The 58,687-nt window shown below is 55.0% G+C and overlaps 2 protein-coding genes across 5 annotated transcripts in view; one reads left to right on the forward strand and one right to left on the reverse strand.

Annotated features, from left to right (window-relative positions):
- SPOP (speckle type BTB/POZ protein) overlaps window positions 1-1,174 on the forward strand; it is a 67,131-nt gene extending 65,957 nt beyond the window's left edge. For all 4 annotated transcript variants that reach the window (XM_035026895.1, XM_035026893.1, XM_035026897.1 and 1 more), the window contains one exon: window positions 661-1,174. In XM_035026895.1, the coding sequence (XP_034882786.1) occupies window positions 661-805 (145 nt within the window). In that variant the 3' untranslated portion in view covers window positions 806-1,174. The remainder of the gene's footprint in view (window positions 1-660) is intronic.
- Window positions 1,175-17,424: 16,250 nt separating this feature from the next.
- On the reverse strand, window positions 17,425-21,668 carry NXPH3 (neurexophilin 3). The gene is made up of 2 exons (XM_035027382.1): window positions 21,470-21,668; window positions 17,425-19,210 (listed from the first exon to the last, which is right to left on the reverse strand). The coding sequence occupies exons 1-2, from the start codon at window positions 21,521-21,523 to the stop codon at window positions 18,506-18,508; spliced, it is 759 nt and encodes a 252-aa protein (XP_034883273.1). The 5' UTR covers window positions 21,524-21,668; the 3' UTR covers window positions 17,425-18,505.
- Between the last annotated feature and the right edge of the window lie 37,019 nt (window positions 21,669-58,687).

Raw genomic sequence — 58,687 nt, forward strand, 5'->3', positions numbered from 1 at the left:
GTTGCCGAGTAGATGGGTGAACATAATTCAACACAGAAAATGCCCCCAAACAGGAATCAACTTCCTCAGTGTAAGGTTGTTTGTAAGGTTGTTTCGAAGGAGTTTACCAATTACGGCAAAGGCAGGTGGGAAGAGACCCCTAAACGTTCCTTCTAGTGACTGCTCGCTCCGTGCTGGACACTTGCTTGGTGCTCTTTAGATGTTAACCATTCAGTAGAGTGTGGTTATGATCCCCTCCTTTTTGATCGAATAAGCCCCAGGCTATGATCTGCTCTGTGGTGAGGGACCAGAATAATGGCAAAGCCAGATGGAAGCTCAGAGCTGCCCGACCAAGAGAGCCCTGGCTCTTTCTCTGTATTAGCATCACCAATGAGTATAAAGAGCACTGACAATGTAGAGAAGGGCCTGAGGAACATTTCACCTTTTGTATTTGAGAGTATAGGGGCTCAAAGTGCAGGTTTTCAGAGCTGCGGCAGCCCCAGCCTGGTCACCTGTCTGCACGGCGTCTGACGGACTCGGTGTCTATTAAGGGTTCCGCCTGAGTGTTTCTCCCAGTGGCACCCCTCCCAGCGAACTCCGGGAGGTTAGACTGCCCCGGGGGCTGTTGACCCCATTCCTCTCCCGCGCCTTTGGTAATCCCTCTCTCCGCATTTCTCCTAGTCATGCTTCGGATGTCTTGGAGACCTCCGGGTGGAAGTCAATGGTGGTGTCACATCCCCACTTGGTGGCCGAGGCCTACCGCTCTCTGGCTTCAGCACAGTGCCCTTTTCTGGGACCCCCACGCAAGCGCCTGAAGCAGTCCTAAGATCCTGCCTGTCGTAAGACTCCGTTTGTTTTCCTGAAGCCGCAGCCACCGTTGCTGCCACTGACCACCAGGTAGACAGCGCGATCTGTGGAGCTTTACTCTCTTGTGGGGGCAGGAGACTGCATCGTGGCCCCCAGACTTTCAAAACAGCACTAAATAAACTTGGGGGAAACGGGGGGAGGGAAGGGCCCGGGACCTGGGGCCGCTCAACCTAATGAAAACCCTGTTGCTGCGTCACTGTGTTCCCTTTGGCCTGGCCGAGTTTGATACTGTGGGGGTTCAGTTTAGGCGCCGGCCCTGAGGACGTCCCAGCGGTGGTACTTCGGAGAAACCTGTATGCATCTGACTGAGCAGAACAAATCGTCAGGTGCCTGGAGCAAAAAGGAAAAAGGAAGAAAAAAAAAAAAGGACATTTAGTTTTAAGAGAAGGGAAACGAAGCGGAAAGAAGAAAGGATTTTTGCAGAATTTCTCAAAAATCAGTTTGTGGATTCCAGTAGTATTTATGTTGAGAGAAATTTTAGTCCATCCAGCTGTGCTAAAACTTGGATATTTGTGACAACTCCTCACCACCATACAAGTATCAGAAGAGCTCTCTTGTTGTTAGCACTTATTGTTTGCAAGAACAGAATACATCCTTTTATCCTTTTATGAAAAATGACAAGTGAAGGCGAGAGGGGAAGGAGGTTATTTGAGCTGGAAGATGCGTGTTCTGATGTGGTGGCTTTTGCAAAAAATCTTCATTGGTGTTGAAAACTGGAAAAAATAATTCATCCAGAATTCATACTGTCTTGACAAGAACTATGGTTCTCTGTTTTTAGATATTGTGGAAAATGTTTTTTGGCATTTTTCTCTGATTTTATTTCTCCTCCCTCCCCCCCTTTTCTAAAAAAATAAAGCGCAAAACAAAAACAACAAAAAGAAGAGAAAAGAAAGGGAAATTTTATTATTAATGCTGTGTGACAAAAATCCCAGCCCAGATTGCTCAGCTCTTTGTACCTGACTTGCCACCTGCATAGGAGCCGGTTCTGTTCCTTCCAATTCACCCCTTTCCTACAGGGGAGAACTTCCAAATGTTAATTTTTTTCTTTTTGAAAATATAAATAATTACTATTTTGTACTGTGTGGTATCTCTGGTCTTTTGTTTCACTCACCTGGCTGGTTTTTTGGGTCTGAGTTCCTCAAGGGATTGCAAAGGCCTAGTTTGATCCTTCAGCTTGCAGAGATTATCTGAGAAATGGCTGTCCGTGGGGATTTATTGCGTCTCCCTCATCCTGGGCTGCCTCTGTGAGCTCCCAGCATCTACTAGAGTCTTGTCCTCCTTCAGTATTTCGCAGGCCACATTCTAATGAGGGATCAGGCTCCTGCCTCTGCCAAGGCAAGTAATGGGAGTGGGCTTTTCTACACCCTACATGTGCTAACACCTAACTCCCAATCTCCCTTCTCCTGGCTAACTATAAAAAGATCAAGGGGACATGAATGTGGAGATTAAATAAAGGGAAATCATTATCTCTGACTGGTTCTGTCACTGACTTGATGTGTTTCCAGAAAAGTTAATGTCTGAATTCCCAGTGGGCTCACGAGGACACTCCGGGGCTCCTCCGCCTTTGTCACAGCAGTGTTGGACAGGACAGGACAGTGGGACACACTGGAAAATGCAGTGGCCATGTGGTCAGGGTGTGTACCGTTTGACCTTAGATGGGGACTCAACGTATTCCACCTTCCATTTCCCTTCAGTGACTTTGGCCTTTGCAGATTTTCCAGTTTTCATTCATCTTGCCGGTCGTAGACTGGACCAGCTGTGGTCTAGCATCAATACAACCACACACAGGATGTGCTTATTAGAAACCACTCCACGGTACTTCTCAGCTTCCTCCCATGGGTCACGTCCGTGAGGAAGTGTCCTGTGCTACCTCGTCCCCACTTTCCAGGTCAGCACACTGGTCCGGGGCTCCAGCATGCACAGTCTCCTCCGCCCATGTGGCCTCTCGGGCCACTGCATTCGCTCGTTCGCTTAGCTCTTCTCGGTTTTCACTGAGCCTTCACATACAGTATTTCATTTAAACTTCCCAACAACCAAGTGACAGACAGCACCTTCCCATTCTATAGCGCAGAGAAGTCAAGTGCCATGCGTCAGATCCCACAACTGTCAAGTGACAGTTCTTCTGACACAATCCCCTGAAAAGATTATGTAAGGAACAGGAGGAAGTTCCATTTCTGAAAAGTTTCAGTACCAGATCGCTGGTAAAGCTTCCTTCCCATGGGAATAGCAAGAGCAAAGCTCTCTAGAGAGATCCGTCTGCTGTCCTGTTCTGAGGGGCCAGGAGGACCAGCCTGGCTTCAGATTTGCTTTCCTCCTCATTCATAGAAAGCTGTGGGTTGGGGGCCGGTGGGTTCAGGGAGCATGTCCTCGGGAGGGTAGCAGTCCTAGTGCCAAGCTTCGTCAGGAGGAAGGTCTCTTTGAGGATTTTCCAATATTTTTGGAATCTCCAATGTGGGCTTTACTGTGGGTACAAAGCTGTTAAGATTTCAGGTACAGGTGAAACGGCTCGATGCTTCTCCTGTCATTATTACATTATTTCTGGACATGTTTGTTTTGGTTTAAATGATACAGTTGAAGCCATCTGGTCATGACAACATCAGAGCCCCAGCGTACTGTCCATAAACCTCCCACCGCCGCCACCCCCTCCCTCAGCTCCCCCACATCTGAAATTTAATTCAAGTTAACCCCACAGTCTGGGGCACGTAGATGTCCGTGCTGGTGGGACAGTTGGAGATGGCAAGTCCATGAGGAGAGAGCTTATTTCTCTAAACAATATTTCAGGCAAGTGGTTTCACAGAACCTTTGGAGTTGAGGTTTGAGGTCCAAATAGAGTATCTGGCATCGTTCCCCACTCCCCCTCCTCCCTGTTGTCAGCCCCCCTATATCTGGCCATCCATGGGATATCTTCCCGTTCCCTGTGTGCAGATGAAACCTGTCTGTGTTGCTATTAGGCATCTCCAACACCTTAATGGGATTTAACAATTCAGGTGAGAGAGGCCTCTCTCTTCCTGATCACTGGCTAGTCTGCTGGGCTTGCGGGTCTTTAGAAGAGAGTCTTGTGTGGGTTTTTGTGGTTTGTTTTTGTTTTTTTTTTGTTGTTGTCGTTTTTAATTCTAGCCGAGGACGTCAAGATCCTTTCTTAGGCCAAAAGATCTCTGGCTTCCCCATTCTGCGCATCCATTTATAAATCTGGTTTAAACCTATTGTGGGTTCTCTGTATTGTGTGAGCCTGTGCAGATGAAAGGAAACAGCTTGTATGTTTATGAGCAGAACAACAAACAGAGGGGGAGTCGAGCTGCACTTTAAAACTGACTGTTGCTTTGTTCTGGCTGCTCAACTCCTAGACAGGAACAGCAGCGAAATCCCCCAACATAACTATTGGATCCTTTGGTTTATCTTCGTCAAAGACAAACTCTTGGCTGGAGCCCAACCTTATTTTCCACAACCAATTATCTTTTTAATCAGCCCGGGCCCCGTGTGTTTCCTTTATCTCATGACTTTTCACTGAACTCTGTCCTACATCATTTAGATTCATTTCTAATGGCTTGCTGACTAATCTAACATTCAGGTGAGGATCGTTGGGCTGCTCTTTATGTACATGTATGCACAGGGTGGATGTGTTTTCCCCCTTTTAATTTCAGAGGTGACCGCACCACGTTGAGGCCTTTGACCCAATAGGTGGACACCTCACAGAGGCAGTGAGCAAGAAAGCAAATGTAGGACGATCAGTATCTGGGATAATGAGCTGGGAGAACCAGAAGCTTTGACCTCGAGATGAGAGCAGAAACTTGAATGTTGTTGACTGATGGGATCCTTATGCCGCTAAGCCGCTCCCCCTTTGTAAATCCCATAATGCTGGAGTGGAAAGCAGCATCTGGAATACTGTTTGGTTCTGATTCCTGCAGCTCTAGGAAAAAAAGAATTTTAGACTTGAGGGAATGCAGCACAAGCAACAGAAATGATTAAGGAGTTGAAGGGGATCAACTCTAGGGGGAAAACATTATGAAGATAAAATACGTGTAACTCAAGTACAGGAATGTAGCATCAGGACCCGCGGTTTACAGAGCTCGCAGGAGTTCTGAACACCTGCCAGCTTGTCTTGCATGGTTCCCATTCATCCCAGTCGTATAGCTTGGGAAGGTGATAACGTAACTTGCTCAAGGTCACTCAACCTGGCTCTGAGCTAATAAGCAACAGACGGCAAAGGAGTAGCTTTGGGCCTTAGGCCCAAGGCCCAAAGAGAAAATGAAAATCCAAGAGTTTGCCTGGCAGTGAAGTGGACACACACCTGAGTTGAAATGGGGAGAGTTGTAACTTTCTCAAGACCTTAAAGGTGAGCTCTTGACAAGCCAAAGGGAAAGAAGCAACCCCCCCCCCCCGCCACGGTTCACCTTCTTTTGATGTCTGAGCAAACCAGACATCCAGCCAAGTGAGACAACATGTTCAAGTCACAGGGATTAAACTCAGGCCAGCGATTCAGCACACAATGGCCGAGCACCCAGAAGGTACCAAATATTGTGCTAGGCTAGGATTGGGGTGGAGGGTGGGATTTCTGCTCTACCAATTCAGTCTAATGGGGGAGGCAGGGGAGTGGCCCTCAGAAACAAAGCAGAGAGGTCATAACATTGAGAACTGAAGAGAAGAACAGAATTTTTGCAGTAAGGAGGTCAGTGGTTACCTGAGAGAAGTTTCTGTCAAATGGTGGAGGCAGGAGGCAGAAGCCGAGACTGATGAGAAGGTAAGCAAATATAGAATGAGTAGAAGCTATGCTTTCCAGAAGTTTGGCAGGGAGAGAGAAAAGGAATCTCTCCCGCCCACTCTTAAGGACTTACGCCTCAATTTAGTCAACACGTTTATTTTTGTCTAGAAGTCATCATGTACAGGTTGTTCCATAAAATTACATTTCAGTAACTGATCTTTGTAATAAAATGTATGTAGAATAGTTACAGCTTTTAAGTTGAAGAAGAAAACAATCACCTTCAGCCCTTAACACAATTTTGAGAATGATTTCCTAAATTTAGACAGACATGTTTCTGTACTTCTTCAACCTATCCATCTTCCAAGTAAAAGTTTGCTTCACATTTACTAGAGACCTTTAAAATGCTTTAAGGAGCCAGTGGTTTGGCTCAGCGGTGAGCTACCAAAAGGTATAACATTTAGTACCCCAAAATGTATGCCGTGATTGGTAGCTTTGCCAATTTCCATGGTGTAAATACTCCCACCAGGGCCCAGTTCAGACTTCAAAGGTGACATCACAGGAACGCAGAATTGGAAAGCACGCAGCTCACTGCTGCCTAGTATTTCCACCATGCAGATACAGTAGCCATAGAGAACCTCAAGAGCGTAGGCAATAGTAGAATGGGAAAGAATTTGGAAGAGATGAATTTGGAGCATTTATTACCTTTGCTGTTAATTGCACGTTAACATAACTTAAATTTTAATTGGCTATTTAACAACCAGCTCTCAAAATTCTTAAAAATGTTGTCCACAGTTCACCTAGACAGCCGGGGTGAACCAGCTCTAGCACGCACAAGGGTGTAGTTCAAATCTGTCCTCCTGACATCTGTGCGCCTCATTATTTCCTGTTATCCCACAGCACTTACGAATGCCTTAAACTCCTTAGTTTAATGGCAAAATGAAGTACAGTTGACCCTTGAACAACAAGGGAATTAGAGGCAACCCTCACTCCCACTGTGCAGCCAAGAATTTGCATGTACCTTTTGACTCCCCCAAAACTTAATGATTAATAACCTACTGTTGACTAGGAGCCTTACCAATAACAGTTGATGAACATATTTGGTATGTGTATTATATGCTGTATTCAAGCTCGAGAAAAGAATATTATTAGGAAAATCATAAGGAAGAGAAAATGCATTTACAGTACTGCACCGTATCAAAGAAGATCTGCACGTGAGTGGACCCGTGCAGTTCAAACCCATTTAAGAAATCTATAGATATTGAATGACATTGATAACGTGAACCAATAGTCCTATTACACATTTTAATCTCTCTGGGTAAATAAACATTTTATTTCTATCTCTTATCAGTACCAGAAGTATTTTATTGAACCACTAATGAAAAATAGGCATATCCCCTGACAACATGATCCAGTGTAATCTCCAGTCATTCCAGGGATGTGATCACTGAGTATCCTTGCTGCCCCCATGACCTCTGAACAAAAGCGAAGGAGCACAAGCATTTGGGAGCGGTCAGCATACCACTGGGTGATCCCCAGGGCCTTCCACTCCAACCTAAGACCCACTCCACCGAGACCCTTGCCTCGGTGTGGCCTTGTAAGAATGAATTCTCTTCCATTTTCCTTGCTGATTATTCATTTACACATTCAGTATATGATGTGCCAGGGGCTGGGCTAGCTTTTAGGGGTTAACAGGGAGTTCCACCAACTGCTCCCTGCCCTCCATGGAGCTTAGAGTCTGATGAGGCGAGAGCATCCTTAATGATCTCACGGATACGTGATGTCAAACCATGCTGGGTGCTCTGAAAGAAATGTATGGGGCACTGCGAGAGCCTGTGAGTAGGGAATTCATCTGGGGGATCCAGAAGGCTTCCCTAAGAAAGCAGCTTTTGAAGTGAGAGCTGAAGGGTAAAGGGCTGTGAGCCTGGGAAGGTGGGGGAGGCACATTCTGCCCAGAAGAAATGGCACGGTGAAGTTCTGAGCATCGGGAGGGAGCTCGGTGCACTCGAGGAACCCGGGAGGCTGGGTGGCTGGCCTGCGGACAAGCGTGGCAGTGAGTTAGACGCAGGAGCTGGGAGCACCTCCCTAGGTCACGTGTAGGATTTAGGTACTTAATTGAGAACAGTGGGAAATCATTGAAGAGGTTTAGGCAGAAGAGGGTGGCAAGATTTCATTTTAATAAGATCTCTGGCTAGAGTTTAGAAAAGTTAATGTTGACAGTGGTGACAGTGGAAGACCAGAGATAACAGAACTTGCACTGGGGAGGTGGTAGAGCTGAAAAGTAGATCCATTTGAGAGAGATTTAGGGGGCAGATTTGGCAGAACTTGATGATGGTTGGATAGAGTAGGGACAAAGAAGCCACCAGGATGGAGTCCCCCCAAAAAGAGACGGATGGGAAGATAAACAGGCTGGAGGGAAATGAGATCACTGATTTCATCTGACTTGCTGATCATGAGTTGTCCTGAGAAATCCAAGTGGAGGCATCACGTGGGCTGTTGAATGTATGAGCCTAGCATTCAGAGGGGAAATGGGGACTGGAGAGAAGGTTCAGGAGATACTGGTCTATAGGTGGAACTGAAGCCCTGGGTGTGTTGGATCCAAGGAAGAATACAGAGTGTGGAGAGAAGGGGGCCTGGGACTAAACCTTAAGGAACCCTTAGCTCTGAAGGCCAGTAGAGGAAGGTAAGTCACGAAGGAGAAGTGGCCGGAGATAGGAAGAAAATCAAAGTCAAGAGGACCAATACGAAAGAGTTAAAAGTGTCAAATGCTGTCAAATAAGAACAAGGATTTAAAAATGCCTATTGGATCTAGCAATATGGAAGTCATTGGTGGCCTTAGCCAGGGTCATTCAGGGAAGGGACCGGGGGGGCGGGGGGAGGGGGGAGGTGAGGAGTTAGGGGGGAGGTGAGGGATGAGCAGGGAGGACAGGCGCAGGCTTCAGGTATGGCTGTGCAGGGAGGAAGAAGCGTGGGCAGTGCCTGGAGGAGGGAAATGAGGAGAGGGAGGTGGGCTTGTTTAAAGCTGATGGGAAGGCTCCAGTAGAGAGGGGATGGTCCGTGCCCTGAGGTCCTGAGCACGCAGGGGGTTGGGAGGCTGAAGAAGGAAGAGGAGGGACCTTCTCTGGGTGTGAGGAGAGTCCTGCAGACACAGGCGCCTTTGTGTGAGGGTGGGAAGTTGAGCAAGGTTGCCCCTGGGGACTTGTATGTTTTCCGGTGTTACTTAGGGAATAAGGCCAATGGCTGAGAATTGCTGGGAGCGGGGTGGGGTGGAGGAGTGGTCTGAACTGAGTGCAGCACGGAGGGTCCAGCCCGGGCTGGTGTTTGGCGGCACAGCATCTGGAGTCTGGGAGCCTGGCTCTGCACTCCCGCCACCACTCGTGGTCCTTAATTTTCTCATCTATAAAATGGGCATCCTGCATAGAGTTCTCTTGGGAAATTAATGAGAAAACATATGTCAAGTCCTTAATTCAGTGACTGCCATTGAACAAGAAAGACACACTGCTTCTAATGTTAATGTGATCACCACATAATTCGCGCTGGTTCCAGCCTACCCCATATATAGCCTTCGGAGTCCGTTCCCTTTTAGGATTTCTTGGAATGGAATATAAATCTTTGATGAGACACTGAAATGGGCACCTTTGGGAGCATGGGGGGATCGTCTGAAGCAGAATTCCCTGTGGGGAGAGGACCTGCGTCGAGAGCCTGGTGTCCTGTGAGCTCCCAGTTCTTAGGCTGCGGGCGTGTGTGGAGGAGGGGAAGTCTGCAGAGGTCCCAGGAAGGAGTCCGCTTGCACCAAATCTTTCAGTCACCTGGGATAGCGCGTGTATGGTCACCCCTGTCACCACTGTCACCATCTCGGAAAGCCAGCAGTGCTTGGCATTAGGCATTCCAGAGAGGAAGGTGGGAGGCGGGGCAGAAGCCCTTGGGCTTGCAGATGTGAGAAGAGTAACTCTGGGACCCAGGAGCCCTGTTTCTCGGACTCTTGCTGGCTTCTGAGGGGCCGGGGAAGGATGGACGAGGCATAGTCACTAAACCAAGTCCATCTCCACACCAGTTTCCTTCTTGGGCTCCTCTTCCTTTTACCTTCCTTCTCTACTCCCTGTCCTTCCCTCCTCCTGGAGCATGGAAGCTTCCATTTCTTTCTCCCCTGTTTTCCTAGACATTTCTCTCCCCCCGTCTCCAGTCCGGCTCACTGGAGTGACATCTTGAGCCTGATCCTGCCGCATTAAAAAAATAAAAAAGCCTGCCTACACCGAGCCCTCCAGTGCTGATCTCTGCTGAGCTGAGGCAGATGGCAGAGCCTGAGTAAGCAGCCCCTCCTATCCCAGGCCTGGTGCTGCCAAGACTGGTAAATGGGGCATTTGTATACCCTTCCATGCTCCTGGATTCCGCACCTAGCCCCTGTCTCCCCAAACCAGCACCGTTCTTGTCTTGTGTAGATGCTGCCCAGCAGGGGTTAGCTCCCTCTTGACCTGTGTCTCTCCCCTTCTTGTCCCTGTGAAAGGGTCCCACGATAGCCATGAAGTTCAGGGGTCATCTGTGAGTCAAGATCGACTGGCTAGGTTGTCTGTGTACCCCATGCCCTTGGCCCTTCTCAAAGTGTGGAAGAAATGGGTCACACAAGGCCCAGTCCTCAGGGGGACTCATCCTCAGGGGTACAGTCCGAGATGGGCATGCTTCGTACGCCTAGTTCTCAGGGGGTACCGACAAGGGACTACGGGCCCTCCAGGCTGATGAGAAACTGATCCGTGGGGTGGAGGTGACAGATGGAGGTGACGGGTGGAGGTGACGAAGACAGGCAAGGTAGGGGGTAGGGCGACGTAAGGCAGGAGGGGCCCTGGGCAGGCTGCCTCCATACGCTTGGCTGCCTGCTCTGTAATTCCATGCTTCTAAATAAAGACCCTGTGGCCACCTGCATCCTCTGAGCCTTGTGTTACGTTTACAAGGAGAGGTCTCGGGCGGGGCGAACACAGATGAACCTCCTTAGTGCACCACAGGGCTTCTGGAGTGCAGACATGGGCTTCTGGGACCAAGGAGCAGTAGCAACGCCACCAAGGGCCCCGTCTCTTAGGCAGAACCAAGGAAAACAAAAGTAGCTTCCTTTGTATGCATCATCCTTTGTAGACATGACAGACTTCTGACCTCCCCTGTGCGGTTTTCTCCCGCGCATTCTTCTTGCAGCGAGGAATGAATGTGCCCATGGCCGTTCTTCTCCCTCGTTCCCTCCTTCCCAGGCTGGGCCAAGATTGGGAGGGCCATACTGTGGGACTCTTCAGAGCAGCTCCCCTAATCGCTGCCCCGGGGCCAAACACAGTTCCAATTGCCACACACATTCCAGTTCACCACAGCCCTCTGATAGGTAGAGATTATCCCCATTTTACAGATGGGGAAATCCAGACACAGGGATGTTCAGTAACTTGCCCAAGGTCTACAGTTAGGAAGTGGCAGCCTGGCTTCAGGATCCATGCTCGCAACCACTACCCTACACAGCCTACCCAAAAAAAGAAAGAGAAACCAGGTTTCTCCTCCTTCCTGTGAGGCTCTAGGATGCCCCTGGGCCCCAGCAGGTGGGTCGGAGGGCCGGCGGTGCTAGATGCCGGTAGGCCTGCCTGACATAGTGCCGCCATTCAGAGTCGGTTTGTCCCTTACTGTAACCATGTGAGCAGGTAGGGAAAAGAACTGCCATCCAAGGCCCAGAGAAGCCCGGTGAGACTAGGTCAAGATCACATGGCAACTAAGAAGTATACCCAACTCTCTCCAAACACATCATAGTTGGGGCATGGCCTTGCTTTGACCCCAAGGTGGGGGAGCCCTGGCTCCTTGGGACTGAGCAGGCCATTCTTCCCCCGGTGGGGCTACCCTGTAAGCCACGAAGGGGATCTGGGGCAAGGAAGACTGGTTTAATGGAAAAAGCGGGTACTGGGTTAGGATCCAGAGGGCCCTGGCTTTTCCCATGATTCTCAGTGATTCAGGTCGAGACCCTACCCCTCACTGTGCCCTAGGAGCTAACCTGGGTCTCTGAGGACCCTTCTAGAGAAGACAACATACAATACCGGGGACAGGTGGGTGGAGGGGTGGGGCTCTCTCCTAGCCAGGAGATCGGGCATGGCAAGAGGGGACAGTGGCTTGTCCTCCTGTCGTCACTTCCCCTCCCCAGCTGTGGTCATGCCTGGGCATGGAGGGTTCGGTGTGCAGGACACTGGGGTGTGGGTAGTTCATTAGCTAGGCCTTGGAGGAAGGGCCTCTGCCTCTGGGGAGCCTGCAGGCCAGCTGGCTATTGGCACCTAGCCCCTGCCCTCACGGAGTCTCCGTTTCGTTCCGAGGGAGCAACAGCTCCTGTGTCCAGTCCCTCATTAGTCTAGGGGGGATATCCACTATCCTATTGTTACAGTCCCCAAGTTGGCAGGGACACAGCACTGCAGGCTCAACCAGAGTCAGAGATAGGAGCAGGATCTTCAGAGAGAGCTGTGGGGGGTCAGGGGACAGCAGAGGACACGGGACGGAGCACAGGGTGAGGCTGAGCGCAAGAAGGGGGGAAAGTGGTGGGAAGGGTGGGAGCAGAAAGGCCTAGGTCCCGGGAAGTGTGTCCAACAGAGCAAAGTACAGAGTCTCCCCAGCTCAGCTTTGGAAGGAGAACCTTTGGGGTGTAGAGTGGCAGGGCCTAATGATTCCTAATCTTTCCCCTTGCGTTTCTCCTTCCCCTTGGGGTTTCTTGCTCCAATTCCAGCCACTGACATCCTGCTGACCCCAAGAGAACGTTTCCTTGACGGCCGTGGCTCAGGTATGAACCGAAACCTCTTCTGGATCTCCTGGCACCATGGAGACCTGCTGGAACTTTCAGAGGCTTTATTAAACAGTATTTGTTGAATGAATGAGCACTAAGGGAGAACAGATGGGTATTAGTGTATGATGTCCACAAGGCTTAAGAATAGCCTGGCTCACAGAATCTGCCCCTGCCAAGGCTTGGTGGGCTCTGGCCTGGGCCCCTTCCGTCTGCCTTCCTAGGGAGGAGCCAGTTGAGGCCCAGTGCCATGGCGGTCCTTACTGGTACCCAAGAAACAACATGGCCATCTGCAGCCCACCTCAGCTTCTCGCTTTCATCCCCCTCCCCAGGGGGATGACACCTGGAGGGAAGACCCTGTTCTCAGGGGCGGGGCATGGCTTTGGTGGATGCGGAGGTACCCCTGTTTCTGAATAGGCTGGGCTAATTGGTGGGGGGAATCAGAAGCATGCCTGTTCTTACCCAGTGTCCTGGGCGGGGCCAGGGTCTCAGGCAGCCCAGACCTGAGCTTCCGCAGCCTGTGGTGGTCCCGGTGCAAAGCACTGCACCAACCTGCCAGCATCAGTTTCTAGAGCCTGCTGCTCCGCTCCCCGGGGCCCGCTTGGCCCGGCTCCCCAGCTTGGCTGCAGCCCAAGTCAGAGGCGGGGGCTGCACTGGCTGTTCTGGGCAGTTTTTGTCCACTGGGTGGGAGAACCATCCCGAAAGCCTGGTTCGCGGGGTGATGGGAGGGCAGCCACCCTTCTGTCCTGCCCTCTCCCCTCCCATCACAGGGGCCCTCCTGCACCGGACTTCCAAAGCTGTGTTTGTTGCAGGTAATTAAAGGGTTTTAATTAAATTAGGATCCCATCTGGCTGGGATCAGCCAGGCCCTTAACGAGGATTGTGTGTCACCAACATCAGAATGCGGATGGGGACTCAGACGTGCGGGGGTTGAACTTGGGGACTGGAGGCCTTTCAGACGGGGGCTCCTGGCCATGCCGCAGCAACTCATGGCACCCCGAAAACGAAGGCTCTGTGCCCCGATGCCAGGGAGCCGGGGGAGAGCTTTCCCAAGTTCGTTCTCGCCCGCCAGCCTACAGAACCTGACTGATGTGCGGCAAGATCCGGGAGCTTTCTCTCATTTCCCCAGATGAGGAAACAGATCCGCAGAAGCGGAGCGCTCAAACACATCCACTGGGTCAGGTGGCGATAGATTCAACTAAGAAACGGAGACCCGAAACACGGTGCCTTCCATAAGGCAGACATTTGATTTTTCTCTCACCGAAAAGGCCGAAGGGGGAGGCAGCCGAGCGCTAGCATGGTGCTTCTGGTCCACACCACTTCCTATTTGACGAGGCGTTCAGGAACCAAGCCTTCCCCCAGCTCATTGTTCTGCCACTTGCAGGATGTGACTCTTAGGCCCATGGTCTCTGATGGCAGCAAGAACTGTCCTTCAACTGTCTTATCAACTCTTTCCAGAAGTTGCCAAATAGCCCTTTGGCTTACGTGTCGCTGGCCAGATCTCAGTCACGGGACCACATCCAGGGGCAAGAGAGGCAGAGAGATGTAGTGTTTATCTCAGGCAGCCATATGCCCACCTAAACACTGAGGAGTCCATTCCTATGGAAAAGGGGGAAATGGCTAATACGGGACAGTTAGCGGCCTCTGCCTCCTGCGTTATGAGAAGCCCGGGCTCCTCGCTCCAGCCCCGGGGGCCCTTCCAGCTGCACCAGGAGCAAGGCTGAAGTGGACGTATACCCACGTCCCAAAACAAAGGAGGAAGAGGTAACATTTGTCAACGAAGTCACTTAATTCCCGCCCCCCCCCCCCCCCCCCCCCCCCCGTGCTCCAATGTAGGTAGATCCCTAGGTTTTCACCTAAGGAGGTCTGGCAGATGATGTCCTTTGCCCAAAGCCACCCAGCTAATGGGGACGCAGATGTCAGTTCCTGCAGGCACACATGTTGTCAGTTCGGGGGCAGCCTCCGTGGTTCGGGAGGTGGCCCCGACATGGTGCACTGGAGAGCTTTGAAGTAGGCATCCGTCGCTTGCATTTTGAGCTTGGCAGGCCGACAGGAAACAGGGGTCCGGCGGAACCAGAGCCCAGCCCCCGACCACCGAGTGCCGGGTCTCCGCCGGCGGATGGCGGCAGCTGCCTCTCCAGGAACTGGTAGGGGCCACCCCACCCCAATCTCGCCTCCTCCTTGTGGGGCCTCTCCTCGCCTGTCGCCCCAGCCCCCGTTCTCCTTGCCGGACCCCGGGACTCAGTCTCTGGAAGTAACATTTCTCTCCCGTACTCCCCGCCATGGCATTGGATCACTTCCCAACCCGGAGCACCTGGTTCTCGTGTGTCTCCCACAAGCCCCTACACCTACCCAACTTGATGATCCCGGTCCCCGGTCACCCCCTGACCCTCAGCTGCTTCCACCCTCCATACACCCCTTCCCCCACTTCCCTACCCACCCACCACCTCGTGCAGCTCTGAGCCACGGGCCTCGCCTCGGGAGACTGCCACATGCGAGGTCACCAGCATCCCTGCCAAGGTTGGGGAAGGGGGTGACTCAGTTCCCGCTTGTTCATCCCAGGGAGGAAAACTGAGGGGGAAGGAGGAGAGAGGAGGGACCTAGACACCTACTGTGTTTGCCTCAAGCTTCATTCAGAGGAAGACTCGGCTTTGCTGCCAGTTGACCCGACACGGATTCCCTCTTGTTAGCTTCACAGACTGCTGGGAAGATTCACCCCGTCAGAGACGGGGACACTGAGGCCTAGACAATACCTGTGCCCAGGGCCCAAGGGCAGAGGCAGCCTCCCGGTGCTCTGAGGGCAAGCTTTCCCACCTGTGTCCATATTGCCGTTCTTGCCCTCGGGAGACCAGTCTGATGAGGGAGGCACAGTGCCGGCCTCACGGGGTGACAGACCCTGGCTCCTCAGTCTCATAGGGTGATATGGGCCGTGACCTCAAAGCTTGCTCCACTCGGATGAAGGAGACAAGGACTCTGCCCTGGGGCAGCTCCCCAGCTGGGTTGAGCAGACTGGGGAGCTGGACCGTGGGACCAAAAGCTTTGTCACTGAAGGGTAGGGGTGGGGGTAGGACCTAGAGCTTCTTCCTGGGAGAGGAGACAGGTTCATTCCAGAGGAATCCACTCCCCTGTGTTGGAATGGCAAGATCAGACGATCAGAGAGCACTTGGGAGTGACTGGGGGTCCATCTCCCCTGGGAAGATGTCACAGACATCACTCACCAAGGGGAGCAGAGGTTGGTGCCTTCTTAACGAGAGGCAGTTGGATAGACCCCTTACCTTTGTGAGGTCCAAGGGGGCATAGGAAATATCGGCGGGTGGCAAGAATATCAGGGCCCAGAGGTCTATTCCAAAAGAATTACAACTCAGGAGAAAATCTATTAGCAAGATCCTAGCTGAGAGGAGCAGCCAGGTTAGTGGGGAAGGCAGAAAAGGAGGGATGAGGCAGCCGAGTGGGCGCGAGGGTGAAATGAAGTTATTAAAATGCGCCCCCCCCCCGCCGCTCAGGCGGAATGTGTGCCAGGCAGGCCAGCCCTCCAGCTGTCCGCGGCATCTGGCTCTCCACAAAAGAGGAGCCAGAGGGGGTGGGGCAGTGTCCCCCGGGGCCTGCTGCTAGTTCAGCCAGGCCAGGTGAGGAGGCCTCAGGACCACTGGCCTGCTTCTCTTCCTCCAGCGCCCACACGGCTGTGGGAGGTGGTGGGGCCTGGGGGGCATCCGCAGGTGAGAGAGTACCCCAGATTCCAGCACCCCCTTCCCCCAGGGCAGAGCCTGAGCCCCTGGGCCTGTCTGAATTCTGAGCACCTGTCCCCATGGCCGGGGCGGGGGTGTGTCTCAAATCTCTGCTGGGGAGAGGTGGCCCCAGGAGGCATGGTGCAGGGGAACGCTGCAACAGGAGTGTGAGCTTGAGTCATGTGCCCTTTCTGGGTCACTTCATCCAGCAAGGAGGCTGCTAAGGCCTCGTCCAGCTCTGCTCTGTACTGAGGGGAGCACTGGGCCGTGCTGAGTGCCGGTGTGCAGGGGGAGACAGGCTGGGGGCGGCAGGACCCCCTTCCCCTCATGCTAGGACTCTCCTCGCTGTGCATGGCCAAAAGGGACCCAGGGGACCTGAGTGCTGCCCTCCCAAGCGAGCAGACCTAGGATGACCTCAGAGAGGGCACTGTGATCTTGGTACTTGGGGCTCAGCGTTCTGCTCACTGAGCCCCAAAGGGCCCAGCTGACTCCCAGGCCAGGTGCCATCGGCAGACACCCATCCCAAGGCCTCATCTCGGCTGGGGGCAGGGCAATGGCTGCTTTCAAGCCTCCTTCTGTCCCCACTTCCCCCCAACCCAGCCTGTTCCTGCACCAGCACGTCATCAGACCGAAACCCCAATACCCCGATTCTCTGAAAGGACCCTTCCAGGAGATTTGCGCAGGAGAAGCAGCTGGAAGTCACAGGTGGGAGAGCGCCTCACAGGTATCTGTCCAGGTCGGGGAACCAGAGCCAGAGAGGAACGGAGAGGTCATATGAGTGGTCCTCAGAGTGTGGTCCCTGGGGCCAGGAGCATCGGTGTCTCCCTGGGTCCTCGTCAGAAAGGCAAATCCTTACACCCCACCCCAGACCTACCGAATTAGACACTCCGGAGCCCAGAAATGCGTGTTCACCAACACTCTCAGTGGCTCAGAGGCCCACTCACACGGGAGAAGCTCGGGGTTGGGCAAGCTCCTCATTTTACAAAAAGCGGAAAGAGACCCAGAGAGGAGAATGGACTTATCCGAGGCCACAGAGCAAAATACTGACAGAGCGAGAGCGAGAGCAAGGGCCCCCCACCCCGGGCCCACCCAGATGGCCGCCTAGGGAGGCAACGAGGAACACAAGGGCCCATCCCACCTTCTAGCTTTTCTTCCCCAAGCTGCTCTGCAGCTGCCACCCCCCCCCCACCCCCGGAGCGTCAGGCAGTGTCCGTCCAGCCTTCCCGATGGCTCCAGGAAGGGGGCCGGAGAGGGAAGCCCTGAGCCCTCAGGGAGCTCTGGTCTCCAGGACATGTCCTGCCGCCATCTGGGCGGGGCTGGCTGGACGCTGGGGCACCCAGGGCCCTTTCCCTCCTCCCCGGACAATTCGGAATCCAATGCCTTGGGAAAGCTTTATTCCCGGCTCCAGAACAAGACTCTGCACAGAAGTTGACAATCAGGTGATTCCACACCCTGCCCGCCCCTCCCGCACCCACAGACAGACACCATGGAACGGGTCCAGCACGCCCTGGACAGTCTGGCGTCCCCCGGCCCCACGGCCAAGGACAAGAGGGGCGTGCCGGCTCTATCCAGGGGAGCCCCAGGCCGACAGGCAAGGCTCGCTGGCTGGACAAGGACACTCCCAGAGGAGCCAGCAGGAGGTGGGGTGGCGGAGGGACACAGCGCAAGGACGGGCTTCCATCTGTGGCCTTGGTGTGGGGAGAACCACAATCACCCTCTGTCTCAGCTTAAGGATGGGTGTCCCTTCAGCACAAGGGTGGGCGGGGGTGACAGGGTACGCAGCCATGGCAGGGGAGGGAATTTTGGAAAGGGATGGCCTGGCTGGGAACAGAGGCTCTATTTGTCAAGACATCAAAAAGACTTCAAGGGTCACCACTTCAGCCTCAAGTCAAGCTCAGTCCACAGTCCAGGACAAGGTCCCCTCAGTGGGGCCCAAGAGCTCCTCCTGCCCCCCGCCCCTCCCCGCTCCCAGAGCTGGCTCCCGGGCAGCCCCATCTCTGCCGTCCTTTGTCGCCTACTTGGGAGTCCACGCTGAGGAAATGCCCCCTCCTTGTTGCTGCTCTTCCTCAGGATGGCAAGGAGGGAGCCCAGGCTTTGGGCTCCTCTTCATCCCTTTATTGGGGCCGCACCGGTGTGCCTTCGCCAGAAGCCTCCAGGACCCAGCATCTCCTTGCTGCTCAGTGGGGAAGCCCTGCGGGGCTGCGCAGAGAACCCACTGCTCCTCAGGCACTCCCGTGTCCCAGTCGCTCCACAGCCTCAGGCTGGGCCAGCACTCGGGACCCCTTCCCCGCCACCACTGGAGACTTGGCCCTGGCCTCGCTTGGCATCTCCTCCTCTCCACCCCCCACTCCCTGCCTGAGGTCCCTTCCTTTCCCTGCCCAGTATCCAGCCAGATGGCCTCCTCTGTGGGCCGGCCTGTCCTTCCAGCCCCGGCCTGGCCTCTGTGGCCTGCCCAGGGTCACCCGGAGGGGTAGTAGGGAGTATCGCTGTGGTAGTTGTAATCCGGGCACACCTTCTGGACCAGCCTATAGTCTGTGCTATAGAAGGCGATGTAGACGCAGACGACTTTGAAGGGCTGGGAGCAGCTCCAGGTGGCCGAGCTCTGAGCGTGGTCTCGGGAGCAGGTCTTGGCCGGGTCGTGGGTGCAGAGCGAGGTCCGGCGGCCCCGTTCCACCTTCTCCCACTCCATTCGGCAGTTGAAGATTTTGGAGGCCTTGGCTTCGATGAAGATCTGCTGCTCCTGGTGGAACTCTACAGCTTTACTGGGGGGTACGAGGCTGATGGAGATGTTGCCCTGGCCAGTGGCGTTGTGTCGGAAGTGGACGCTGAAGGTCCCGTTGCCGTGGTCCACGATCTTCCCGGTGACGAGCAGGTTCAGGGCCACCGTCTTGATGTTGGAGTAGAAGTCACCCCAGCCGAAGATTTTCTTCACCTTGGCTGAAGGTGGGGGGCTGTGGTTCGGGCGGTTGGGGGGCTGCCCAAGGACCCCCCATGCCTCCCCAGGCGGAGCCAGCAGCCCTAGGAGAGTGGAGTTGGCCATGGGGCGGGACTTGGGTGAGATGTGGCCCCGCTTCCGAGGTATCCGGGGCCGGGGCTGGCTCTCATGGTCATCGCGCTCAGGGTCCTCTGAGCCGGGAGGGCCATCCTCCTGGCCATAGATGACCTGTGGGGGGAGTTGGGAGGAGAGTGAGAGCCCTGTCCCCAGAGGACCCAGGAGTTGCGGTCCCTGTTTCCCACCAACAGCCTGTCCCTTCTACTGACCTGAGGCTGAGGGACCCCGCACATCACCCACTTTCGCTAGGGTTTGGGTGTACACTCTGCCTTGTGTCATGGTCCCAGCTCACCTTCTGACTTTCAGGTCACCCCCCCAGCCCCCCACCCCCGTCCTGCCTTTGGCCACTACTCAAAGTCTGGAAGGATGATCAAGAATTCTCTCCAGTGGACCAGAGAGACACTGTCCCTGCCCCTAGGGAGTCTCCAGTCTGATGGGGGAGGTCTAGCTCCCGATCTTGGGAGAGTCCTCATCAGATGTCAGAAGCGTAGCCTTGTGCTGATGGAGCCCCCAGTCTTATAGGAGAGGCTACAAGGTCACAATTTCACAGAGGAAATTCCCCGCCTCTGAGAAGTTCACAAGGTAATGATGGGGAGGCACAGTCACTGCCCTCAAGGAGCCCCAAGTAGAATAGGAAAGCTCCATCGCTATGCTGGGAGAGCCCCTGGGGTTGACGGGAGAGGTGCAGCCCTGCTTTTTGGCCCTTGCTCGTCTGTCTGTCGGATGAGACACCACCACCCTTAACCCTAGGATATTTTGTCCTCTGAGGCTAAGAGAACCAACAGACCCAGGATGGCCAAGATAGGGAAGGTCAAAAACTCTGGGGGTCACCAATGAGGATGTGCCCAGACACTATTGCTCCACGAGACGGGAGTTCTTATGCCCGTTCTACAGATGAGGCCACCAGGATTCTAAGGCGACATCCCTACAAGGCTGAGTCACATAGGGTCCGCCCTCCCATTCCACCGCTCACTCCTGGCCTCAGGGACAAGATAGGTCTGTTTGTGGAGGTTCTTATCCAAGCCCATCCCCACCCGGAATCTTGTGCCAAACTGCCAAGGCTTGGCCGGCCTCTGCTGGGTCGGCTCTGGCAACTGGCAACACCCGGGCAGGCCTCCTGGAGGCACTGTGGGGAGGGCTAGCAGGACAGTGTGACCCGGCTCAGACACCGGGCGGCTCAGGAGGGCGGCAGGGAGTAGACGAGGTTTCCTGAGGGCAGCCGCCTGGCGTGTGCTTACTCAGCTTCTGAAGAGAGTACTCGCCCTATGTGTCCTGTTACCAGCACTTGGGGCCCCAGCTCACAGCTAGGCAGCTTCGGGTTTGCTGGTGAGCCCTGGGGTGAGGATGGGGGGATGCCCGAGGGCTGGGATCTGGAGGGCTCTAAAGGGGCCCCGGGGTCTTCATGTCTCCCCCACCCCCGTTCTGGCCCCAGCCCATACCCTCAGAGGTGTGCCAGATGGCCCTCCCTGCTAGGCCCCAGGGGTAGGGTAGAGGGCCAGCCAGGAGGGCCCGGGCTGCAGCCCCGTGTTCTCTTGGCCCTGGGGGTCGCCGCGGAATGGCTGGAGGGTGGGGAGAAGGGCCGCAGATGCGGACAGGAGAAGGGAAGGGTGCTTCCACACTGTGGCAAAGGGGAGGTGGCACGAGGGGGGTTGTTTTGAGGAAACGGGCAGGTCCAGATGTGGGGCCCAGGCTTCTCTACGGCAGGACTGGGGCCGGGGGGCCGGGCGGCGGGGACGCGGCGAGCGAGCGCACGGGGAGCGGGCTCTGGGGCGCTCCGCTCAGCTGCCGCGGGTGCCCGGGGCGGGAGCCGCCTGCCCAGGTCCTGTGGGGCTCGGGCTGCGCGCGGCCGGGAGAGGAGAGGAAAACAACAGGCGGGGAGGGAGGGAGCGGGAGGGAAGGCGCGAGCGGGGGCCGCGGGGGGCCGCCCCCCCTTGCCTGAACAGGCTCCGCGCGCCGGGGGACCCCGGCCCCGGGCCTCGGGGTCCCCGAGGTCAGAGGAGAGCCCAGGGCCCCAGACCGGGCAGGTGGTCAGCTCCGCCACCCACCCCCACTCCCCTTCTGCGCGTCCCGGGGCGCCGGGACCGGGTCGAGTAACCTTGGCGCCCCGCGGCTGGCCTTTTCCCTCGTGCGGGTCGCACCTCCCGCCGCCGGCGGCCGAGTGGGTGGGCCAGGCGAGCACCCTCTCCCCGCCCCTATTAACCCTTGCGGTCCAGTCTGGGTGCTCGGACCCGCCCTCTCCCCCGGCCTCCGGGCTTCCCCTCCATCCCGGGGATGTCGGGGGGGAGGGGGGGAAGAAGGGAGAAAGTTTCCGGGCTCTCCCCCGTCCTCCGGGCCCCCGCCCCTCCGCGCAGCTCCCCGCGGGCCACTCACCAGATAGAGGCTGCCCTGCACTAGGAACACGAAGCAGCAGCGAGTCAGTTGCATCTTCCTCCTTTGCTCTCGGGCCCCTTGCTCTCCTCTTCTCCTGCCGGGCTCCCAGGCCCCTGCCTCGCCCCTGCGCCTTCAGGCGCGCCGTCCCATGCTCCAGTCCCCGGCGGCTCGCGGCCCTCCCCTCTGCCGGCCGCCCGGGACCGACCCCGCCCCCTCCGGTCCAGCTGTGCAGCCGCCGCCCCCCTCCCCCGGCCCAGCTGTGCGCGGCGCGGCCCCCTCTCGAGGTCCCAGATGTGCGCCCCGAGCGCCTCGAAGGGCCCCAGCCGCGCGGTGCCTCTGCCGCTCCAGATCTGCGCTCGGCGCCCCCCTCGGTCCAGCGGCGCCGCTCTCGCCCAGATGTGCTGGGGACCCGCGCGCGCGCCCGTCCCTGGCGCTAATTCCCCAGGCCAGACGGCCCCTCCCGCCCCGTCGCGGCGCGCCCCCTGGCGGACGCCCCTGGCCGCGCCGGGCCCCGCCGCCCGCTCCCCGCGCAGCGCCCCGCCAGACTGGAGCGCTCCTGGCGCCCAGGCGGCTCCCGCTTCCTCGTCCCTCCCACCGGCGGCGGCGGCGGCGGCGGCGGCGGCGGCAGGTACGGTGAGCCCAGCCGGTACCTCCGGAGTTAACTCCTCCCCTGCCGGCCCGCAGCCCGGGGACCTAGGACGAGGGGGGCAGGACGCGGGGGCGGAGGAACTCTCGGCGAGGAGGGGAGAGGGTGGTGGCCCTGGGATAGGGACCCTACCCTTTCCATCCCTCTGGCAAGACGCCTGTTCCTCCGCAGCGGGCATTGGGAATCAGCTGCCCTACCCCGAGCCCCAGGAGACCTGGACTTGGGAAAGGTTATTTTTCCCAAACCCATTCCTACAGCCAAAAAAGAACGTCAATAACGAGGAGCCTGTCCCCACAGCGGAAAGTCACTTTCTTTCTGCAAGACTTGCTTCTGTGCAGAAGGAAGTTCTTCTAGGTGTCTAGCCTCTATTCCCTTGTTATAATGTCAGTTTCTTTCCTCTTCTACTTTACTCAGAGGGGCTGGGATAACCCCCCACCCCCACCCTGTCCAATCACTGTGACAGGAAACCTTTGGCCAGAGCCCTGGGCTGAAAAGGTCACTAGGGGCCGGACTGAATTCTGGAGCTGGGGTTAGAGGTAAGCCTCCTGAGAAGCTGAGGACTGAGGTGGGCAAGGTCTCCCTGGAAGCTGTGTCTGCCTTCTTCACTACTTCCCCTCCCTGTGACTCAGGGAGTGACCAGGCTGGGACGTTGTGCTCCTATCCCCACGGGGTCCTTCCTTATCTCTGGCCTCTGCATACTTCCAGGGCAAGGAGGAAGAGCAGGACCCTGATCTGAAACCCCCAATGGTGGGTCCCATCCTCCATCATCCCACTTATACCCGTGTTTCCTTGCTGGCATTCCAGGACCTCTTTAGTCCTTAGGAAAAGCAAAGGTCAAGTCCTAGCACCCCTTGGAGGCTGTGAGGGTGAGGAGGTACCCCAGCAGTTGGAGTGGCCCCAGCTTGGGCTGGGGCCCAGGGAGCACACGGAGAGGGGGACACTCTGCTCTGGGGCCCTCCAGGCCCAGCTTGGTCTCTGGCCGCAGCCCCCAGCACGCACCCAGCCTCCTCCCCCACCATCTGCCAGGCGGGTGCGCGGGGAATGCAGATGAATCTTAATATCAGCCTGGGCCAAGTGTGATGAGGGAGACAGATTCTGCAGAACCCAGACAGCATCGCAGAGCCCCCTGCGTTCCCCAGGCACCCTGGGCAGTACCAGGATGCAGCAGCCCTTCCCTGGTGGGGGGATGTGTGTGTGTGTGTGTGTGTGCATGTCTGTCAAAGACCCCCGAAGTCAGGGGAAGAAGGAACCGATAAATCTTTGTTTGGCCTCTGAGCCTCTGGTCCGGCTGGGAGGAAGAAGCTGTTGGCCTGAGCGTGGGCAGCTGGTTCCAGCGCTCAGCCAGGCAGAGGCGTAGCTGGGCCCACTCCCTGTCCATCCCCAGAAGGTCCTATCCCCAGGAGAGCAGTGCAGCTCAGGAGAACGAGCGCAGGTTTTCAGGCCAGACAATCCTGGATTCCACTCCAGGCCCAGCTGTGTGACCTTGGGCAGGTTGCTTGGTTCTCTGATGCCAGTTTCCTGATCTGTTGTTGCAAGAACTAAAGGAGACAAATGTGCAAACAAAGCTCAGGCACAATGGCTCTCGGGCAGTCGTGGGAGTGCAATAAAGGGAAGTTCTCGCTTTTCTACTTCCCACACATCTGCTCTGCTGTGCCTCCTGCCAGGCTTGCCCTCCCTGCCCTCTCGGCCATTTCTGGCTCTCACTTCCTTCGGGCTCCCCCCCTTCATTCATCCATCTAGCACTAGCTGAGCCTGCCCTCGGTGCTAGGTGCGAGGCCAGGGTCTGGGATACGGAGATGGATGGGACGCCATCCCGGCCCTCAAGGATCTCACAGGCTAGTGTGCAACCGAGACACGGAAATCGATGATGATAATTCAGTGTGGTGAGTGGAATAACGGATCCCTGTAACAGGCGTTATGGCTGCACCAAGTACAGTGCGGGCAGGATCCGGGAGCATCAGGGATGGCCTCCTAGAGGAGGTGACGCCGAAGCCGTGACGAGGAGTCAGCCAGGCAAGGGCCATTCCTGGCAGAGGGCACTGACTGGTCAGAGGTAGGAGGCTGGAAGCAGAAGCCGTGTGCTGTCACTGGAGCATGGAGGGGAGGATGGGGGGAGAAGAGGCAGGAGCGGGAGGGTCATGCGCTAGGACCTTTGAAGGGGTTTCAGGGGGCTGGTGAATATAGTCAGATTGTATTTTGGAGAGACTGGAAAGAGGAGAGACTGGAGGGAGGGAAGGGGAGGGAACCGGTTAGGGGATGGAGGCAAGGGTCTGGGGAGAGAGGGGGGACGCCAAGGACGTCTTTAGGAGGTGAAATAATCAGGTTGTGGTTGTTGCTGAGATGAGAGAGGAAGGGAGAAAAGGAGTTGAGTATAAGTTTCTGGCATGGGCAACAAGGCAGGATGCTTGCTGAGGTGAGCACCAAAGGCGGGGGGCGGGGGGCAGGGGGCAGGGAGGGAAGTGGGTTCTGGGGCCGCCAGGGGCAAGGAGGGCAGGCAGGCTGGTCCTGGAAGCCGTGGCAACAGTGGGGTTCTCACAATTGAGCGTGCCAAGTAGAGTGGGGTTTCTTACAACACATGCAGATTCTAGAATCCCACCCAGGGAGCTTTTCAGGAGACGGGAGCCCCCAACTATGTATTTTTATATGCCCCTGCCGGGTGATGCCAATGGAGGTTGCCTCTGAACTTCACTCCGATAAACCCTGGTGTGGGGGGAGTATCAGGAAAGAGGGAGGAACCGCCGCTCAAAGGAACCGAGGCAAGGGAGGGACGGAGAAGTGACCGCTGGGTTTGGCTGAGATTCCTCTGGTAGCTGTACCCCACCGGGGTCCCTCCAGCTGCTCCCAGGGTGGGAAGACAGAGCGACAGTGAACTCTGTGCACAGCTGTGCTGGAGACAGCACCCCCTGCCCCCCCCCCGCCCCGCATGGCTAACCTCCCCGTGTCCCCAAGCCTGTGACCCCACCATGCCAGGACACAGGGCAGCTGCTCAGTGAAGGGGCAGAACTCAGGGCACGAGGCCTGCCCCCTGGCCCCCAGGTCCCGGCCCCCTCGGTGCCTCCACGGCGCGCTGGGTGCGGTTGGCCTTTGCTCAGCCCCTCCGCTTGCACCTGCTTCAGCCTCACCCTGGGCGGGGTCCTGTCGGCCTCCCTCTCCCCCTCCTGCCCCCCAAGTGCACCAGGAAAGCAAACAGCACAGGCAGTGCCTGATGCGCACTTATCGAATGGATGGGAAATGGGGTTCCTGATGCTTTGAAAGGCAGAGAGTGGATGCCCTTACGCCAGCTGGAGCCAAGAGGTCTTGGGCGGGGGGGTTGGGGGGGCGGGGCAGCAGATCCTGATTGTTAACAATCTCTCATGTTTTACCTGGCAATTTGCAAGGCGAAAGTGTTGTGATGGGGTGCTATGTACAGGGGACTCAGGGAGCCCCGAGGGAAACCCTAATTCCAATGAGGGGGCCAAGGACTCGTGGCAGAGAAATTGGTCCTGTGATATGAGGACGGGCCCAGGTGGGAGGGGAAGGAAGGAAGCTTTCTGGGAGAGGAAGCAACTGCAAAGGCCAGAGATGAGAGCAATGGGAGTGGGGCTCTGAGAGGCCGAGATGAAAGGATGATTTGTTCCACAAATAGGCATCGGGCCTCGACTTTTATGTCGGGCCCCGGGCTGGGTGTGGGGGTACAGCTGTGATCGGCAGTCCTTACGCGCTCGCAGAATTTGGGCTCTGACGGAGACAGAGATGAACCAGCCAAGCACACGGAAACATGAGCTCTAAGATGGTGGCAAGTGGTGTGAAGGTAGAACAGCAAGTTCCCAGCGAGACGGAAGCTCAAGAGGGGCCAGGAAAACTCTGCGAGACGTGACATTTTAGCTGGGATCCAATGGCCGGGAGACCTGGGCCGCCACACAGCGGGGGAAGGGGCTTCCAGGCAGAGGGGATCGGACATGCTAGGACCCTGGGACCAGGAAGAGTCCAGCACCTCGGAGTGTGGCCCAGGAGGGGAGAAGGAGACTGAGAGCCAGCCGGGTGGCCGGGGCTGGATGGCCCCGGGGCTTTATGAATCTAGTTAAAGATTTTGGGTTTCATCCTGTGATTCAGGTGGTTTGGGTTGATTACAAGTTTTAAACGGGGTCAGATCTGCACTCAGAACAATCACTAGAAAGATCATTCTGATAACAGCATGGAGGGTGGATTTGGGAGGGGGTAAACTGGAGGCTGGGAGGTGAGGGTGGGCTGAATTAGGGCAGACTCCAGGGGGATGGGACCGATGGAATGGCCTTGAAAGATGTTTAAGGGGTACGATGGAGAGGAGTTTGACTTCAGGGCACAGGGTTGAGGAGGCCAAGACGATCCCCAGCTTTCTGGCCCGGAGAACGGGACTAAGAGCAGGTTTGCTGGAGGAGATGCAGCACCCATCCTCAACAGAGGGAGTATCAGGTGCTATGGTGTGCTCAGGGGCAGTGCAGGACCCCCTAGAGGGACCAGACTGGGAGGTGTAGGAGCCTGGAGGGTCAGCAGAGGTGAGATTGGGAGGAGCTTGCACAGAACAGAGCACAGCAAGTGTGTAAAATGAGGCTGCCAGGGCCGGTCGTAGAGGAAGGAGTGAGGGAAGAGAGGGGCGCACCAGGACAGGGGAGGGGCAGAGGAGCCAGGGAAGCAGGTGGGAGACCGCTGGCCCTGAGAGCCCTGAGGGAAGCTGCCCACTCACATCCCAAGCCTACATGCCTCAAGCTTTGAGAGGTCATTTTGTCTATGCCCCTGCCTCTCGCAGGATCTCACCAGCCAAGAGGGACCTTCTCCTGGCTGTCAAGGCTCCCACATGTGCTCTCCTAGAGGGGCGAGGGCGACCACGTGGAATCCAGCAGGCCTGGATTAGGGCGTATCTCTGAGATCTGCTGTCTGGGTGATCTTGGGTGAATCTCTCCTCTTCTTCAGACCTCAACCTCCCTGTTAAAGGGGATCAGAGTGCCCATCTCATGGGGTGGGAACTGATGAGTGAGCGAACATCCAGCTCTGTACTGGGCTCATAGAACCCCGCCCCGGTCTTTGGTCAGAACTGAGCTAGCGGAGAGGGCTTTGTAAACAGAGAAGCACTGAACAAAAGGCGTCTGGCCATGCTCCTTGCTGCTACATCTCAGTATCTTCAAAGGTGAGGAGCAAGGGGGAGAGAACAAGGCCCGAGCTGGGCCACTAACCTGCAGGACATGTTGGCAGGGAACTGACACCTGGCACCAGGTCACCTGTCCGCCACCTGTCGGCTGGACACGGGTCGCTGTGGTCAACACCAACTCCCGCAGGGGGCGATGGAGAGATTGCGCGGGCGGGGCGTGTCCAGGCGAGTGGGGTCAGCGCGCCACCTGGTGGGCACTTGGGGCTCCCGGGGAAGGCGAGGACCTCCGCCCGCAGCGCACCCCCACCCCCCACCCCGCGCCTGCTGGTGCGGAGACCTCCCCGCCCGCCCCGGTCCCGCGCCCCGCGTCCAGGCGCTTCCTAAAGACCCCTTAAAACAACCCATGGCGAGTGCTATTCAGAGGCCTTGTTACGCGCCCCAGGTCTGCAGCCGGATGGCCTGGGTCCCAGCCCTGGGACCGCTATACGGCTCGGGCAAATGACTTCACCTGTCTGTGCTTCAGTTCCCTCGTGGGGACAATGACAGTATCCACGGCTGTTGAGAACAGCGTCTGGCACATAGTAAGTGCTCAATAAATGCTGGCTGTTACATTCGCGTTCAGTTACTCGTTCAACCACGGATTTTCAAACGCCGGGCGCTGGGTGGGGGGGTAGCTCCGTGGGGGAGGTAGCCTCAGCTGCCAGGGGGAGAGGGGCTCCTATGACTTGGTGCCCGGAAACGAGCCTCGGGTTTTGAATTTATGAAACGGGTCAATATAACATCTGCAGTGAGAAATTCCCGCTTCCTTTTCATGGAAGGGGCGCGGGGTGGGCGAAGAGACAGGGCACCCCAGGAGCCGCACGTTCTCCTGCTCCCCTGGTCCTCGGGTTTGCCTCCTGAGTCGCGGCTACACCGCCTTGAATACAGGGATGCACGCCCCTCTGGACCCCCCCCCCCATAGACAATGGGGCCAGAGCGCCAAGTGGCAGCCACTTCCGGAGGTCAGGGAGCGTCCCGCCCCCCACCCCCCACCCTCCATCCCAAAAGGCTGGCGGGGCACTTCTGCCCCTCACCGGCCGGCTGTCGCCAGGGCATCTGGACGCGCCGGGCTGCGCCTTCCATTTCCAGGCCTGTGGTGACGCCTGGCGGCAGAGGGAGGGACAACCGCGACCTCGACCCTGCAAGGACTCCCTGCGGAGAAGCTCTTAGGGGTAGCGCTGGGCACCGCTAGGTAGGAGTGGGGGGTGGAGATGGGGGACAGGCGCTGTCAGAGGGATCCAGGAGGTAGAAGAGCTTCCCGGGGCCGCATGGACCTGGGCTTCTGTTAGAGAGATGGAATCTGGGGTTCTCCATCCAAACTAGATCACAGATGGAGCGGGTGGAGTGAGGGGATTGGGGTAGGAGCCAGATGAACGGGACTAAGGGAGTTCAGGGAAGTTCAGACGAAGACTTCCCTAAGTTTCTCCCTCCACCCCATTTGGGGTCATCATTGTTCCCCTCTGGTGCTTCAGTGCCCCAAGATTTCAGTGGGAGTGGTGTGGGGCAGTGCCTGGGGGCGGGGTGGGGGGTGAGCCTAGGAATAGCCACAGCCTGAAAGGGGCCTCAGTCTGCAGCCGTGGAGGCCTAAGGACCAGCAGCAGACTTGGAGAGGCAGCGGGAGGGACGCCCCCTGGAAATGCTTTTCTGATCCCTGTTCTGTCCTGGACCACCAGGGGAGTGTGGCTGCCCACACCCACTTCCTGCCAACTCAGCACCAGCCTGCTCATGGCCCTTGCAGGCCGGTAGGACCTGACCTCAGCCCGAAGGCATAACCTCCTCACTCCTGAATGCCAGGCCTGAAGTCAGCCACCTCCAGGATTTCACAAACTGTGCCAACTCAGGGAATGCAAAATCACACTCCGCACACGCTGACCCGCAGACATGTGGCCCCTGTGTTCCCCACTCCACGAGGGGCCCCACCCTCCAACTCATCGGAGGTGCCAGCCTCGCTGTGGGCCTCTCTCCCCAGTATCCAATAGCATTTTCTCCACCATGCTGCAGGCTTCATGGCTTCACCATTGCTCAATGGGGCCACAGGAGCTCCCCAATGGCTTGTCCCCACCGTTCCTTCCCTACCCAGAGGGAGACTGATTTCCAAGACGCCAACGAGAAGGCGTCCCTCTCCTGTTTCAAATCCTTGGAAGTTTGGCCACAGCCCCAAACTAGCCAAGCCAGACTGAGAACACTCCCTAAACGTTACCCAAATTCTCTCACTGAATTGCACAACCCAGTGAGGTCGTTTCTATTACTGCCGCATTTTACAGAAGAGAAAACAGACTTCGAGAGACAAAGTGACTTTCCCAAGGATCCACAGTGAATACTCTTCAGAGCTGGGATGCGAACCCGGGCGGTCTGGCTTCCAGAGCGCACACTTTCACCCACCGCACCAGGGTGTCCAGAAGTGAGGAGATTCCTTTTTTTTTTTCATAGCACAGATGAACACTTTTAATTTCCATAGAAATGTTTCTGTTTACAGCTTTTCTTCTACTTTCCTTTACTTACAGCAGGGGATACTGTTTTCCCATTTATGGGAGTCATACACTTGAAACTGAATTTCACTCTAGGGAAGAGAAGTCCCTAACTGAACGACAGGTGCTCAGTACACACCAGCCCCGGACCAGGTGTTGGCGAGCACGGGGGAGCGCCCTCTGCGGAGAAGGGCAGTCGCTCCGGCCCTGCTTACCCGGCCAGCAGCTCTCTCCCCTTCCGTCCCTACCCTCGCCCCCTTGCTGGGGCCTTGGAACCGCCTGCAGCTCCCCCCCCACGCTAGGCTTTGTCTGGCCCTGGTGCCGTTATGCACACGGCTCGCTCCACTGGCCTCGGGTCCCGGCTGCCCGGCAGCATCTGCTCACCTGCGGCGGCTTCCCCCCTGCTCAGGCAGCATCTCCTTCCTGAAGCTTTCCTGAAATGGAGTTGCCACGTCTCCCACCACTGTTCCCTCAGAGTCACCTGTCCCCAGCGCCCTGTGTCACTTTGTTATTTCTCATTCCCTCCCCAGAAGACAGGGACAGCTGTCCTGCTGACCGTGGCTTTCTGGTGCCCTTAGAATAACGTTCAACCCCGTCACAGGGGCCTCCAGCGCCCTCCAGTGGGGCTCCACTCGTAATGTCCCTCCTCAGGGAGCCCTTCCCTGGCAGTGGCCCCCTACAGCAGCCTGGTGCCTGCCCCGGAAGCCATCACTCCCGGCCCATCACCCCACCATCGCCCCCAGAGAGTTCATCGCCATTTGGAAGATCCTCATTTCCTCTCTATTGTCTCCCCTCCTCCAAAAGCCCTGTGAGGGCGGCGGGCATCCTGACTGCTGGCTGATTTGCCTGGGGAGTCCAGGCTTCGCACAGGGCAGGCAGCGAACGTGTGGTGGGTCTCATTGCTTCCTACTCGTTGAGCAAATGGCCTTAGAGAAACAAAGACAACACTCTTTCAACCATGTTGGTGACCTCAGGGGTGTGGGGCTGGAAAGGGAGAGAGGAGATTATCAAAGTTTTCTCTAGATCCCTCCGGTTTGTTTAAGCTGTTACGAAGAACATGTAGTATTATGGCTTCTAATTAAAAAGAAAATCCAATAAAGTTAATAAAAAAAAGAAAGGAAATAAAGTTTTCATTTCCTGGGGAAACATAAGAAAAAAGTGGAAGGCTTCATGTGGGAAATGGTTTGGTGTGTCAGGGAGCACAGGGAGTCTCCTGAGGCTGGGCATTGGGGTGAGCTGAAGAGGATGGAGGGTATGGTGGCAGAAGAGGGGTTGGGGGCAGACAGGGAGATTCTAGAATTGTTATAGGAAGGGTCTGGGTGGAAGGGGTGGGAGGCAGAGGTGGAACCGGGAGGCGTGCCTAGAGTCAGCTAGAAGTGGGTTGATTTGGGGTGGTTGGTGGGGAGTATGGCTGGTGGGGGTGGCTTTGGCATCACCCCTGGGACATAACCCGTCCCAGAGTCCAGTCCCTGGCCCACGCCCCTGTGGGGGCTAGTCATCGCCCTTCTCTTGGCTTCAGTTTTTCCAACAATAACATAGGCGTTGACACAGGAGTCACCAGGGTTCTCCCAGCTTGGATGGCCGCATCAGTGGCGCTGACTCCTGGGACCCAGGGAACTCGCGTCGTCTGGCCAGAGCCCGCAGCTGCCCGGACCCCCTCCCGCCCATGACAGAGCTCTGAACGGGCAGCCCCCGCCTCCGGCCAACAGAGGGCGCTGCGGCGCCGCCGCACCCGGCCGACTCCGCGCGATCCAGAGCCGCTCGCGGCGGGCTGAGGTCCTGGGTGTGCCCCGGCGTCTACTGCCTCCCCGTCCACGGACTCTCCTCTCTGCTCCCCTGGTCACGCCAATGTCCACAGGACTCGGGTGTCCGGTTCTCTGGGCCTGGGCCGAAGAGGGCAGGCTGGATCTGGAGCCTGAAGGGCCCAAGAAGTCATTCCTTCCATGCCCCTGCCTCTAATCCCTGCCTCTCCTCTCCCTCCCTGGAGTGCTCCCCACCCCCACCCCCACCCCCCAGTACAGAGCTGGCTGGGTCCCAGCCCCGACATCTGTGGGCAGGATCAGCCCCGAGCTGCAGGCTTCTCACTCCCGTGTCTTGCTTCATCTCATCCCAAGAAAGTTCCTCCTTCCCTGTTTCATGCCTCATTGGCTCTGCCATTCCAGACCCGGCAGGCTCTTGGGCGTGTGTTGTCCCAGGATCAGAGGAAGTTCTGCTGCCTCTCAGACGCCTCGTTTGACCCTCCTGGAATTCTGGCCATCCGGGCTACTCTCCCTGGAGCTGACGGGGAACAGGGGTGGACCAGGTCCTCAGCAGAACATGGAGGACTCCTGCTGCCTGTGGGCCAAGGAAGGGGATTCCCACTGAGTTCCGGGGCTAAGCAGGCCCAGACTTGATGTGTGAAGTAGAGAAATCACTCTCTGGCTTGGCTGTTGCCCAGCTGCCAAAAGGGAAACCCATGTGGCCCTGCCTCCCTGGCACCCTGTGGTCCCCAGGATCACTCCCCCGCAGGACTGGGCCCCCATTAAGCTGTTGGTCCAGGGTCTGTCGTGGGCCAGTGGTGGGAGTGAGGCCTGGCTGGTGGGGCTTCAGGAAAACACATTCCAAGGCAAACTTCCCAGGAGGAGCCCCAGCCACCTGACACGTGGAGTGGAGAGTGTCTCTCCCGCCAGGCACTCGGGGCTGGGATGCTGAATGAATGTGGGGGGAGGAACTGAACGGTCAGCACCCTGGGCCCGTGTGGACAAAGACCCCACAGCCCAAGCCCCTCCCCTGTGTCCCCTTCCCCATGTGGAGTCCTGTTCTCAGGATGCGGATGAACCTCAGTTGGCTCTGGGAATCGGGCCAATGGGCAGCTCCTGTTCAGGGTGTCCTACACTGTCATTGGTCCCTGAGTCCAGATGGACCCCCACCTGTGTGCTTTAGAGACACAGTGCAGGATGTGGACATGTGTGGAGAAGCTGTATGGGCAAGTCTTGGGCTGGGCGCTTGATCAGTTTGGCCAGAACTGTCACCGCGATGGGTGGCAGGAGGGCACCGTGGTGAAGACTCTGTCCAATCCAGCTTCAAATCTGGGCAAGGACAGCCCTACATACTTGGCCTCACTTTCCCCACCCGTAAAGTAGGGAAAACAGTATCTTCAGCCACACAAGGTTGCTAGAAGAAGTGAACAGTAGAGTATGTAGTAATAACCAGAACAAACAGTGAGTAGTACCCGAATTAACTCATCTGACCCTCACTGTGAGCGCCTGAGGTTGCTCTGTTATTATCCTCATTTTTGTAGATAGAGACAGAGCCGTTGCTCTGAAGGAACTTCCAGTCCAGTGGGAGACAGAGAAGTACGCAGAAATCCTAGGAGCCAGGGGCACCTGGGTGGCTCAGTCGGTTAAGTGTCTGACTTCGGCTCCCGTCATGATCTCAGGGCCCTCGGATGGAGCCCTGTGTCAGCAGGGAGTCCGTTCGTCCCTCTCCCTCCGCCCCTCCCCATGCTCATGCAGCTCTCTGGCTCTCTCTCTCCCTCAAATAAATAAATAAAATCTTAAAAAAAAAAAAAAAAGAAATCTTTGGAGCCAAATTAGTCTGTACTGTTTGATGAATGAGAATTCAGACCATAAATGTTCAAGCTCTCTTTTGGTCCTCATAATCCCCTGCGGTGAACCCACGTTACAGACTAGCAAACCAAGGCCCAAGTCTGCGACACTCGCCCAAAGGCTCACAGCAGAAAGGGTGCAAGCACCGTCGTCTGGCCCTGGTGCACGAGCTCCTCCCCCTAAAATAAAATATAATTTAGACCCAAGTGCTCTCCGCGTCATCTGCTAGCACCTTCTTACCAATGGAAGATCGCAGGCCCCCAAAGCCCTCCGCAGCCCCTGTACGGATACCGGGGCCAACTCTGTCTTTCCAGCCCTCTGCTCAGCGTCTGGAGCTGCGGGGTGAGGAGTGGTGACTTCTGCTTGATTCATCCAGGAGGTGACATCTGAGGGGGGACTTGAGGCGTGTGCTGTCGGGAGGGAAGCCCATCCGGGAAGAAGGCAGAGCCACCCAAGGAGGCTGTGCTGAGGGTTATTGGGGCAAGGTCTGGGCCGGGCGGCTGCGTGAGGCCAGAAAGTGCGGGCAGAGCTCAGTGGGGAGAAGGTTCCAGCTGCAGGACTGCAGTGGCCTGGGGACCCGCTGGGGGGGAAGCTTGATGAGTGCTGCCTCCTGTGAGGACCCCTGCCAGTCTTGCCCATTTGGGGGTCTGGCAGCCAGCCAGGGCACGGAGACCAGCCCAGGCCCCGGGCCCCTGGGCGAAGCTGAGTTGGGTGTGCCGAGGGCACTGGGGCTGTGGGTGTGTGTGACTCTCCCTTAGGCCGCATCGGGATGGGGGGGTGGAGAGCAGGAAGCCTCTAGAGAAGGCTCAGCACCCCCTGAGATCAGAATCCGGGGTTGCTTGGAAATGACATGCCAGGAGACACATGTAAATCAGATGTAAGTGATATGCAAATGAGCAGACTTCTTCCCAGCCTGGGCTGAGGCCCCGGCAGTCCTCAGGGCAGGGGCAGTGGAAAGTGGGGGCTCTGGGGGTGCCAGGAGCAGAGCTCCTTGTCACCTTGCTCCCTCCCAGTTCAGGGATTAAGGCTCAGAACCCCAGGAGACCCCATGACCCGGGGAGGCTCCCAGGTGCCACCAGCCTGATCCCCAGCTGTGGGAGTGCCATGGGAAGGGGGAAGGGGGGGGGGGGGGGGGGGCAGGGAGCTGGGTGGGCGGTCCCAGCCCTCCGAGGAGAATGGAAGTCACAGTGACAGCTGGCCCAGGCTGCATTCGATGGTCAGGCACAGTTGGTGGGCACAGGACAGGGATCAGGGGCAGACAAGAGGCCTGGAGGTGGGCGTACAGGCCCCCTGGGGGTGCCCCTGGGGCTTGCTCTGAAGCTTAGAGCACAGATCGATGGAGCTGGGGAAGACTCACACAGCCCTCTGACACCCCCCTCTCTGTGCAGGGGACCCCAGGCCTGGGAAGGGCATGCAGAACACCCAGCACGACTTCATGGGGTTCAATGGGCCCAGGCTTCCCACCTCACCAGGGGTCCACATCCTGACGCATGCGCATGCACTGTGGGCAAAGTCTCCGTGGGGAGCCTGCTCCAGCACCTAGAACCATTCACCTGGGCACTCCCATCCCCCAGGCCTGAGCACAGGTACCCGACATCGGCCCACAGGTGCACACAGCCTGCAGCAGGGCCTTTGCCCACCCCCCTTCCCTTGCACCCCTGCACATGTCTACAGACAGGCGGGGGGGCAGAGGGGTGCATGGTGTCCTGGCCCCCGTAAGGCCCCCGCCGTACTGCACTCACTGCTGGGCATGCTGCCATCCCTCTGCCTCCAGTTTCAGGTTCACACGCAGTTGGGGGTCCAGCTGCCTCCAGAGTCGGGGGTCTGGTGTTTGTCTGACTCCTGGGTCATATCTCCCCGGGACAGTTCCCTTCCCTGAGGCAGGGACTACAACCCTTCCCTTCCACTGGGGGCCCTGCAGGCAGAAGCCAAGCATGGCCCATTGGATGAGAGCTCCCTGAGGGTGTCCCGAGAGCAGGGGTTATGTCTGCTCCATGGACAGATGGACGGGACAGACGGACCGGACAGACGGACCAATTGCCAGCCCCTCTCAGAGCCGGCCTGGGGCTCTGCACAATCCTAACCCTAAGGGGGTGGGGGGTGGACAATCAGCCTTAGAGCATGACTAAGCCAAAGGTCAAAGGTCAAATGTCAGAGTGCCTGGAAGGGAAATCCAGCCTGACCAGGACCCAATCCTGCCAGGAGGTATCCGCCCCCCCCCTCCCACCCCACAAACCACACCCCCCCATGCTGCCTTGGCCACAGGTCCCTCCTGCTATTCAGCCAGGTGGGGTCCTGGGAAGCAGTGACACAGGGCCTGTCCAGGGACTCATACCCCTTCCTTCCAGAAAGTCCTTCTTAGTATCAGCCTCAACTCTCTCACGCTGGAGCATTTCCTCTCATTTGACTTTATGGGGCTCTCACATGAGGTCTCCTGACCTTGCAGTTTTCCAAGATGTACTGTCCCTTTTGTAATTAAAGGGGAAAACCTGAGGGCCAGAAGGGACCACAGTGACCCTCCTAAGCCCATCCCATTGTGGGAAAACAGGCCAATAGAACAGAAAGGGCTTGCCCAGGGCCCACAGGAATTGAGGGGAGAGGCCTGAGGCCTCCCAGAACTTGTCTCTAGACCCTCCTTGTTCTAGCAACCTCTCCTGAGTCTTCTTCCAACCCTGCTCCTGCCCTCAGGCCCCTCCTGACGGTGAGTGTAGACCTGTGGTCTCAGCCCAGTGCCCCAGTGAGCACTCCCTGCTGAGGTCAGCAGCTGAGTGAGCTTACAGCTGGGGGGAGGGCAGGAGGCAGCAGGGCTGAGCCCCAGGGGAGACTCCGTGGGCAGCTGACTGTCCCCAGGCCCGGCCACACCCCAGAGGTGTGCCTGAGGTGGGTGGGGGTGGGGGCCCTGCCACCCCAGCGACGGTGGACTCATCCAGGAAATGGCAGGCAGCCTGCGAGTGTTCCAGGATGTCACAACCCGCTCCCCTCTCCTTTCGGCCCCTTGGGAGGAGTGGGGAGCAGGGCGGGCGACCAGCCCCAGCACTGGCAGGAGGCAGACCCTCTCGTAGGGACCCTCCAGCCTCATGGAGAAAACACTGCCCTGACCTCAGGCATCTCTAGGGTGAAGGGGAGACACCGCCCCTGTCCTCAGGGAGCCCAGGTCTGGAGCGGACAGCCCGACAGCAGACACTTTCCTTTAATAATTTGTAAGTCCATCTTTCCCCTTGCGATCTGTGTAATGTCTGTCTTCCCCCAGGGGCTGGGATCTCTGTGAGATCCTCACCGGACTTGTTTGCAGCTCTCTCTGCACGAGCACCACACCCGGCCCCCTGCAGGTGCTCACTGAGAGGTGTTGAAGTGAACAGTGTGTGGGGAGTCCCAGTCTGGCTTCTGGGGGGAATGTGCTTCTCCCCTTGCAGGTCCAGGAAGTCTCCAGGAGCTACTGATTCTCCTCCTAAACACAGACGTGGCCCTGCCTGGGCTCCCTGGCTCCCTCTACCCCTGAGGGTGGGTGGGCAGCCCTTCCAATCTCTTCTCATCACAGCCAGATGGTCCTTCCAAAACAAGCACCTGAAACTGTCACTTCCGAGCCTCAAACCTTCCATGGCTCCCCACTGCCCCAGGAGCATCCTGACTCCTTGCCTGGCACTCAGAGCCTTTCACACCTGGCCTCATAAGACCTCCATCATCCCAGCCTCAAAGTCCTCCCCAGTGGTCCCAAGCCTCACTCCTCCCCCCTGCCCGCTCTGGGCCCCTGTAACCTGTGTCTCTCTGAGCATCCATCAGGACCTGGAAGTCTCGGGCACAGGGCCTGGTGCCTTCTCACCTGCAAATCTCTGTCTGCACACCAGGACACAGACTTGGAGAGAGGGGCCAACGGCCTCCCTCTATGAACACCCAACCCACCCCACGCTGCCTCCCAACCATCCACCCAGAGCTCTGCTCGCCACCTTCTAAGTCCCTTCCTGTCACCTGTCACAGTCTGGGATGATCCTGTTTGCTGGTTGCTTACATGATCAGTGTCCGTCTCGGCCACTAAAGTGTGGATTCAGATGGTTCGGACTGGGTCTTTGCCTGGCGAAAGCTGGGCACTGCTGTTGTGGGAAGGATCGAGGAGGGCGCTGGCGGAGCAGTTACGGTGTGCCAACATGCGTCTAGGGGCTCAGCACGGATGCCACCTCACAGACACGGTAGCAGAGACCTCGGCCGCCTGTCCGGAGGCCACAGGGCCTCCTCCAGACCCAGCCACCCCCACTTCTGCTCCGACTGTTCCTAGACCCATCTCCTGGCTCTCTGCTTGGAGGCTGAGGGGAATTAGAGATGAGAGGGGTGTGGTCAGCCGCTGCCATAGCAGATGGACAGCGGTGACCCAGGCAGGGTGGGAGCAAGGTCAGACAACAGAAAGAACTTCCAGACCCTGGCTCCTTGGGGGACCACAAGTGGGTTTTGTTTCTGTACACAGGAGTGAATGAGTGAGCTTGTTCGCTGGAGAGTGAGGAAGGACTCTCCTTGTCCAGCCCAAAGAGTCTCTGCCGGCACGGTTAAGGAGTGCAGACATCCGGCTGGAGGCAGGGGAATGGCAGAGATGAGTTCGTGGGGGACTTCTTGGGGCCGCGCTGGGAGAGAAAGAGTTAACCTCCCCCACACACAAACCCACACAAAGCCTGCTTGCTCAGGCCTCTGACCTGTGTGTGCTTTGGCTCAGGGAGTTGGCTTTGTGTGTCTGAGGTGTCCCCTCTCTGCCCTCCTGTCCCACAGGCCAGCCAGCCAGCTGTGCAGTTGTCTGGGGCTCTGTCTGGGATGACGGGGCGTGAGAACATCTGGGGCTGGGTCTGCAGAGCTGCAAGCCAGTGCAGCAGGGTCCCTGGGGCTGTCGTGGTGGCACAGCGGGGCTCCCTGGGCCTGGGGGCCCAGGGCTGCGCTCCTCCAGCTGGCGGTGGCCTCTGCCCGTGCAGCGTGGGAAGGCAGAGGGAGCGAGCGTGCTGGCCCAGTCCTGGGCACGCAGCAGTGTTGGTGGCCTTGCTTTGAGAGAGGGTGAGCATTAGGGACAGTCTGCTTTCAGACTGAAGATGCATGTGGGAGAGCAGGCCAGGTGCTCTCCCCTGATCTTGGTGCTGCTGGGGTGTGACACACGGGCCACCTTCCCCCGCCCCCAGCCTCAGTGGACTCAGCAGACGAGGTCAGGGTCCAGGTCTTTGCTCTTAACAGCCCGTTCACACCTCCTAGCGCATATTCCAGATGTAACTGATGACTTGGTTGATGTCTGTGTCCCTGACTCGTCTGAGATCCCTGAGGTCCCCCCTCTGCTGATTCAATATTGGGTTCACAGCGTCAAACCCCGTGTCTGTCTCATTCTGGGGGCTCAATACAGAGAGGGAGGTGGGACTCTCAGGAGTTGTCCCTGACAAGATATCGTCATGTCTCGTTCCCCTGCTCGTAGAAGTTCATGTTCGCGACCCCCTGCTGCTTCCCCAGCTGGTCCCTTCTCAGCCCTCCCTCTTGGCTTTCTAGTCTGATCTTTCAGTCTGAAGCCCTGTGGTCAGCAGCCATAATGCTCCCCAAATTTACTGCCATCAAGCTGTCCCTTTGCCAGAACAGCCCTTCCCCTGCCGGCTCCCAACCTTGGCTGCCTTCACAATCCCACTGGAGCCAGCTCAGAGTATCCTTCCTTTCGGAAGCTTTCCTGGACGCCCCTAAAGGTATAAAATGGCTTCTTTATGTGGGGTTGGGCTCCCCCTTGAGGGTGAGGGTCTCAGAGGCCAGAGTCATGGCCTCACTAATCTGCATGCTGTGTGCACATTCAACTGTCCTTTGTTAAGTAGAAGTTGAGAAAAGAAAGTGTCCATACCTGGCCCCCTTCCCCTGGCCGGGGTCACAGTGGCTGTCACACAGCCCAGAAATGGCAGGGGTCTGCGAAGATGACGTAGTTACGTTACAAAGACCCTCAGGGGATGGTGTGGTGGAGGCAAGGCTAAGGTGATGCCCAGTGAATCACACCTTCAGATAATCCCTTCCCCCTGAGCGTGGACAGAACCTGTGACTCGCTTCTAGCCTATAAACTATGACAAAGGTGAGGGGCTTTTGCAGATGTAACTCAGGTTCTAAATCAGTTGATTTTGAGTTATCAAAAGGGAGCTGGTTCTGGGTGGGTCTGGCTTAATTGGGTGAAAGCTCTTAAGAGGGGGATCAGAAAGAGCCTCTTGTTGGCCTTGAGGAAGTCACCTGCCCTGTAGTGAGAGGACCCCGTGGCAAGGAGCTGAGGGCAGCCTCCGGAAGGCGGACTGAATTCTTCCAAGAAAAGAGGGAGCTCGGAAGAGACCCCGAACTCAGGAAGGAGTGCAGCCCGGCCAGCACCTTGACCGCAGCCTTGTGAGACCCTGACGTGAAGCTGGACCCAGACTCTGACCCATGGAAACCATGACATAATAAATGTGTGTTGTTTTGTAAGCTGCTAAATTTGTGGCACTTTGTTACTCAGCAACAAATCCAGGGGGCTTGAGAACAACCGACCTCAGGGCAGGATGCCGGGGGCGGGGGTGGGGGTCATGGGGTATGAGGGAACCCCATGCCCTGCCCCAGCCCCCACCCATCTCCACCTCCAGACCTGGCTTGGCAGTATTGAGGTGTGGTCCAGTGAGCCTATGTGGAGTCCAGTAGGTCTCAGTGGGGGACTTGAGGGGTACATGGCTTGGGGGTCCTTGTCTCGGGGTTTCCTTGAATTCAGACCAAAGTTGGGATAAGGTTAACAGTATCCCAAACAGCCCCCCCAACCCTAACAACAACTGTAAGCCCCCAAATTACCATAAAGGCAGGTGGGACACGGATCCTCCCCCCTTCCGGCCCCCCTTGAGAACCCCGGCGCCTGTCTATGGCCCAGACAGCCCAGCACACACAGCTGCTGCTCCCCTCGGCTCTTCTCCTGTTGTTGGGACCAGGCAGGCTTCAGGGGAAGAGTTCACAGCCTCCATGGTGGGTCGGCAGCTGGGGCTCCAGATGTGGGGGAGCCCAGAGCCTAGGGATAGTGTTACACCCAAGTGGCTGGTCTGCTCTCCCAGGAGGGACAAGGATGTCAGGGGTGTCTGGGACTGGAGAATCTGGGAGGGGTCTATTTCCTACTGCATCCCCCGCTCCCCAGCTCTGCTCCTAGGCTTCCTCCTGGATGTGAGTAACCTGGGTCCCCAACCAATAGGGGTGCAAACGCCACCCCCTTTGGGTCTTCTCTGCCCCTGAAGAGAACCTGACCCAGATGTCCCAAGACCTTGTTGGAAGCCTCCAGCCAGAGCAGCTGGTGAGAGGAGACTGACCCTCTCTCCAAACTCTTTTGTCCACAGTGAATACCCCAGGATTGTGTTTCTCTGCTCACACCCCCCTCCCCAGCCCCCGGCCCAGGGCTCCCATCCATCCTGTCTCAGGCAGGGCCTCTCCAGGATGCAGACAAAGAAAGCATCTCAGATTCCCTTGTCAGGCGCCTGCCCTTTGATCTGCCCCCCCTTCTCCTGCCCCAGGGATCCTGAGGTGCCCCAGAGAAAGCTCCGTCCAGGGACAGGCACCCAAAGATAAGATCTGGGATGGGAGAGAGCCCAGGACACCAGGGACTTGAAAGGGTGCCTACAGCGTCCCCTGCAGGCTTACCTCTGCCTGCCTGGGCTCCTTCCCTCCCCATCAACCAGTGCTCTTCCCAGACCTAGATGTCCCACTGGGCTCCTGACTGGGAGATTCCCAGAGCACAGAGACTACCCGGCCTGCCACTTTCCCAGTAAATTGTGGGTGACATGGGGCGCCTGGGTGGCTCAGTCGTTAAGCATCTGCCTTCGACTCAGGTCATGATCCCAGGGTCCTGGGATCGAGCCCCGCATCGGGCTCCCTGCTCCGCGGGAGGCCTGCTGCTCCCTCTCCCTCTGCTGCTGACCCCACTTGTGCTCACTCGCTCTCTCTCAAGTAAATTAAAAAAAAAAATTGTGGGTGACAGATGCCCACTGCATGGAACAGTGCTTCTCAAGATGGAATCCCAGACCACGAGAATCACCTGGGGCTCCGAGGCCCAGCCCCACTGAACCCGAATCTCCAGGGGGTGCACCTTCAGCAAGTTGCCAGGCTGACACGATAGGGCCACACCACCCCCCGCCCTCAGAATCTTCAGAGGCGCAATAAAATACTTACCGTGAGCTGCCCCCTGCCCCCAGTCCTTGGCGCCATGCGGGGCATGAGGTGGGAGCTCTGGACTCCCGTGAAATCTCCAGGCCAGAGCCTCTCACACAACAGGGGCTCCCCTCCGCCTCCTGGAGGGAGGAAGCACCTCTGGGCCCAGGAAAATCTGGTTCTGCCCTCCCTTTCTGCTCCTCCGGGGGGCTGCTCTCCTACTTCTTATTTGCCCGTAGCCCCTGGCCCACCCCTGCCTCCATGCCCTGCACAGTTCACCCTGCCCAACCCATCTCCCCCTCCTGCGCCCCGGCAGAGTCTCCTTGGACTTAGCAAGGAGACCGGTGTGGCACAGGGAGATCAGCCAGGAGTCTTAATTAACGGCGAGATTTCAAGATGGAAGAGACTTTACACTCCCTTAGCTTCTGCCCCAGACGGAGTAACAGGGATTATGTTTGCCCTCCCTCCCAAATACAACCAAAACAACCAGACAGACAGAATGTGTGAAACAAGGTCAGGCAACGACAGTAATCCCCGAGGGATAGGAAACAAGGAAACAACAAGTTGAACCCTCCAATCCCCCAGCTTCCTGCCTGGAGAGGGTGTCCAGGCTGTGGCCCAGGGGGAGAGACCAAGGCAGGGCCCAGGCAGGGGGGTAGAGGGGCTCCCAGAGAGGAGGGGTAGAAGTGAGAGTCTGGGGGTGGGTGGTGGAGAGCTAGGCACATGGCGTCTAGAGTTGGCAGGAGAGAGTACCCGGGAGGAGAGGTCTGCACAGAGGGTACCCCCAGATCTGTAGAGGGGACCCCTTGAGTGTTAGGCTGAGTACTGACCAGCGCATGTGGGTGAGGAAACGACCCAAGGCTGGAAAAGATGATCTCTCCTCTGAAAGGAGTGCCCATCTGGCAAGAGTGTCTGTTCTCACCAGCTGGACTGGAAAAGCTCACAACCCATGCAGCGTTGGGGAGACTACCCAGGAATGGGGAATAATTAGCCCTAGACCAAGTGCTGCTCTGGACCTGCTTTTGAAAAAGAAGAACGAGGTGCCTGGCTGGCTCAGTGGGTGGAGCGTGTGACTCTGGATCTCGGGGTCGTGATTTCGAGCCCCACGTTGGGTGTAGCGATAACTTAAATAAACAAATGAAAACCTTAAAAAAAGAAAAAAGAAGAACAAAGTTGGAGAGCAAACACTACCCGATTTCAAGTCTTATTGTGGAGCTATAATAATCAAAACAATATGGTATTGGTGTAAAGATAGACAAATAGACCAGTGGAACAGAATAGAGTGCAGAAATAACCCACACATGTATGGGCCACTGATTGTTGACAAAGGCACCAAGGCAATTCAGTGGAGAAAGGACAGTCTTTTTAACAAACGGTGCTAGAACAAGTGGATATCTATATGCAAAAAAACAAAAAGCAAAAAACAAAAAACTGACGCACATATCACAGCATATGCAAAAACAAACTCAAAATTTGTCATAAAGTTTTACTTAATAGTAAAACTTAAAATTATAAAATTTCTAGGTAAAAACATAAGAGAAAGTATTTTTAATTTTATTAATAAAATATTAATGATTGATATTAATAAGATATTGTTTATTTTATAACTGGGTTAGGCAAAGATTTCTTAGCTATGACCCCAAAACCAGGATCTGTGAAAAAGCAAGTTGCTAACTTGGACTTCATTAAAATACAAATCTTCTTTTTGAAGGCACTGGTAAGAGAATGAAAAGACAGGCTACAGACTGGGAAGAAAATATTTACAGAACATATTTCTGAAAAATGACTTGTATCCAAAATATACAAAGAAGTCTTAAAACTCAACAAGAAAACAAACAAACCAATTAAAAAATGGGCAAAAAATCTGGACGGACACCTCCCCCAAAGAAAATACACAAATGGCAAGTAAACATAGGAAAAGATACTCAACATATATGTCACTAGGGAATTGCAAACTAAAACAAAAACAAGACACCTATTAGATTGGCTCCAATTTTAAAAACAGACACCACCAATTACTGGCAAGGATGGGGAGCAAGAGGAACTCTCATTCACTGCTGGTGGGAATGCAAAGTGGTACAGCTACTTTGGAAGACAGTTTGGCAGTTTCTTACAAAGCTAAATATATGATCCAGCAATCACACTCGGAAGCATTTACCCAACTGACTTGAAAACTTTATGTCCACACACATGTTTTAGCAGCTTTATAATTGCCCGAAACTGGAACCGATCAAGATGTTTTCAAAGGGTGAGTGGATAAACAAACTGGAGATATATATATATGTTATATATATATATCTCCAGAGGATTATTATTCAGTGATAAAGAAAAGATATGGATGAATTTTAAATGTATATTTTAAGTCAAAGAGACTAGTCTAAAAAGGCTACATAAGATTCCAATTAGATGATTCTGGAAAAGGCAAAATTATGGTGATGGTGAAAATATCAATGTTTGCAAGGAGGTTGTGGGGGAAGAAGGAAGGATTGAATGGTGGAAGCACAGAGGATTTCATTTTAGGTTGATGAAACTATCACAACTCTCACACCGCCATGATGCCACTGTGCATTTGTCAATCCCATGGAACTTTGCAGAAAGTGAAGAGCCCCGTATGCGAATTTTAAAAATCATTTAGGAGGTTGGGAGATCTCAGGAAAGAATGCAGAATGTGACAAAAGCATCTATTACAAATGTATGAAACAACATCACAAAAGGAGATGGGGAGAGAGGGTGCTGTTCTAAGTCGCTTTGGAAATGAGTAGCATCTGTGAGACTAATAGCAACAGAAACTGTGTATTAGAACTGCACTCTAGTAGATAGTTCTTTTTTTTTTTTTTTTTTAAGATTTTATTTATTTATTTGACAGAGAAAGACACAGCGAGAGAGGGAACACAAGCAGGGGGAGTGGGAGAGGGAGAAGCAGGCTTCCTGCCAAGCAGGGAGCCCGACGCGGGGTTCATTCCCAGGACCCCAGGATCATGACCTGAGCCGAAGGCAGACGCTTAACCAACTGAGCCACCCAGGCGCCCCTCTAGTAGATAGTTCTTGCCCACAGAGGTACAAGTTAACAATTCTGATACCGGTATAGATGTATCCGGGAATTGAACTCAAGGGAAATGCATGGCAAGCCTGAAAGGCCAGGTGTCTCACCGGGTAGTGGTGTAGGTAAGCAAGGAGAGGGGGTTAGAATGATAGGATGATTTATGGATTAGAGGTGGAGGCATTACTGTATGTTTAGCTTAATATAGATACAGATGGTTACCTGTAGAAATATTTATAGACATATTTATCTACAAGGGTTAGGGTACATATATTTTGCTGTCCTGTCAACTGAGAGCCCCTTGAAGTAACCACACCAAATTAGAAATGAGCACACTTAGTGCCCAGATCTTTCTTTTTTTTTTTCTTAACATATAGTGTATTATTAGTTTCAGAGGTAGAATTGAGTGATTCATCAGTTGCATACAAGACCCAGTGTTCATTCCATCAGGTGTCCTCCTTAATGTCCAGCACCCAGTGACCCCATCCCCCCAACCCCACCCCTATAGCAACCCTCAGTTTGTTTCCTAGAGTTAAGAGTCTCTCATAGTTTGTCTCCCTCTCTGTTTTCCTCTTGTTTTATTTTTCCTTCCCTCCCCCTATGTTCATCTGTTTTTTTTCCCTTAAATTCCACATATGAGTGAAATCATATGGTATTTGTCTTTCTCTAACTGACTTATTTTGCTTAGCATAATACCCTCTAGTTTCATCCACGTCATTGCAAATGGCAAGATTTCATTCTTTTTGATGGCTGAGTAATATTCCTGTGTGTGTGTGTGTGTGTGTGTGTGTGTGTGTGTGTGTCACATCTTCTTTATCCATTCACTGGTCAATGGACATCTGGGCTACTTCTATATTTTGGCTATTGTGGACATTGATGCTGTAAACATTGGGGTGCATGTGCCCCTTCGAATCACTATGTTTGTATCCTTTGGATAAATACCTAGTGGTGCAATTGCTGGGTCATAAGGTAGCTCTATTTTTAATTTTTGGAGGAACCTCCATACTGTTTTCCAGAGTGGCTGCACCAGTTTGCATTCCCACCAACAGTGTAAGAGGGTTCCCCTTTCTCCACATCCCTGCCAACATCTGTCATTTCCTGATTTGTTAATTTTAGCCTTTCTGACTGGTGTGAGGTGGTATCTCGTTGTGGTTTTGATTTGTATTTCCCCGATGCTGAGTGATGTTGAACATTTTTTCATATGTCTGTTGGCAATTTGTATGTCTTTTTTTTAATATTTTATTTATTTATTTGACAGAGTGAGACACAGCCAAGAGAGGGGAACACAAGCAGGGGGAGTGGGAGAGGGAGAAGCAAGCTTCCTGCTGAGCAGGGAGCCCGATGCGGGGCTCGATCTCAGGACCCTGGGATCATGACCTGAACTGAAGGCAGACGCTTAATGACTGAGCCACCCAGGCGCCCCTGTATGTCTTTTTTGGAGAAATGTCTGTTCATGTCTTCTGCCCATTCCTTGACTGGATTTTTTGGTTTTTTGGGGTGTTGAGTTTGATAAGTTCTTTATAGATTTTGGATACTAGACCTTTATCTGATAAGACATTCGCAAATGTCTCCAGATCTTAATTTCTAATACCATTCTCCAACAAAAGGAACCAGGGGTTCTTGGAGGGAAAAAATGGCTGATTTTAAGAACTGGGCAGGAGATACACCAGTTAAGCCTAGAGAATCTTGGTGCCAGAGGTAAAAAAGTGCAGTTAGAAATAGGGGTGAGGTGGAGTCAATGATAACCAAGACCCTAAACCTGCATGGGTAGAAGTGTCATCAGTTAAGAGCAGAGTACTAGTAGACAATTTGAATAGGCCTATCTCTATTAAAGAGATTGAATCAACAATAACCTTTCAAAACAGAAACCACTAGGCCCAGATGGGCCACATGAGTGAATTTTAACCTTTAAGGAAGAAGTTTTACCATTTCTCTGCAATCTCTTCCTGAAGACAGAAGATTGGGGAATACTTTCTAACCAACTCTATGAGACCAGCATTACCCAAATATGTAAGCCGACAAAGACGTTACAAGAAAAGAAAACACAGACCAGTATCTCTTGTGAACACAGATGTGAAAATCCTCAGAAAATATTAGCAAATCAAATCCAGCAATGTATAAAAAGAATTATACACCATGACCAAGTAGGATTTATCTCAGATATGCAAGGCTGGTTTAGTATTTGAAAATCAATTAATGTAATCCATCACATCAACAGGCTCAAGAAAAGTTACAAGATAGTATCAATAGTTACAGAAAAAACATTTGACAAAACTCAACACCCGTTCATGATTAAAAAAAAAAAAAAAAGACAACCCTCTCAGTAAATTAGAAATAGAGGGGCACTTCCTCTACTGGAGAAAGACATCTGCAAAAACCTATAGCTAACATCACACTTAATGGTGAGAAACTGGAAGCCATTAAGATCAGAAACAAGGCAGGGATGCTTCTCTCATCATTGTGTTTCAACACTGTCCTGAAGTCCTAGCTACTACAGTAAACAAGAGGAGGAAATAAAAGGTATTGAGAAGGAAGAAATCAAACTTTGTTCATAGATAACATGATCATCTATGCAGAAAATCTGAAAGAATTGACAATAAAACTCCTGAAACTAATAAGTAATTGCAGAATACAAGGTTAATATACAAGAGGCAATCACTTTCCTATATGCCAGCAACGGATGAAATTAAAAACACATCATCATTTACATTAGCATCCCCCAAAAGGAAATACTTAGATATAAATCTAACAACATATGTATAAGATCTATATGAGGAAAGCTACAAAACTCTGATGAAAGATATCAAAGAAGAATTAAATAAATGGAGAGACATTCCATGTTCATCGATTAAAAAGCTCAGTTTTGCCAAGATCTCAATTCTTCCCAACTTGATCTATAGATTCAACATAATCTTAATCAAAATACCAGCATTATTTTTTGGATATCAACAACATGATTCTGAAATTTAATGTGGAAAGGCAAAAGACCCAGAGTAGCCAGCTCGGTATTAAAAGAGAAAAACAAGTCAGAAGACTAATACTTGACGTCAAGACTTAATTATAAAGCTATGGTAATCAAAGCAGTGTGGTATTGGCAAAGGAATGGAGAAATAAATCAAGGAAAAGAACAGAGAGCCCAGAAACAGAGTCATATAAATACAGCAAACTGATCTTTGACAAAGGAACAAAGGCAATACAATGGAGGAAACATAGTCTTTTCAACAAATGGTGCTGGAACAACAGAGGCATCCACATGCAAAAACATGAATCTAGACAGACTTTATATTACTCACAAGAATTAAGTCAAAATGGATCATAGACCTAAATGTTAAGTGTGAAGCTATAAAACTCCTAGAGGAAAGCACAGGAGAAAACCTAGTTGACCTTGAGTATGGTGATGACTTTTTATTTTTTAAAGATTTTCTTTTGAAGTAATCTCTGCACCAAATGTGGGGCCCAAACCTACAACCCCAAGATTGAGTCGCATGCTCCACTGACTGAGCCAGCCAGGTGCCCTGCTGCTGACTTTTTAGATACAACACCAAAAGCACAACCCGAGAAAGAAATCATTGATGAGCTGGATTTGATTAAAATTTAAAACTTCTGCTCTGTGAAAGGCAATGTCAAGAGAACAAGAAGATGAGCCACAGACTGGGAGAAAATACTTTCAAAAGACACATCTGATAAAGAACTGTTACCCCAAATATACAAAGACCTCTTAAAAGCCCACAATAAGAAAATGAACAACCCAATTCAAAATGGGCAAAAGACCTGAACAGACACCTCACCAGAGAAGCTATACAGATGGCAAGCAAGCATACAAAAAGATGTTCCACATCATATGTCATTAGGAAAGCGCAAATCAAAATAGTGAGACACCACTCCACACCTATTAGATCAGCCCAAATCCAAAACATGGATACACCAAATGCTGGTGAGCAACAGGGACTCTCATTCATTCCTGGCGGGAACGCAAAAATGGTATGGCCACTTTGGAAGATGATTTCGCAGTTTCTTGATACTTACAGTGGTGGATCCATGTCATTATACATTTGTCCAAACCCATAGAATGTACAACACAGAAAGTGAGCTCTAGTGTAGATATGGACTTTGGTTGACATGATGTGTCAGTGTAGTTTTATCCATTGTAACGCACGTGCGGTGTGTGGGATGCAAATAGTAGGGACGGACGTGTGTTGCGAGGACAGAGAGTATGTGGGAACTCTTGGTATTTCCACTCAATGTTGCTGTGAACCTAAAACTGCTCTAAAAAAAATCAAGTTTGTTAATTACACAAAAAAGAACAGAGCACTGGGGGCAGAATTTTCGTTACTGTTGTTTTGGTTTTGGAGGGGCAATGCAGATAAAGAGGAATTCTTGTTGCATTTTGAGCGTGTGGAGTTTGAGCTGTTGGCTTTTATAGGTAGCTGGCAAATCGGGTGTAGGAGAGAGGGGGTGCTGAGGTAATAGACACAGGGGTCACCATGGCAGTAGATCCTATGAGCTAGGAAGACAGCATGGCCTAGAGAGAGGGGAAGGCCCAGCAGGGGACCCCGAAGCTCTGGCCTTGAGGACAGGTAACTGTATCAGAGAGGACAGCAGTCCAGGGAAGGTGAGGCCCTTCCTTAGACGCTGGGAGGGTGTGTCTCTGGAGGCCCCACTGGATCACACAAAGAGGGGGGCCATCTGGGGTGGGAGGAGAGCAGGGTGCTGTTGGTTGAGAGCAGGAGGGAGGACGGAGTGAACGTCTTTCTCCCAGAATCTGGAGTTTGACGGGAAGGTGAGAGGACAGAAGCCTGAGGGTGGCGGGGCTCAGAGAAGGTGTTTATAGGATGAGGGAAGTGGGAGAGTGTTTATAGACTAAGGGGACAGACTCTGAGAGAATCCAGAGCACAGGTGGAGGCGTAAGGGACTTTTTCATGGCTTATTTCGATTTATTGTAGAAAAGGTATTACACCAACTCTTAAAACATTCTTTTTTGGAAAACACCCATAATTACAGCTCTCAACTTGCTCAAAGATTCCTTTTTCTTCTGAGGTCAAGAAGTTTTCCTGGCAGAAGGGAAGGGAAACCAAGGAGGTCCTGCCCCAAGACCTTGGCCCTCCCAGAGCCTAGCAGATGAGGGGGCTGGGGGGGACAAGGAGGCTAGGGTTGGGGGAGGGGGGACTGGTGGGAAGACAAAGGGACTGGGGTGGGGACTAGGGGTTGGGAGGGGTGAGGGGACTGGGGGGGGTGCTGGGTTGGGATTTAATATGGAATCATCAGAAATGAATATAAACCCTGTGTCCCCCTATTTCCCTCTGGCCACCCTGCTCAGTGCACCCAGCCCTGACCCCGTGCGTGGAGGAGGTGGGGAGGGTCTCGGCCCGAGTGGGGGAAGCTGGGCGGTAATTGAATCCAGGGGCCTCGAGACAGAGGCCAATGGCTTTTCCCGGCCTAATTAGAGGGATTTTTTTTAAACCCAGGAAACAAATCCATATGGTCTGCGATTCGTTTCTCAGGCTCTTTACCCTCCTGAAGTCGTAAATGTCGTGGGCTTTTTAGCACCGGAGCCTTGGGAAGGGGGAGGACCCCCAGGCTTATGTTTCTCAGAAGGAGCCCAGTCCAGGATCTGGGGCCCCCAGGGCCAGGGTCCTGCCCACTCCCCCACCTCGGCTCCCTCTGCTGGTCCTGGCAGGCGGCCCCTGTCCCCACCCACGCAAGCCTCCGCTTCTCCCTCAGGCCTTTCCGCGGGCCAAAAACACTCCCCCCTCCCACCCAATCCTTCTTTGCTGCTGACCAGTCCATCCACGTGGACTTCCCTCTGCCTCCCCCATCCCCTGCATGGATGCCCACCGCTCTTGGTCTCTGCTGTCCTCCGTGTGGGACCTGTTTCTACCATCAGACTGGGAGTTGATCCGAGACAAGAACCATGCCTTTCCTCAGTCTGGGGGCTTCTTAGCAGTTGCTCTACACGTTTTTAAAATCTGCTCTAAAGAGCAGAAGACACTGAGGTTAAACCTAAAGCAGAAGGGAGGGATAGGAGTTTTTACACAGGGATGGCTCAGAGTGTGAGACAGACTGGAACCTGCAGACCAGACCCCTGCACAGCCTTCCATGGGCCTCACTGGCTGCAGGGGTCCTGGGTCCTCCCCGCAGAACCAGGGCAGCACGGGAAGGGGGAGCGGTGGGGGTTTGCTATAAAACCGGACAGAAGCTCCTCTGGTCTGTGGTGAGTGACCTTGCTCAGGGCCTTCTAAGCTGGGAGGTCAGTTTGGGAGAACCGGGGTACATGCAGGTGAGGTTGGGGGCAGGCCAAAGGAGCCTGCTTTCTGCCCTGGAATCCTCCAGACCTTTTTGAGCTTTGGGAATTTGTTTGCAGCAATACCTTGCCCTTGAGACCCCTGCCCCCAGGGGACGGTGACAAGGGTCCAAGGTGTTTTGAGGCGAACGTCTCAAATGGGTTCCCATCTCTGCTATACACCCATGGTGTGACCTTGGGAGAGTCACTATACTCTTTGAGCCTCAATTTGCTCATCTATAGAGTGGGGTGGTTGTGTGAATAGCTGTTCATCAGGCACAGCGTGAGGTGTGCGGGATTAATCAGTAGGAGCCAGTCCCTTGTTCCCACAGAGCTTACAGTTCAGGTGAAATGAAGGGACCTTAGTAAAAGTCTAAAAGGGGTTGTGTGGGGGTTCGGTGGGGGGGAGCAGCCCGGAAAGCAAACAGGTGTCTGATGTATTAGTCTCCACGGCTGCGTCAGCTGCAGCCCAACTCCGAACTGTCCCCCACTTTACTTCCCCCCACCCACAGCCTTCCTCCAGCTCCAGCCCAGAGGCCCAGGCTACGTCCGTCTTGCAAACGGGTGTCTGTGGGTGGCTTCTCCTTCTCCACATCGTCAGCCAAGAATGGGGGAAGGCGAGAGCTGCCGGCCTGGCTGGAACCAGAGGGACAACCGTGACTGGCTTTTGCCAAACCGTGTCAAGCTGGATTAAATCACAGGGCTGGCCGGCGTTCATGTGCTTCTCTCTCTGCTCTCTCTCTCCGAGTACCATTCGGGTTCCCCTTGAATGGCAGTGTCCTCACTGGATGGTGTGAGGTCTCCGTGTGGAAGTGGGTCCAGGCAGGTGGAAGGGAGATGGGCTGGGCTCGATCCAGGGAAGAGGAAGGCGATCGGCATCCCTGGGTTTGGGGCACCTCGTGAGCCCCCAAGTGCTGGGGGAAGGGGGACACAGTGAGGATAGGATGGGTTGCAGAGAGGAATCAGCTTAGAATTTAATAAAAAATTTCTTAAAGCTATAAAGATACAAATCTAATAGAAGATACGAAGCAAGGACCCCAAATGAAGTAAGGTCCTTTCTATGCGAGGCGCTGAGGAGATCCGGAGGCATTGTGAGAAGGAGGTCTGGGAGGGCTTCCTTGAGGGGCTGGAAAGGGCTGAGGAGACAGTCCCACAGGCAGCAGGCACAGCAAGGCTGGAAGGGCAGCGTGGGGTTCCTACGGGGCCTCTGATGCCAGGGTGGGGATGATGATGACTCAGATACCCACTGGGCCCCAGGGCTATGCTAATTCTAGCCTCCCATATATTAACATTAAGTCTCGCAGCAAATCTCCCAGGTAGATGCCGTCTATTCCCATTTTACAGTGGGGAAACAAAGGCTCTGTCAGGATGCTTAACCCCGGGCCCAAGATCCCAGAGCTAGGAAGTGGCAAGGCTAGGGTTTGAACCCAGGACGCTGTGACTCTGAACACTCACTTTCTTTCCACTTGTGTCCCTTGGGTGACAGAGGCAAAATGAGCAACAGCAAGGGTGTGAGGAGTGTTCTGGCTGGGGCACAGAGCCTTCATTTTAGGGGCCCAGGGGCAGTCCGTGTGGGGCTGCCCAGTAGGAGCCAGGAGAGCCCGGGTTTGGGAGGGGTGGGATGTCTCGAAAAGGCAGGCTTATCTGAATCCCAAATTGAGGTCTCAAACCCCGAGGAGTCTCTGTGGACCAGCAGGGTGACAGGCAGAGTAGTGGGCAGGTGGGGATGTGCAGAGGGGTCCAGGCACAGGGTCCATGGCACAGTGGCCATGCCAGTCTACCCCCCGCACCGGGGCTGACCTATGTGGCTCCGTGCCAGGTGGGGGGCTGGGAGCAGAGGGGAGGGGGTGTGGGTGGTGGTATCAAGGTTAAGACATCAGGCTCTGAACTGGGATCCCCTTTCTTCTTCCCCTGGGGGGTTCCAGCTGTCCCTGCCACTCTGTGGGAGGGGGCAGGGGATTCTGGAAGAGGAATGAGCCTTTGGAAATATTCGAATGGGGTCAGCTTATTTTCACCCTCCATCCTTCTGTCTGAATTCATGTCCCTACTCCAGACTACCCGCCTCCCCAGACCAGCCCTTTGCACCAGCCCTTCCTCGATAGAGACTCTTTGTTGACGGAGGACTGCCTGGCATCGAGGCACCAACTCTGAGTGTGGGTCAGCCTGAGACAGCCTCTATGCCAGTCTGCCAAGGTGACTTCCCTCCTATTAAGTGTAGCACGCTCCCAGATGGGGGAGCCAAGCCCCCACCCCTGGCACCCATGCTCCCTCTCGTGTCCCTTGACTAGCCTGCACCTGGTGCTGGGGAGTGGGGGGTGGGGTGGAAATGCCCCGGTCTGGCCCGGACTGCAGCCTTCCCGCCCCAGGCCCGCCCCCCCGCCTGAGTCACTCTTCTGGTTTGCCTTGCTCCGGGGCTTCTGGCAGCTTCCCTGGAGAGGCGCGAGGCAGGCCTCAGCCTGACAGGCATGTGGCACTCTCTGGGCACGTGCCCAGCCCATGTGTGACCCCAGGAAGAGGTGGGCCTTGGTGCCCAGAGCCGGTCAGGTGGCTTCCGCATGAATCTAATGTGATGCTGGGGGCTTTTTCACTCCTGCCCTGGCTTTCAGCCGGTCACCCCCTGGAAGGGCTGGGGCGAGGCCCTCACTCACAGAGCCCAGTGGCTGTTAGTAAAGTCTCAAAAGAAGTGGCATTTTGACAGGGGATCTGGGCTGTGGTTCTCCGGGCAGAATCCGATCCCATTTAGATTTTCAGACAATTTCCCTCTTCCGTTTAACTGAACTTTGAGCTCCTTGAGAACGAGGCACTGGCTCTTGCCAATTAATCCTGCACCGGGGGCAGTGAGGTGGATGTGAGGAGGACCAAGAAATGCGTGGGGGATAGAGGGCGAGACGGTTGGGGCAACAAGAGGGATAGGGCCCTGAGGACCAAAGCACATCCCCTTTGCTGGCCTGGCCCCTCCAGGCTGTGGAGCATCCCACAGAGGGGCTGGGCTGATGGAGCCAGGCTCTGGTGTCCAAGAGGAGAGGGATGGCTCAAGGTCAGCCCTCCTTGACCATGGAGATCACCTCCTTCCTCTTGCTCCCCACAGCAAAGTCCCTCGTCCAGGCCAACCCTATCTCTTTCCCCTCTCAGCAAAGCTTCTAGGAGAAGCTATATAGGGCCTCCACTGTCTCACCTACCGCCTTTTCCTCTGGCCACCGCCATCTGTCTCCTGCACACCCTCCTCCAATCCAGTGGCTCATCCCAGCCCCCCCCCAGGTGTCCCCTTAGCACTGGCATTGGGGATCACCTGCACCTCCTCCTGGACACTTGCTCTCTTCGTAGACTTCCCTGATGCTGCAAGGTCCAGGCGCTCCCTCACTGGCCCTTCTTGATCATCTCTGTCTCCTTCTTCTCGGGCACTTCAGCAGGCCTGTCCCAGGGCTCTCTCTCCTTCTGTCCAATGGGGACCTCACCCAGGGGCTGGCAGATGATTAAAAACATTCCACGTTAGCCCTGGAATTTCCCTGCTCCTGACACGGATAACCGAATGCCTCCTGCCTTTCTCCCCTGAATGGCCCCCAGGCTTCTCACACTTAAAAGGGAGTGCAAGATCTTCCACGAAAGCCTGCTCCTCCTCCCCGGCTGCCGACTGGATAAACAACACAGCACCATCATGCCCTCGGCTGCCAAAGCTGGAGATGGGGAGTCACGGAGACTCCTCTCCGCCGTGCTGCTTCCCATCCCATCCGGTGCCAGTGCGAGGTCATTCTCCCTACTTAATATTTCCTGAGTTGCTCCCGTCTTTTCCTCCCCACTGCTAGTTCTCGTGCCTGAAGCACCAGCCTCCCAGCAGGGCTTCCTGCCTCTCCTTCCAGAACATTCTCCTGCTTAGATAACTTCAGTAGCTGGCACTGGGGGCCCTGCTAGCTCTGGCCTGATCTTCACCTTGTTCCCCTTATTATTTATGCCGGTCAAAGTTGAGTCCTCATTCTTTGGTCTTTGTTCCAGCTGTTTTCTCTGCCCGAAATAGTCTCCCTCCATTTTTTCCACCCCGCACAATCCAAATCCTGCCCATCGTTCAAGGCTCAGGTCAAGCCTCCCCTCCAGGTTCCTCCTCGGGTCCCTGCAGCCATGAAGACTTCCTCCACCTTTGGAACCCCAGTGCCTCTTGGCCGCCCTTGACCTCAACGTCTGTGTTGTTTCACGGCGTTTCTTACTAGAAAGACGTCCTTGCGTCTGGGGGTGGAGTCTCGCTTGGGTTGCCTGGCGAGGAGGAAGAAACTCAAATGCTGAGCTAGGTTGGGGGCTACATTTGTCCTTTAGGGGGGCCCCCTTTTGGTAACTGTACTCAATTCCGCTCCCCCCACCGGTCCCCATGCTTCAAGAGGGGCGACACTCCTGCCTCGGGGTGGAGTATGACCTCCACTTGAGCCAATCAGTGATGGCCATTCCACGGCCACGGGACGGGCCAGGCGGAACCCAGGACGCCTGGAGACTTTCTGGGGGATTCTAGAACTGAGGCGTTCTTGTTCCCACAGGCCTGGACCCGAAGCTGTTGCAGCCTTCTGATCACCACAAGGGAATCGTCCAGGGAAGGAAATGAAGGCAGGAAATGGAGAGGAAGAAATTAGGCCCTGGGATGTTATTGGAGCCTCTGAATCGAGCTGTGCCTGGAGCCGGCCCTACCCCTAGACCTTTCCTTCCGACGGAGAGTACATTCCCTTAAACCGCCCTGGGTTGGGTTTTCTCCCTCTTGCAGCAGGAATCTAAAGTGGTACGCAGGGTGAGGAGAGGGGAGCTCCCAGGTGGCTGGCTTCCGGGCTGTCCGCACCATCTTCCAGGAGGTCACGACCGTGTGGCCTCCCTGGGCTCCGAGGTTGACCAATGGAAGCTGGGCTGCTCTGTGCCCCCGGCCCGCACCTCCGGCGCCGACTGCTGGCATCCCACGGTCCGTAGGAGTAGAATGAGAACCATCTGGACTGCTGATTGAAGCCGTAGGCCCCGGCGTAGGGCTGGGCCCCTGGAATGTGGACGTTGAGCCCCGAGCCCAGGCCAGAGAGTGTGGAGGGCTTCTCAGGGGGACATTGGGCTCCCACTGGATGACGCACAAGGGCCACCGGATTCTATGAGTCACTCGAATAGGGGAAGGGGGTGGGAGGATTCCCAGACTTTTCCAAAGAGAGCCTCAGAGCAGGGAGGAGACCTGGTCCTACCTTTCCCGGGAGCCCTTTGGGAATGTTGCTGGAAACAGCCGGAGCGGGGATTGCGGGCAGGGCACGGGGATTGGGAAGTACCCGGATGCTGTGGGAAGAGGGTTGGACTCAGGGCCCTGGGGGGACGGAGGGTGAGAGTTGGAATGTTCCGGAGTATTCTTCCGTGACAGAGCCCTAGGAAAATGTTCCTGGCATCTTCCGACGTGGTTGGGGGATTCAGAGGGTAGAGTTGGGCTGTGGAAATGGGGACCACTGTGCGGAGCCCTAACTTTTAGTCAGGCCTGGGAGGAATCCCCCTGCACGTGGGCATGAAGAGGGTCTCCCTCTCAACGTCTCCCTTGGGAAGAATACTGGGTCCCCGAATGAATGAGGGCGTTGCCCCAGAGACCATCAAGGTCATGTGCTGAGAAGTGGGGGACTTTGCTGGGGCTGGAGAGGGCTCTGGAGCCTGGGGCAGGGGGCCCAGAGCAGGGAGCCTGCTGTAGCTGGGAGGGTCAGAGTGAGGGCAGGGGTGTTGGGGGCAGTCAGAAAACAGGGGGCAGGAGGCCGAAGGTGCCCCCTTTGCCTCTGTTCTCCTGCACCCAGAAGGGGGTTCAGTTTTGTCCCCTGGCCTTCTGCCCACCAGCTGCCACAAAGCTGGGGAGGAATCTGCTTTGCATTATCTGAGGAGCCGCCTACCCCAGGCATACGGTCAGCAGACCCCACCCCCCCAGCCCGGAGCATCATGGGAAATGTCTTCTCCTGACCCGAGCTCTAGCCCAGCCCCCCCCCCCCCCCCCCCAGCACTGGGCTCCAGGCTCAGTGGCCCCGCCACACCCCTCCTCACTGGATGAAGAGGCCTTTCACATGCTTCCAGTCTCATCTCAGCTTCACTGAACTGGATGAAAGAGGGAAGGGAGGCACTAGGGGAAGACAAGGGGCCCTGATGGGCGGGCAAAGATGAAGGGTCTCATCCTCTAGCCTAGAGAATGAAAGAGATAAAGGGAGGTTTCCCAGCCTGAGCAGAGAGAGGCCATGGGGGTGGGGGTGGGGTGGGAGGGGAGAACTATAGAACTATAAGGGGACTGATGACATGGGAAGAAGCAAGGCAGCCTCTATGGGTCCTCTGAGCCCGCTAGGGGCTCCGAATGAGTTCCTACTCTGGGAGGTATGAGTCCCTAGAGCTGGCTGCCCAATGTGATGACCACTAGCTACATGCAGCTATAAGCACTTGAAATGGGGCTCGTCCACATTGAAATGTGCTGTGAGAATAAAATACGCACTGAATTTTGAAAACTTAGTAGGAAAAAAAATTAAACATATTTCATTAACAATTTAAAAGTATTGATTATATGTTGAAATAATCCTTTGTCTATACTGGGCTAAATAAAATATGAAGTTCATCTCACCTGCCTCCTTTTCACTCTTGTAATGTGGCTACTAGAAAATTAAAAATCACATATATCCAATATTTCTATTGGACAGTGCTGCTTGAGAGCACATTCACTCATTTATTCCACAAATTTTTGTTGGGTGCCAGCTCTATGCCAGGCCAGGTGCTGAAGATTAGAAGGTGAGCAAAACCAGACCCTGTCTCTGGATTCCTGGCGTTTACAGTAATCAAATAATCACTCAAATAGTCCCTGATTGCAAAGAAAAGGAGTGGAACATGATGTCCTCGGACGTGGAATCAAGAAACCTGATTTGTGTCTAGAGTATGGTGAGAGCTTCCCCAAGGAAGCCCTTGGGAAAGAAGGAGCAAGTGTTCCAGACAGAAAGGACGGCATGTGCAAAGGTCCTGTGGCCAAAGAGAACATTGAAGCTTGAAGAATTGTAAGAGGGCTGGTGTGGGGGAACACAAAAGAGGATGAAGATGGCTGGAGCAAAGCAGTGAGTGTGCAGGAGCTGGCAGGGGCCTCATGCAACCCTCTGAGGGTTACAGATGGGAAGCTGATAAGCATTTTTGCCTTTGCAGCGGGAGTTAGAGAAGGAGGCGTGGAGCTTAGGCTGAAGGAAGGCAGAGAGGGTTTCTCCACAATGTGCTGGGGGAGGGGGTGCGAATCTGTGGCATGACAGCTATAAGGCTCTCTGCTCCGCTACCCCTGGGGACCCCAGGCCAGTAGCAGCCACTTCCGGCCCCCCTTCCCAATTCTGCATGCTCTGAGCAGCTTTTCCGAATGGCCTATTTTCACCATCCCTGCGGCTTCCTATACTTCTGGCCGCCACTGACTTGCACCTCCCCGCCTCTCCCGCCGCCCTCCACCCTCCCAACCGCCCCCAGAGTGAGGGCTTTCTTAGATGAAGGCTGGCTGTGGCACCCCCTGCTCAAAACCCCTCAATGGCTCCCCAGTGTTCTCAGAATGTAGTCCAGACCCCTTAGCCTGTCTCTTTGTAAGCCCTTCCCCATCTGGCCCTGCCGACCTTCTGCTCTCTCTGGGCTCCAGGCACAGGAGCCTCCCCAGGCCTCCTGTGTGCTCTGCTGTCTCTCTCTTTGGGGCCTTTGCTGAGCTGCGTCCTCTGCCAGGAATACTCTCCTCCCCCAGTCTGTTGACTCCACTCATCAGTAAGGGCTCAGCTTCAATGTGCCTTTTCTGACAAGTCTTCCCTAACCCCTGGTAGGGGTGGGCCCGGGTGACCCCGCTCACCCCTAGTATGGCCCTGCACACCACAAAGGGCCTGTCTGCTGTCCGGGCCCCCCTCGGGATCGCTGGAGTGTGTCTCCCTTATTCCCACAAGCAGCATCTGGC

Source organism: Mirounga leonina, unplaced genomic scaffold (genome assembly GCF_011800145.1).
Source record: "Mirounga leonina isolate KUSES-001 unplaced genomic scaffold, KU_Mleo_1.0 Mir_200, whole genome shotgun sequence".
In the NCBI taxonomy this organism is placed as follows: domain Eukaryota; kingdom Metazoa; phylum Chordata; class Mammalia; order Carnivora; family Phocidae; genus Mirounga; species Mirounga leonina.

What these genes read in the sequence shown, in the direction of transcription:
- NXPH3 (XM_035027382.1), bottom strand. Translation starts at nt 21,523, where the DNA reads ATGCAACTGACTCGCTGCTGCTTCGTGTTCCTAGTGCAGGGCAGCCTC. An exon ending in TGCAGGGCAGCCTCTATCTG is followed by an intron (nt 19,211 to 21,469) that starts GTGAGTGGCCCG and finishes CTCCCCCCACAG; the next exon opens with GTCATCTATGGCCAGGAGGA.